Source organism: Dromiciops gliroides, chromosome 6, assembly GCF_019393635.1.
Source record: "Dromiciops gliroides isolate mDroGli1 chromosome 6, mDroGli1.pri, whole genome shotgun sequence".
Classification (NCBI taxonomy): domain Eukaryota; kingdom Metazoa; phylum Chordata; class Mammalia; order Microbiotheria; family Microbiotheriidae; genus Dromiciops; species Dromiciops gliroides.
The window spans coordinates 19631643-19703731 of record NC_057866.1 but is presented as its reverse complement, the minus strand read 5'-3'; the positions used below and the strand labels follow the sequence as shown (position 1 = coordinate 19703731).

The following is a 72089-nucleotide window of genomic DNA, read 5'->3' as shown; positions in this document are numbered from 1 at the left end:
AAATTTACAGTTGTAATCTACTTTAAATTTTATCTAGCATTTCAAATATATTTTCTTCAATTCTCAAAACAATCCCATGAGGAAGATAATAGTTTTCATTATTATCCCCATTTTTAGACCCTTTCTCAGGAACAATGCTTAGAAATATTTTTATATAAAGGAAATAATGCGAACAGACTTGAAACAAGACCAAACATAGAGTATCTCATCTTTAGTGAAGACAAACCATACCCTGCCACTCTGGCCTTATCAAAGCAATCATAGCAATATAATGTCTTAATTTACCAAAATGAAATTTTGCAATTTCCCTAGTTCCACATTTAATGTACATATGTGCACACATGTGTGCACATGAATGAAGTTAGGTATTTGTATGTATGGGCATATATTTGTATATAAGTATAAATATATGTGCATCTATTTATATGTTTTATTCATATTTTCTAAAACATTCATGGGCATACATATATAAACATATTTGAATATGTATGTACATATATTCTGTTTATATCTCTAACTTAATTTCTAGTTTCATTTAACTATAATCAGTTAAATCAATAAATCACTGAGTACATATAGTTCATTTGAAATGGAAATAAGGTTAAAGTTGGAAATGTGTGTGTACATGTATGAATGTAGTGTTTATAAGCAGGTATTTATATAATACACAGAAGAATAGTCATACATATGGATACATGTATATATGTGTATATATACACATATATACTCATAATATGATATGTATGCACATACATACACACACAAGCACATATACCTTCAGAAGTTGGTTTTCCAACAGAAAAATATAAGGATTTCTCAATAAAAGGCATTTCAGTTGTATAGATAGCAGAAATCAATTGCAAATTCATCCTTGATTGAATATTGGTAGCTTCTTCAAAGCAGAAGGTTCTAGACTTTTAAGAAGACCTTTTAGGGCAGAGCCAAGAGGCAGAAATTCACCTAAGCTCTCCACAAAACCCTTCCAAATACTTTTAAATAATGCCATAAAACAACTCCTGGAGCAGCAGAACCCACAAAAGGATGACGTGAAATAGTTTTCTATCAAAAAAAAAAAAATAAATGTCATCAGGAAAGGTTTGTTGCACCCAGGTGAGAGTGGAGCACATTCCACCCTATGCCTTGCCAGCACACACAAGGCCCCAGCAAAACCAGAAAGAGGCCTTGGGCACCACTGAATCAGCAGGGGCAGCAGGTGCTTCTGGAGTTCTCAACCCATAGACAATAAGGTTGTCAAACAACCAGTCACAAGGAGATTACAGGGTCTTGTTGCTAGCAATGAGGCAGGATTATACTGCTTTGTCCTTACCCAGATCTGTGTCACAGCACTGGGTGGCAGTCCTAGAGTGAGGAGGAACAATAGCACACCAGAGCTTGCAGAAACAGTGGAGTGGGACCTCTCCTCAAAGTACTAGGGAAGAAAAAAAATCTTCTTTTTGTTACTCATAAATCAGAGCACAGTCCAGGAGAGCAGTAAGCACACCTCTCCTAAGATCATAACAACTTCTAAGAATTGAAAACTTATAGATTTCTTGAAGAATCTCTGAAAATAGTTGCACAAAACCCCTGAAGCATGTAACAGTGTGCACTCCACTCCAGGACACAACCCTACTTTAACAAATAGAGCTGCTTTTGCTCAGATGGTACATGGTATGTTAGGGTGAGGGCCTCAAATAACAAGAAACTATTAGTTCCACTAATAAATTTTATTTCCCAAAACACATCAAACAATCAAAATAATATTTCAAAGCACCACAATCTGCAGCTCACTGTACTTAGTATTAGGGATATAAAGACAAAGTAAACATCACCTTCCAATTTTAACAAAGAAACCATTAAAATATAGAAGAAATAATAAATTCAGAGGTAAAAAAGACTTTTGAAAACATCAAGTACTGTTCTCATATAAATAAAAGGCAGCTTAATTAACCACTGATATTGTGCTGGACTGGGAGATAAGAAGACCTGAGTTTAAATTCTATATCATACTAATTAGCTGTATGACTCTGGGGAAATCACCTAACCTTTGTCTGCCTCAGGTTCTTTATCTGTAAAATGGGAATCATATTAGCATTTACCCCCAGTGTTCTTGTAAGGATTAAATGAGACAATATATGTAAAGAATACTGCAATCATTAACTATTATATAAATGCTAGGTTTAATTAAATCATGAGGAAATTAAAAACTAGATATGCTAGGTAATTAGTAGTAACTTGAATTTTAACCAAGGTGCTAGATTTCCAAACCCAGTGTTCTTTCAACTATACTAAATTAATATCTATTGTGAGCGAATATATGCACTTGCATAGATTATATTCAAAAAAGTAAAAATAAAAAATAAAATACAAAGAGCCAATATTCAAATTATAAGATGATAATTTGATGAGGGTGTGTATTCCAGGAATTTTAGGTGAACCTAAAGGCACAGAAATTAGAAATGGAGTGCCATGTGAAAGAAATTGAAAGAATGTGAGTTTTAGAGTGTGGGACTGAGAGAAGTAGACAAAAAAATCTCTAACAATTGGATACTTATTCTTGAAGACTTTAGGTGGCAGACCAATTTGTATTTTATTTTAATTGTAACAGGGAATCTGGAGTTTATTAAATCAGAGTGTGATATGTTCATACTAATGTTTAGGATCACCCATTTGATAGCTTTATAAAAGATAGAATTGGGATTGGTGAGATGTGAGACAAAGAGAACAAGGATACTAAAATTCTTCAGAAAAACAAAGTCATATGGACTTGAGCGATGACAATATAATAGGAAAGAATAGAATGAATATGGTAGAGATCATGATGATAGAATAAGGAAGACTTGGGAACTGACTAGAAAGAAGTGAACGATAAATCAGAGATTGAAAATCTAGATGACTCAAAGAACATTGGTGCACTGGACAGATAAAGGGAAGTTGGATCAGTTTAGGGGTTAAATTATTTCAATTTTAGACATTTTGAGATCACCTAAAGTAATCAAAATTAAAATGACAAACAAGCCATTGACAGTGTAGTACTGAAGCTCAGGAGATGAAGAGAGTAGAAGTAGATACATAGATATAGGAATCGTTTACGTAAAGACAAACATTGAAGTTATGAATGAAATCATTTAAAGGGAGTGATATATTTGTGTTTTTTCAATTCCTATTAAATGATAATGAGTAACAATAATAATAGCAACAACTACTATGTCAACAGTAATAGTAGTAGTGGAGAGCCCAACATATGGAAAATATTTTCCCTCTAATTGAGTCTTTTTTTTCTTTTTTTTTTTTTTGGTGAGGCAATTTGGGTTAAGTGACTTGCCTAGGGTCACACAGCCAGTAAGTGTTAAGTGTCTGAATCTGGATTTGAACTCAGGTCCTCCTGACTCCAGGGCTAGTGCTCCATAAACTGCACCACTTGGCTGTCCCCCTCTAATTGAGTCTTAACACATCTATAATATTTTTGGTTGATAGAAACCCTTTAGGTCTTTTTATTTCATAAATGAGGATTGAAATAGAATCACATATTTGACAATTTATTAAGCCTCTACCAGGTGCACAGAATGGCACTATTTGAAAATTGTATAAAACCTGACTCAAGAAGCCTCCATTCAGGGGCAGTTAGATGACCCAGTGGATAAAACACTGGCCCTGGATTCAGAAGGACCTGAATTCAAATCTGGCCTCATACACTTGATACGTACTAGCTGTGTGACCCTGGGCAATTCATTTAAACCCCATTGCCCCGCAAAAAAAGAAGCCTCCATTCTTCTTCTGGGGTTTGGGAAAGAAAATTCTATTTTGTTTTAGGTTATTTATTAGACATTTGATACATGTAATGTACCATGATGTTTGCTGAGGATGCAAAGAAAGTAAAAATGGTCCTTCTTGTTGAGGAAATTACATTCTACTGAGAAGGAAATACAATATAACTTTATGGAAGTACAGTAGAAGATAAGGACAGGGAAGGGACAAAGTGAAGATCAGATTCAGAACTGCAGAGTCTGGGGGATACAGAGGAAAGAAAACTACTACCTAGAGTGATTAGGATTGGCTTCTTAATAATCATAAAACATTAAGTGATATTAGATGGAAGTGAAGACAGGATGAGAAGGGTACATTTTGCAAGCTGAGGGGAATTTGCACATATATATGCACTGGTTTTGGAAACAAGAAAAAATACATTAAGAGTGTGCTAATGGCATAGCTTGAAAGTAATATAAAACCCACAATTTGTTATATCATATAGCCATAGAGAATCATTTAAACTTTGCAGGAAGGGAAGTTGAATAGTGATATCTGGACTATAGAAAGGCTATCCTAGTAGCTGTATACTGTAGAGAGGGTGAGATTCAAGGTGGGAAAACCATTTAAAATGTTGCTTTAATAACCTAAACAGTCAAGCAAATAAGAAACATTTATTATATCATCATTCTTTAAGACATTATGAATTGGAAGAATTAAGGGAACCATGGAAAGACATAGATGAAATGAAACAAAGTATACAGAGCCAAGAAAATTATACATATGAAGAATTCAACGAGTCAAAAAACCCACAAGTATACAAAGAATATGTGTGTGATTATAATTACCAAACTAATCCTGAAGAAGAAATAGACATTGTAGGTCCTTAACATCTTTGTGGAAGTGGGTAAACATGCATGAGGGACATTAAATATGCTGTTATTCTCCTTCCCTCCTTCCTTCTCTCTTTTCCTTCCCTCATTCATTCTTTTCTTCCCTCCTTCCTTTTCTCCTTCTTTCCTTATTTTCTTCAATACTTATCTTCCTTTGATCCTTCCTTCATTTCCTTTTTTTCCCTTCTTTTTCACCTCCGTCCTTCCATAAGGCTTCACCTTGTCATTCACACACACACACACACACACACACACACACACACACACACACACACGTATATAAAAAGAGGGTTTTTTAAAAAAAGAAATGAAAGAAAATAAGAGAATGAAATATTTTAGGTGACAATATCATCTTATACAATTGGATTCTTCGTAGGTACTACAAGGGGAAGAGGCTCTATGGCTGAATACTGATTGACAAATGTGTATATCAGGAAGTTCCTGTGTATTTAACAACTGGCTCTGTCAGATGTATTTAGATTTAAGAATTCAAGGTTAGCAAACTAACCTCTTAGCTTTCTTCATCTAATTGAAGTGTGTAAGGTTAGCACACTTTTCTAATCACAGTGCCCTGGTAGTTGATAAGAGGGTTCACAGTACACAATACTCACTGATTGACCTACTACTAAAATAAATACCTTTGACAGTAAGTCTCTGTGATTATGCCCAGTAACAACAATCAAATATGGAAGAAGAAAACCAGGAGATCTTGACCCTAATTTGATGCATGAGTCTAATGTACACTCAAGCAACCATCCCCATCATGCCCTCATGTCTATGAAGGGCAAGGGAGCCACATATACCTTTGTAGTATGGTGATTACTAAATTTCTTGACCTATAATCATTTGAATGCTTAAGTTTCTTCTTAGTATCTTAGTATCTCACCCATGACTCTCATAAATCCATATTATCAAGTTGTTATTATTGAGTCTTAAAAAAGACTAAGTTATTCTCCTGATACAATATACGTTGAATCGGGTCTTGCTAATACTAGTAAATTTATGTTAGGAACTCCTCCTTCAAGTAATAGGGAAATTTCTCGACTTACTTTTTATTGATATAGGGTGAAGAAACTCCCTCAACTACTACATTCTCTGCAACTTCACTGAGAGTTGTCAAGATGATTTGTTGGTTAAATTACTTATCTCTGGTTATATAGCCACTATAGCAGGACATTTTCTAGATCCTCCTAAATATTCAGACATAGAGCAATAAGTTAAAAAAAATCGCCTTGGATAATTCCACATTTTTGTTTTCTTTCATGATGATGATACCTTTGTACATAGAACTTTCCTGGCTGCATCTTTCACATCCTTGTTCCTCAGGCTGTAGATCAATGGATTCAGTACAGGGATGACAATGGTATAGAACACTGAGATTACTTTGTCTGTATTGGGTGAATAGAGATAACTGGGTCGGGAGTAAATAAAGAGTAGTGTTCCCTGGTAGATGGCCACAGAGGTCAGGTGAGAGGCACATGTGGAGAAAGTTTTCTTCCTCCCACTGGAAGAGCGAATCTTCAGGACAGAGAGGAGAATAAAAAAATAAGAGATAATGATGATGATGAAACAGATGACCTCCACGGAGCTTCCATAAGTGGAGAGTAAGAGTTCATTGATGGAAGTATCAGTGCAAGAAAGTTTGAGTAGTGGGGGGAGGTCACAGAAAAAGTGATTGATTATGTTTTTGTCACAATATGTCAGTATGAAAGCAAAGGATGTGTGCACCAAGGAGCTCAAGTTGCCACCAATATAAGACAAGACAATCAACCACACACAAATGCCACGAGACATCACAACAGTATATAACAGTGGGTTACAGATGGCTACATAACGATCATAAGCCATTGCAGCCAAAATGAAGGACTCTGTGTCAGCAAAAGTACAAAAAAAGTAAAACTGGAGTGCACAACCATAATAGGAGATAGACTTATTTTCTGAAAGGAAATTGACTAGCATTTTGGGGACAATGACTGAGGAATAACAGAGATCTACAAAGGACAGGTTGCTAAGGAAAAAATACATTGGGGTCTGGAGACGAGGATCCACCCTAATTAACATCATCAAGCCAATGTTTCCCATTAGAATCATGCTGTACATGAATAAAAACACCAGGAATAGGACAACTTGCAGTTCTGGCCTTGTGGGAAATCCCAGTAGAATAAATTCTGTTACCAATGTGTAATTTCCATCAAGCATTTCCAATCGCTGGTATTTTTTTTTTCCTTTTAAGAGAAAATAGAAGAAAGATTGTCAGATTATTAATGACAGGCAAAGGATTCTAATTACTTCCTACTATTATTCAGGAATAATCAATGAAAGCATATTATTTTTAAAGTTAGAAGCAGTTTTAATGATCATCTAGTTTACTGCCCTTATATTACAGAAGAGGAACCTGAGGCCCAATGATATAAAATGAACTGGGTATAAGTAACAAGTAGCAAAGTTAGGATTTGAACCCAGACTTTTTGATTCCAAATACAGCATAATTGCTACATAACTACATTGTGGGAAAGAAAATGTCCTTTAGTAATCAACTCAAAGAACATTTATTAAGTGTCCATGATATAAAAGATATAGAGCAAGTTAGTACAAATGTCAAGATATAATTTAATATCAAAAAACTCTTTCATTTATTAAGTTGGTTAATTATTAAAATATGATTAGGATTAAATTCAGAATCCTTGGGTTCAAATTGTGTCTTCTTTGAGATTTTCAAAGACAAATCTCTTATATTCTGTGTGCCTCAGATAAATTGGTATATTTCTTTAATTAAATCATGTTTTTTTATCCTCATAAGAATCTTGTGTGACAACTGATATTGATCTTCATTTTATAGGTAAAGAAGATGAAGTTCAAAGGAGTTTAAAGATTTCATTAGAGTCACATGGTTCAGAAATATCTGGTGTAGGATTTGATAATTGGTCTTCTTGATGCAAAATCCAGCATTATAAGTATATATTACACCAAGTATCAATATAATCTTCAAATTCTCTTTAAATTCTAATCACCTAAAATTGCTTAATAAATAATTTAAGATTCATTCATATAATCATTTAATATTTTTTACAACTTGAAAATAATTTACTTATTTGTTTTATCTCCTTATTCATAGAGGATTGAGAGCATTATATATCTCTGATAATTCTATATATTTCTTAGATACAATGCCGCTATTAAAGATACAAAACATTCATCTGTTTGATCTTTAAGGAGTTCCATATTTTCTATTGGTCCCATATACACACAAACACAAAATATAGGTGTGCACTGTATACGTATATGTGTATATGTGTGTTAAATTGAGGGATAGGCTAGACATCCAGGGCTGGTGCTTTGTGCACTGTGCCACCTAGCTGCCCCTCAGATCTCTTTCAAGAACTTTACTCGAGTAAAATCATCAAATTAATAAGCTGAATGATTACAGATTCTAATGAGAAACCACACTGTGTGATATCTTTCACTGTAAGATAGCACAGAAAGTCAACAACTAAATAATGCAAAACAAGAATAAAAGGGATATATAGGATATCCCATGCGGCATTCAACAAATATCAATATGTAAATTCTTTTTGAGCATTTCTAAAGTCCTGAGTGCTTTTTACTTTTGAGCAGGAATAGCTTAAACATCATATAGATCATTTAAAAACAAGGAAATTGAGCTAAATTTTTTTATATTGCTATACTGGAATAATTATTAAAATAAAATAATCTTTGAATCTTGAGTTATAAGGAAGCTTCACCCCTTAATTCACACCTCGGTGGTCTAGTGAGATAAAATAATTTGGACAGATAGTAAGTAGTAAAGGCAGGATTTGAATCCAAGTCTTCTGACTACATGTACAATGGTATTTCATCTTCCCATATTGTAATAGATTCCCTTATCCTTTATAATACAGTACAATAAATTTTAATTAAATGTCCACTCAGATTTTCGTGACACTAAGTCCAAAACTTTAACTGTGCCGCTCTGCTACTTCCTAATTATAGTGGGTTTCCATTAATATCTACCTAAGATGCATTATCTTTGTGTGGCAATAAACCAGAGGCAGTTATCATAACTTTTCAAACTATCATTTTTTCCATATTTCAACTCAACTAGAAAGATTATAACTTTAAAGACTTTAAGAGATTTGACTCTTTGGTTGACATCTGGTAAGCCTCCAAGACAACCCTAAAAAAGTCATATTAGATTGACAAAAACATTATTTTATTTTTTTACCACAACAAATGTCAAAAAAAACATACACTATTATAAAGAAAATTAGTAATACGTAACGGCAACGTAAGCATTCTATGGATTAATCACAGTTTGTTGAAATTATAATCATTTTCAAATCTTACTAAGAAAGAGACAGATACAGAAAACTACAAAGACAGAAAGTATCAGAGAGATGCAGAGAAAGAGAAACTGATAGAGACAGAAAGATGAAAAATAGAGAGAGGGAGGAGAGGAAGAGGCAAAAATAAGTGAAGTCCCCCAGATCAAAAGACACCTTGACTTTGCATGAGTTGTTTGTGGGATGGTTCCCTTCTCTACCTTAATTTTCATAAGTTAGGGATGAGGAGAAAAATATGGCAAGTGATGACAAGGAAGGATGAATAGGGAAACATAAACTTTCTGTTAGGAAAAAGTTGGGATACATACTGTAGCAAATCAATACTAAAATAGATCTATTAGTAATGAGCCTCAACCAACTTCACTATCTGATTCCCTATAGTCTGGAGAAGGAATAAACTTTAAAAAAAATGCCTTGAATCCTCTGCCAATAACACTGAAATATATTCACAATCTTTGAGTTGTATTGGGGTGTTAATGTGTTAGCAATGAAAGGTTTAAATAACTCATTGATGAAGTAAGGTATCCACTGAGAACTTGCTAAAAAAAAAAAGTCGCAATCTTGTTCGATCCAAATTTCTACCAATTTAAATTTCATTCTATAATCTTTATTTATGCCACTGAAAATACCATTGTTTTATAGTTCAAGGGAAAGTAATTTTCCCCTTCACCTTAATAGAGTCCAAGTATCTCATTAAAATTTACCTTTCTTTGTAAATTTGTGCAGGACTGTGATAAGCCAACTGAAGATAATCCAACATTATCTTCAGCTGAAACCAAGACAGATAATATATTTTAAATTAGACACCCTTAGCTAAATCCCTTTGTTTTCTTCCAGTATCAATAGGATACATTCTTCCAATGCCCTGCTGCCTCAATATACCTAATTACAAAAATTTACAAATTCAATTTAAAAAAATGTTGGAGGCTTCATATGTGAACCTAGCAGAATGTAGGAGGATAGGAAATTATAACTCAAAAATTTTGATCATTCCCCCATGGCATGTTTTGAGTGATTTGAGGATCATTTCTCATTCTTTGGTAAAACTTACTCTAAGTACCTACAAATTTTAAAATGAATTTTTATTCACTTTTTTCAAAGCACCCAAATTTATGTCTGTATAATCCAATATCCTTAAATTTTAAAAAGGATGTATAAAATAACATGCTTTAGATGCTCTGTGTTGTAATGATTTAAAATCCCTAACTACATGGTCATACTATTGATGATTGAATACATGCACAATCTGACACCAAGATGTAACATCAAGGTCTTCTAGCTTTTCACAATTAGAACTAAATTCATATTGCCCCTCTCTCTAAACAACCCTAATAGCCACACAACATACCTAAAAAAGACTGAAGTGCTTTCCATTTAATTATAAGAACATACTCTCAGCAGATTCATGAGTATTTATGTGTTTGTTCCTGGCTTTGGGGACCTAATCAGTATATGATTCCAAAATTTATTTGTCCCCAAGGGATATGGAAAGAAAGCAATTAATAGGGCATATAGACTTGTATAACATCTTACTAAAAACAATGTATAAATATCCTACAAATCCCTGTGCTACTGAGTAGTAATTGCCACTAATAAAAACACTTGGGTTATTTTGAATGATGCAATAATAAGCCAAATCCATAATTCAAAAGAGAGATTTAATGTCCTTCTCTCTCTCTATGGAACTAAAGTCAATCAACATTACATTTTCCTTTCAAATTTGGGTTCATTTTGTCAAAAATTAAATATAGTTTTTTATCTGCCTGTCTCATATAAACAGATCAGATAAATTACTTTTATAATATCTCCTGAAAAAATTTATAATAATAAACAGAAACACGTCTCCCACAGAACAAAACCAGATTAGAGAACATAACATCTCCTAGATGATAAACCAGATCAAAGACATACAGAAAAAAACATAATACCAATTTATTTTTGTCCCAAGAAGAAATATAATATGATCATGCTGCAGACTCCTTCTTAAGAAGGGAACTCAGATACTCCCTCTTTCTGAGGGTATATAAGGGGTTTTGTTTGTTTGTTTTTTGTCCATTGGTTACAAGAAGCAAAAGCAGTTTAACTATTTCAGTTATAACAAGTATGGAGGGAATAAAAAAGCATTGTGATATGATTACAGAATTCCAAAAAAAGGGTTTGGGCAAGAATGAGGACACCCAGATTTCTCCATAAGATAGGATTTACAATCCTGAGGAAAGAAGTCATCAGGTAGGGGATTCATTATCTGCTAGCTACATGGGTTTCAATTTGGAGTTCAGTTCTAGGACATTTTGTTCCTATTAACCTACGGTTTTATAAAAATACTTTTGGATAATAAGGCACCTCCATCAAATCTAGGTAATACATACATTCATATTAACAATTTTTGTTTCAACCAGTTCATAAAGTTTTGTTTTCTTTTTTGTTTTTTTTTATCAAGTTGTTGATATTTGTTGTAGATTAAAAAGAAATATGTCCCTGTGTCCCCATTCATTATCAGTGCATTTCACATAGTAGAAACTTAACTTTCACTTAATTTGATGTCATAGAATCCAATAATTGGGGGCAGCTAGGTGGTGCAATGGATAATGCACCAGCACTGGATTCAGGAGGACCTGAGTTCAAATCCAGCCTCAGACATTTGACATTTACTATCTGTGTGACCCTAGGCAAGTCACTTAACCCTCATTGCCCCACCCCCCAAAAACTATAAAAATAAAAAAATCCAATAATTTAAAACTTCATGACTGCTGGCCATCATCATTCGTGTGTGTGTGTGGGGGGGGGGTGTGGGTGTGTGTGTGGGTGTGTGTGTGGGTGTGTGTGTGTGTGTGTGTGTGTATGGACATATTTACCACAAATTGGTCAAAAGGACTCAGCCATCAATTAAAGAATGGGACCTCAATATAGTTACTCAGATCTATGGAAGTATGTGGACCTAAGACAGCCTTTAGGCCAGGCTTAGGACTTCACTATTGTTACTCTTTGTTGGTGGATCTGAGACTCAGCTCCCAGGGTTTGGGTCATAACTCTAACCCAGGAAATAAGGACTTTGTCATCAGCCTTTGGGAGAATGGGGTCTAAGTAATGGCACTCTGCTCCCAAAAGAGAATATCTGAGACTTGGACCAAAGGTGTGGAACAGAGTTTCAATGTTGTTACTAAGATAAAGTAAGGGGTGGGGATAGCTGGGGGAGGAAAAGAAGTTTCAGCCATCAAGAACAGGGACTGGATTACAATCACTCCATTCTATAGAGGGGAATCTCAATACAAAACACCCAGTGAAATTCAGGGCCAAAATGACATTACCAGTATCAGGACAACAAATAAGTTAGTCCAGGGTTGTACAAAGTCATGAAGATGATATTGGAAATGTGCAGTGCTCAGCCCTAACCCAATGTGGCATATAGATAGGGCTTGAAAAGATGACTTTTAAAAAGATAAGGAACTATTCGAATGACAGTGATGTTCAAAATGCTGGAATAAGTATAAAGCCAAAACACCAAAAAGCAAAGCATCCAAGAAAAACAGAGAATTCCTAGAAGAATGATACAAGTGATTTCTGTCTGATTTATTTAGCAATGATAATACAGATGAAATAGCAAAATGGAGGAAAGAATTGGAAAAGAAATGAGTCCTATATGTATGTCATTGAAAGTAAACCTCCCTGGCAAAAGTCACTTAACCCTCATTTCCCAGCAAAATAAAATAAAATAAAATTTTAGGGGCAGCTAGGTGGTGCAGTGGATAAAGCATGGCCCTGAATTCAGGAGGACTTGAGTTCAAATCTGGCCTCAGACACTTGACACTTACCAGCAGTGTGACCCTGGGCAAATCACTTAACCCTCTTTGCCCAGCAAAATAAAAATAACATTAAATTAAATTTTTAAAAAAGAAAGTAAACTAACTAGAATTATTCATCTTTTGTTTTCTAGGTATTGTGCTAAGTGCTGGGCTTGTTATTATTGTTTCCTTTGTTCCTGAAGAGGACCATGCCATTAGGAGGTGATGTCATGGCTGCAATGAATTGGATTTAAGTGAGGTAGGGCTGTGCAAAGTGACCAGCCTCACTTTCTTCTCCAGAGCATCTAGGTTAGTGGCAAGATATGCATGAGGACAATTATATATGGCCCCAGATGTTTGAGACAATTGGGGTTAAAAGATTTGGCCAGGGTCACATAGTGAGTAGTGTCAAGTGCCTGAGGCCAAATTTGAACTTGAGTCTTCCTGACTCTAGGGCCAGTGCTGTATCCATTGCATCATGAAAGAATGCAAATATAGCAATAGTCTTTTCTCTCTGGGACCTCTAATGAGGTCTAATGAGACAACATACTAGAAAATATGTAATTGAGAAATATACAGGATAAATTGTAGAGACTCCCAAAGCAAGGCAATAGGTTAAATTATCACTGGAGAATTCTTACTTTAGAAAGTAGGGCTTTAGGGGCAGCTACATGGAGCAGTGGTTAGAGCACTGGCCCTGGAGTCAGGAGTACCTGAGTTCAAATCCGGCCTCAGACACTTAACACTTACTAGCTGTGTGACCCTGGCCAAGTCACTTAACCCCAATTGCCTCACTAAAAAAAAAAAAAAAAAAAAAAAAAAAAAAAAAGTAGGGCTTTAGCTAATTATTTACAGGAAGCCAGAGAAGCCAGAGATTAAGAGGGTGGGATGTTAGACAAGGTGGAACAACCAGTGGGAAAGTGATTGGTCTAGGGGCTGGCTAGGTGGGGCAGTGGGATAAGGCACTGGCCCTGTATTCGAGGAGTACCTGAGTCAAATCCAGCCTCAGACACGTGGACACTTACTCCCTGGGCATGTCACTTAACCCCCATTGCCCTGCAAAAAAAAAAAAAAAAAAAAAAAAGTGATTGGTCTTTCAATAGTGTCCTGTGTAAATAAAATCATGGAAAGCAGTGTCACTAAATCTCCTTTAATCTACATTCCGTCTTAACGATCCCTTTCATTCCCATATTTTCCTATGTCATGTTTCTCATTGTAGAAATTTATTTTTGGTTCCAATTCTGTGCCTTTTTACCAGGTCAGATAAGAGGTGAGGATTATCATCAACTCCCCCTACCATATAAATCCCTTCTTTATTTTTTATGTATATTTCTATTTGTACATGGTGCCTTTGTGAGATAATTTTCCTCATACTTTGCTCCCCATGAGTATTTCTCCACCCATTTGTTTATATTCTCCCCAAATTAGAACATGGAAGTTTGCACTGTTTTAGTCTTTTGAAATTGCTTGCTCATGTTTTCCTTTTTATGTTTCTCTTGACTTCATGTTTATATTCCAAAATTTGTACAGTCTCTGGTCTTTTGAGAATGAATATTTGAAAACCTTTTTAAGCATCACTTCCTCCCTCTCTTTACATGATTAGGTTCAAATGTGGATTCACAGAGTATGTAGAGGGGAGTAAGCTGGTGAATCAGGGACACCAACCAGAAAAGTATTGCAAGAGTCCAGGTGTGAGTACTTATGTAAGGGTGAGGACAATATCAAAAGGGAATACACACACACACACACACACACACACACACACACACACACACACATATATATAATTTATAAAGGTAGAAACAACAGGGCTAGGGAACAAATTGAATTTGATGAAAAAATATTTGAGAACCAACATCATAATAGATTATTTTCCAACCTATTATTTTAACAGTGTATTTGTTTCTATTTCATTTGTCCTGAAGATTGTTGTATTTTGTTTTGAATCCAATGTACTATTTTCTTCTATTTAATAGATAATATCATCCTGTTAACATTTATATTTATGATAGTTTACCTTTATTATGAGATTCAAGGTGGAGAAAGCATTTAAAATGTTGCTTTAATAACCTAGACAGTCAGTCAAATAAGATGCATGTATTATGTTATGATTCTGTAAGACAATATGAATTTGAAAGACCATGGAAAGACCAAGATGAAATAAAACAAAGTATATAAAGTCAGCAAAACTATACATACAAAGAATAGAATAACAGTGAAAACAACAAGAATACAAAGGAGAATGTTGTGATTATAATTACCAAATTTAGGCTGAAAAAGAGATAGAAACTGTATATCCTTAACATCTCTGTGGAAGTGAGTAACCATGCATGAGGGACATTAAATATACTGATAAATGTAGATATTTTGGTTCTACTTTCCTCCTTCCTTTTCTCCTTTCTTTTTCTCCTTCATTTACTCCTTTGCTCATTCCTTCCTTCTCTACTTTCCTTATTCAATAATTTTCTTCCTTTAATCCTGCCTTCAGTTCCTTTTTTCCTTCCTTTTTTTCCCTCCCTCCTTCCATAAGGATTCACTTTGTCATATGTGTATAGGTATTTAAGTTTTGAAAAGAGGGTATTCTTTTCTAAAAAAGAAAGGAAGAAAATAAGAGAAGGAAATATTTTAGGTGATAATATTATCTTATCCAGTTGGACTTTTGCTAGATCCTAGCTGGCAGAAGAGACTCCATGGTTGAATATTGACTGATACATGTATATATCAGGAAGTTCCTATGTATCTAACAACTGGCTTTGTCAGATATATTTAGATTTAGAAATTTAAGTTTAGCAAACTAACCTCTTAGCAATCTTCATCTAATTGAGGTGTGTAAGGTTAGCAGACTTGTCTAATCACAGTGCCCTGGTAGTTGGTAAGACAGTTCACAGTACACACTATGCACTAATTGATCTACTACTAAACAACTTTTCCCAATCAGTCTCTGTGATCATGCCGAGTAAAAACAATTAGATACAGAAGAAGAAAATCAGGACATCTTCATACGAGTTTAGAGCATGAGTCTGATGTACAGTCAAGTGACCATTCTCCTCATCTTCCTATGACTATGAAGAGCAAAGGAGCCAAACATACATTTGAACTCTTTTCATTACTAAATTTCTTGACCCATAATCATTTGAATGCTTAAGTTTCTTCTTAGTATCTTAGTATCTCACCCAAGACTCCCATATAATCATATTATAAAAATGTGATTATGGAGTCCTACAAAAATCAAGTTAATTTCCTGATATTATATAATATGATTCTGTTCTTGCTAATACTAGTAAATTTAAGTTAGGAAGTCCTAAATTAAATTCAAGTCCTCCTTGAATTAATATGATAATTCCTCCAGTTATCTTTTTATTGGTATAGGGTAAAGAAACTCCCTCAACTACTACATTCTCTGCAACTTCATTGAGAGTTGTCAAGATGATTTGGTGGTTAAATTACTTATCTCTGGTTATATAGCCACTATAGCAGAACATTTTCTAGATCTTCCACTGAGATCTAGGGCAGTAATTTTTTTTAAAAAATCACCTTAGATAATTCCACATGTTTTTGTTTTGTTTTGTTTTTGTCTGTTTGTTTCAGGATGATAATACCTTTGTACTTAGAACTTTCCTGGCTGCATCTTTCACATCCTTGTTCCTCAGGCTGTAGATCAATGGATTCAGTACAGGGATGACAATGGTATAGAACAAAGAGATTACTTTGTCTGTATTGGGTGAATAGAGATAACTGGGTCGGGAGTAAATAAAGAGTAGTGTTCCCTGGTAGATGGCCACAGAGGTCAGGTGAGAGGCACATGTGGAGAAAGTTTTCTTCCTCCCACTGGAAGAGCGAATCTTCAGGACAGAGAGGAGAATAAAAAAATAAGAGATGATGATGATGATGATGAAACAGATGACCTCCACGGAGCTTCCATAAGTGGAGAGTAAGAGTTCATTGATGGAAGTATCAGTGCAAGAAAGTTTGAGTAGTGGGGGGAGGTCACAGAAAAAGTGATTGATTATGTTTTTGTCAAATATGTCAGTATGAAAGCAAAGGATGTGTGCACCAAGGAGCTCAAGTTGCCACCAATATAAGACAAGACAATCAACCACACACAAATGCCACGAGACATCACAACAGTATATAACAGTGGGTTACAGATGGCTACATAATGATCATAAGCCATTGCAGCCAAAATGAAGGACTCTGTGTCAGCAAAAGTACAAGCTAAGTAAAACTGGAGTGCACAACTATAATAGGAGATAGACTTATTTTCTGAAAGGAAATTAACTAGCATTTTGGGGACAATGACTGAGGAATAACAGAGATCTACAAAGGACAGGTTGCTAAGGAAAAAATACATTGGGGTCTGGAGACGAGGATCCACCCTAATTAACATCATCAAGCCAATATTTCCCATTAGAATCATGCTGTACATGAATAGAAACACCAGGAATAGGACAACTTGCAGTTCTGGCCTTGTGGGAAATCCCAGTAGAATAAATTCTGTTACCAATGTGTAATTTCCATCAAGCATTTCCAATCACTGGGTATTTTTTTTTTCCTTTTGAGAGAAAAATAGAAGAAAGATTGTCCAGATTACTTAATGACAGGGAAAAGAGTCTAATTACTTCCTTTTACTATTCAGGAATAATTGCTGTAAGCATTTTATTGTTTAAAGTTGGAAGCAATCTTAATGATAATATATTTTACTGCCCTCATTTTACACAAGAGGAACCTGAAGCCTTTTATATCATGTAAAGTGAAATGGGTATAAGTAGCAATAAGGAAAGTCAGGATTTGAACCCCCACATTCTGATTCCAAATACAGAGTAATCACTACTTAAGGACATTATGGAAAATAAAATGTCCTATAGTAATCAACTCAAAGAACATTTACTAAGTGATTATAATGTAAAAGTTGTAGAGCAAGTTAGTAGAAATGTCAACATATTATTTAACACCAAAAAATAGATACATTTATTAAGTTGGTTGGTTATTGAACATATGATTTGAATTAGATTCAGAATCCTTGGGTTCAAATCATTCCTTCCTTTGGAATTTGAAAGACAAATCTCTTATATTTTGAGTGCCTCACAAATAAAGATAATAAATTAAATAATATATGAAATATTTATATATTGGTATAATACTTTTATTTTATCCTTTTGTGACAAATTATATTGATCTTCATTTTATAGATAAAGAAGTTGAAGTTCAAAGGAATTTAATGATTTGATTAGAATCACATCTCTTGGGGCAGCTAGGTGGCACAGTGGATAGAACACCGATCCTGGAGTCAGGAGGACCTGAGTTCCAATCCAGCCTCAGGCACTTAACTCCTACTAGCTGTGTGGCCCTGGGCAAGTCACTTAACCCCAATTGCCTCGTCCCCCCCATAAAAAGAATCATGTCTCTCAGAAATATCTGAAATATGATTTGATCATTGGTCTTGACACAAAATCCAGCATTACAAGTATATATTACACAAAGTTTCTGGATGATATTTAAATTCTCTTTAAATTTAGTCACCATAATAATTGCTTAGTAAATAATTTACAAGTCATTCATATAATCATTTAATACTTTTTACAACTTGTGAATAATTTAGCTTTTTACTTTAACTTCTTATTCATAGAGGAATGAGAGCATTATATATCTCTGTTACTTTTCTATATTAATTAGATAACATGCCTCTATTAAAAATATGAAAAATTTCACCTTTTTGACCTTTAGTGAGTTTATATCTTCTATTGACCTCATATACACACAAACACAAAGTATAGGTGTGTATTGTATATATGTATGTCTTCATATACCTTTATATGTATGTAAGCATATACATATGTGTATGTTAAATTGAGAGATTGACTAGATATCCCCTGAAATCTTATGGTTCTCTAAGTGAGATTATATTATTCATTATCCCACAATTTCTCTCCAATAAGTTTCCATTGTACGCTATCTAGAGAATTCTAGTGAAATTGGCTACTTAAAAATAGAAAGGCAGATCTCTTTCAAGAACTCTACTCAAGTTAAATCTTCAAATTAATTGGCTGAATGATTACAGAATCAGTGAGAAAATACAGTGAGTTTTATCTTTCAGTGTCAGACAACACAAAGTCAGCAACTAATTAATGCAAAGCAAAATGAAAGGGGATCTACAAGAAATTTCACATGACCTTCAACAAAAATCAAAATGCAAATTATTTCATGAATTTCTAAAGTCTGAATGCCTTTTACTTTTAAACAGGAGTAGAGGAAATATATAGATTATTTAATAATAGTGAGATTGATCTAAAAATTTCTACTGTTATTCTGGAATAATTACTGAAAGAACATGTGGATTTTGAAGTATAAGGAAGCTTCACCCCTTAATTGACAACCCAGGGGTCTAGTGAGATAAAATAATTTGGACATATAATAAATAGTAAAGGTAGGATTTAAATCCAATTCTTCCGAATCCAAGTACAATGATATTTCTTTTCCCCATATTGTAATACATTCCCTTATCCTTTATAATGCAGTACAACAAACAAACTTTAACTGTGCCACTCTGCTACTTCCTAATTATAGTGAGTTTGCATTAAAATCTACCTAAGATGACTTATCTTTATGTGGGAATAAACCAGAGGAACTTATCATAACTTTTCAAGCAAAGTACAAATGTTATTATATTTCATCTCAACTGGAAAGACTTTAAATAGAAGCCAAGAGCTTGACTATTTGGTTGACATCTGGTAAGCCTCCAAGACAACCCTAAAAAACTCATTTTAGGTTGACAACAAAGTGATTTTATATTTTTACCACAAGAAATGCCAGAGAACATACACTAAGTTATAGAAAAGAAGTAATGTGTAGTGGAAAGGAACATATTTGATGGATTGAATCACAGTTCCTTGAAATTCTAATCAGTTTCAACATCTTACTGAGGAAAAGACACTATCTTGTTGAATCCAAATTTCTTCCTATTTAAATTTCACTCTACATTCATTATTCATACCACTGCAAATACCATTGGTTTATAGTTCAAGGGAAGCTAATTTTCCCCTTCTCTCTTATCAGAATCCCAGCAAGTCATTAAAACTTATCTATCTTTGTACATTTGGGCAAGAATGGATTTCATCCAAAATTATCTTCCAATGAAGCCAAGACAAATAATGCATTACAAATTAGGTACACTTAGCTAAATCCCTTTGTTTTCTTCCAGGGAAAATAGGAAACATTCTTCCAATGCCATTCTGCCTAAAGATACCTAATAACAAAAATGTGTAAATTCAATTTAAAGAAAGGATGGAGGCTTCCCAAATGAACCTAGCAGAATGTAGGAGAGGAAATTATAATTCAAAAATTTTAACCATTTCCCCATGCCATGTTTTGAATAATTTTGGGATCATTCTTTGGTAAAACTTACTCTAGGTACCTCCAATTCTTAATTGAATTTTTGTTCCTTTTTTCAAAGCACCCAAATTTATGTCTGTATAATTCAATATCCTTAATTGTGAAAAAGGATGCATAAAATAAGATGTTTTTAGATGCTCTGTGGTGTAATGGTGCAAAATGGCTAACTACATGGTCATACTACTGATGAATAAATACATACATAATCTGGACACCAAGATGTAAACATCAAGGTCTTCTAGCTTTTCACAATTAGAAATAAATCCATATGCCCCTCCCTCAAAACAACCATCTAGCCACACAACATACCTAAAAATGACTGAAGTGCTTTCCATTTAACTATAAGTACAGACTCATCAGCAGATTCATGAGAATTTATGTGATTGCTCCTGGCTTTGGGGACCTAATCAGTAAATGATTTCAAAATTCACTTGTTCCCAAGGGATATGGGGAAGAAGCAATTAATAGGGCATATAGACTTGTATAACATCTTACTAAAAGCAATTGTATAAATATCCTACAAATCCCTGTGCTACTGAGTAGGTAATTGCCACTCATAAAAACACTAGGGTTATTTTGAATGATCCAATCATAATCCAAATCCCTAATTCAAAGAGAGTCTTAATGCCCTCCTCTTTTTATTGAAACTAAAGTCAGTCAGGATTATATTTTCCTTTCAAAATTGAGTTCATTTTTGTTTATACCAGGTTGTGGAGTTTTGTTTTGTTTTGTTTTGTTTTCTAAAGTAATAATGATATATGTTGGTCAATTAAGTAGATTAAAAGGAAATATTCCTGTGTCCCCATTCACTATCATAGTGCACTTCACAACAGAAAGTTAACATTGACTTAATTTGATGTTCTAGAATCCAATAATTTAAAACTTCATGACTGCTAGCCATCATCATTCGTGTGTGTGTGTGTGTGTGTGTATGTATACCTAGTTGCCACAAATTGGTCAAAAGGACTCATTCATTAATTAAAGAATAGAGCTTCAATATACTCACTCAGATGTATGGAAGTGTGTGGATCTAAGACAGTCTTTAGGTAAGGCTTAGGACATTACTATTATCACTCTTTGTTGGTGGATCTGAGACTCAGCTCCTAGTGTTTGGGTCATAGCTCTTTTACTCTGACCCAAGAAATAAAGACTTTGTCCTCAGACCTTTGGAGAATGGGGCCTAAGTAATGTCACTCTGATCCTAAGAGAGAATATCTGAGATTTGGACCCCAAGTGTGGAACAGAGTTTCAACGTTGTGACTAAGATATAATAATGGCTGGGGTGGGGAGGGGTGGGGAGGAAAACAAATTTCAGCTATCAAGAACAAGGGGCTGGATTTCATTCACTCAATTCTGTAGAGGGGAATCTCAATAACACCCAGTGAAATACAGGGCCAAAATGATATTACCATTATCGAGACAATAAATAAGTTATGGCAAGGTTATACAAAAAGCTATGAAGATGATATTGGAAATGTGCAAAGCTCAACTTTAACACAATGTGAAAAATAAGATAAGGCTAGAAAAAAATGACATTTAAAATGATAAGGAACTAATAGAATGACAGGGATGTTCAAGATGTAGGAGCAAGTATAATATACCAAAACACCCAAAATGAAAGCATCCAAGAAAAACAGACTTTGGCTCCATGATTAATTATAATTCCCAGAAGAATGGGGCACCTAGGTGACACAGTGGATAAAGCAATGGACCTGGTTTCAGGAGTACCCGAGTTCAAATCTGGCCTCAGACACTTGACACTTACTAGCTGTGTGACCCTGGGCAAGTCACTTAACCCCAATTGCCTCACCAAAACAAATATCTCAGAAGAATGATACAAATGATTTTTGTCTGATTTATTTAACAATGATAATACACATGAAATAATAAAATTACAGGAAAGAATTGGAAAAGAAATGAGTCATGTATGCATGGCATTGAAGGCAAACTTAACTAGCATCATTCATCTTTTGTTCTCTAGGTACTGTGCTAAGTGTTGGGGCTTATTATTTTTCCTTTGTTCCGGAAGAGGACCATGACATCTGGGGGTGATGTCATGACTTGCATTGAATTGGATTTAAGTGAGATAGGGCTGTGCAAAATAACCAGCCTCACTCTCTTCTCCAGAGCCATCTGGGTTTAGTGGCAAGATATACATGAGGACAATTATAGATGGCCCCAGATGTTTGAGGCAATTGGGATTAAGTGACTTGCTCAGGGTCACATATCTAGTAGCGTTAAATGCCTTAGGCCAAATTTGAACTTGAGTCCTCCTGACTCAAGGGCCAGTGCTCTATCCACTGCACCATGAAAGAATACAAATAGAAATAGTCTTTTCTCTCTTGGATCTCTAATGAGGTCTAATGAGACAACATACTAAATATATACATATGTCTAACTAAGATATATACAGGATAAATTGGAGAGACTCTCAAAAGCAAGGCACTAGGTTTAATTAACACTAGAGAATTATTATTGTAGGACTTTAGCTAAACATTTACAGGAAGCTAGAGAAGACAGGAGCAGGAGATTAAGAGGTATCACACAGCCAATTAAGTGTCTGAGGCAATTGTATAAGTTCAGAATTTCCTTTCTCCAAGTCCACTGAATTATATACTTTTTCACCTGCTTTGATCATACATTTATGTTTGTATGCATTTATGTATGTGTGTATCATGCATCTATCTCTGTATCTCTCTATCTCTATCTCTGTATCTCTCTATCTCTGTATCTCTCTCTCTGTATCTCTCTATCTCTCTATCTCTCTATCTCTATCTCTATCTCTATCTCTATCTCTATCTCTATCTCTATCTCTATCATCTATCCTTGCTATCTCGCTATCCATCTATACATATTTACACACATGTGCTTTAATATATATTTATAGCCATATATACATATATGTATATACATATATGCATCATGGATACGTGTGCATATGTGTGTGCATGCCTACATGCATATATGTGTGTATAGTATACAGCAACCAGGGCAGCTAGGTGGCACAGTGGATAGAGTCCTGGGACTGAAGTCAGGAAAACACCACTTCCTGACTTCAACTCTGGCCTTAGACTCTCACTAGCTGTGTGACCATGGGCAAATCACTTAATCCTGTTTGACTCAGTTTCCTAATATGTAAAATTTTCTGGGGAAGCTATGACAAACCGTTTTAGTTTCTTTGTCAAGAAAAACCTAAATGGAATCATTAAAAGTTAGACAGAACCAAAATGAGAACAAATATGGTGATTTTTCCTTGATTACTAAGCAGATCCTATCATATTGGTAGAATGACAGGCATGCCAGAAAAATAAATTAATTAATTAATTAAAAATATCCTCTCTGTATCTTAAATAATGTATTGTTTTACTTTGTTTTTTTACAGGTAAAGAAGATGCATCAAGCACCCATTTATCATTCATTGACAGATCGAGAAGAGTAACTAATTAATTTAGTAAGGAATTTTTTGTTATTATTCAGAAATCTGATAAAGATGAATATAATGATAACAGTTATTTAACTATTTGTATGCAGGATATAGAAAAATATTTTACTTTTATATTTCTTAATCTTTATTGCTAATAAATTAAAATGTGAAGGATTTTGAACCTTTTTGGAGCTTGTGACTCTGTTCAACTCACTTAATGCCTCTATTAAGTGTTGATTGCCTGGTATCCTTAGCTTCCTTGAAGACTCATCCAAAATCTTACCGTCTTTACCAGGCCTCTTCCAGTTCCCTTCATTATGAGTGCTTTCCCTCTAACATTTTTCCTATTTACATTACATATATATTGTATACATAACAATTGTAATTTTTCCATATTAAAAGAGAGCTCCTTGAGAGAAAAGACTTTTCTTTTTGTTTGTTTTTGCTTTGCTTTTTATCCCCAGAACTTAAAACAGTACCTGTTAAATAATAATTGCTTAAAATACTCATTGACTAAAGTTCTTATTGAGAAATTTGGGTTTTCAAGTTATCATGGCACCTTGTACTAATTACCTTTTAATCTCTTCATTTCCAGTGAAGATATGTTCTTTTCTCTTCACTATGAAAATAGAAAATTATATTTATATATATGTATATATGTATATATATACACACAATACATGTATGTATGTATATATATATACACACAATACATGTATGTATGTATGTATATATGCACACACATACACACATATACATGTGAGGATAGAAAAAAGTTAATCAGTGAATGAATATAGCTATACATAGAGATAAAAGGAATAAATGGAAATAGAAGTAGATAATACAGACAAATATAAAATTATAGCTATATGTTAGACATTAATATAGAGATAGGGACAGATATTTTCAACATCTTTGTGATATCTATAAGCTTTATCTAAGCACATCTCTGTGTAATTGTTTTATTTACATATGGATATGTGTATATGACTATACTTTGAAGACCCCCCCCAAATTAATTTAATTTACAAAGATAGATTGGGACCTATAATGAAGCTTATAGTCACATTGTTGCTTATGATATGGAGAGATTAATTAGCATACATAGGGTAGCATAGCCATGTAACTGTGATGCAAGTTAAACGTTGTGCTTTCTTACCCTAAGAATATCTCTCTACCATGTAAAACTGCTTTTAAGGTGCAAAGTATATTAAATAAAAATTGACTATAAATATATTGCATAGTAAAACATGTATATTCATAATGACAAAATAGATATTATGCAAGCTATAAAAGACAAGACACAGCATAATAGACAACATAAAGAAAATACCACATCTAAATAAAATATAATACAATAAAAGAAAATTTCAAAAAATATTGATACATTCTAAATAAACAAAACCTTGAAAAACACAGCATATATTAAAGATAGAAATACAGCTATTTGGCACAGTGGATAGAGCACTAGACCTGGAATATGGAAGACTCATCATCATGAGCTAAATCTATTCTCAGACTCTTTCTGGTTGAGTTACCTTGTATAATTCACTTAACCCTATTTTCCTCAGTTTTTTATCTATAAAATGAACTGGAGAAGGAAATGAGAAACCACTCCAGTATCTTTATAAAAAACAATAAAATCCAAAATGACTGAGCTAAATTAATAACAACTAAAAATAATAAATGGAAGTATTTTTCCCCCTTTGGCAGAGATTAAAAATTACCCCAACCTATAGTACAATATGCAGAATAGAAACATTTGAAGAATCTCTACTAATGAAAGGTAAAAACCAAATATGATCACAGTTACAATTGTTAATTGATATCATATATATTTTTAAAATAGGAATGATAGAAAAAGAATTTTGAAGAGATATAAAATGAAAATGTCTTTATTGGAAATGAACAAGTGGAAATATAACATGTTGACTTCAGAATGCTTTAGATACAGAGTTATGCAAATATATACAGTCCTATGTATGTAGAAAAACACACATGTATACTGTGATAAAATAATGGAATTTAGCAGACGCCCAGGGGCCTTACCTGATTGACTTAGTATTGTTTGAATTGGGTGAGAATGAGAAACTGACTAACTACCTACTTAAGGATGATTAGATTGTAGCCATACCTGTTGGTGACTGAAGTCAGCAGGGAACCACTCTCTTGAAGGACCTCCATTTTCAGGGAGGGACAGAGAAAGTAGAAAAGAGAATGCTGGCTCTGAGAAGCTCTCTTTCCTTTTGGTTTGCTTCATGAGTTTACCAGAGAGGGACTGCACAGCTGACTCTTGTAGAAAAACTACAGACCCCAGGTGTTAAATTTGTGGAAGTGAGGCCATCTCTTCTAGCTAGCTAAACTAAAAGCAAGTTTGTGGTTTGAGTCAGTCTTTGCTAGAGCCAGGGAGCTTATCGGTTTTTCTGTTCCCCTATTCCCTTGTCCCTGGCTTTATTAAGTTCACCTTTGTTGTAAATTTTATTCCCATTAATAAAACCTGGTTTGTTTGTGGCAAAGGGGCTGTTAATCTCCTTTCTTATTAGCCTTGGAGAAATAACTAAAAAAGGCAGTTTAGAAGGGAGGAAACTTTGGACCTAGAGGTTTCTCATTATTTTCTGAACCCCAATATTATGGTGAGCCACCCAATTAACTCTCCCCCTAAAAAATTTGGCCCCTACAATACATATATATGACAATATGAAAGATAATTTGCTGACTTTAAAACTCAACAATTCTAAGTCTTATTATCTTTTATGAAAGAGAGAAAGGGTAAAATAATCAAGAAAATGTTCATTGATCTAAGTTGATAAATGATAAATATATGATATAAATTATATATGTGTGTATTTTTCTTTCATTTGATTGACTGAATTCCAACTCTTTGTGACTCCTTTGCATTTTTTTTTTGTTGGCAAAGGTAATGGAGTGATTTGTCATTTCCTTCTCCAGCTCATTTTATAGATGAGGAAACTGAGGAAAATAACATTAAGTGACTTGACCAGAGTCACATGGCTAGTAAGTATCTGAGGTCAGATTTTAACTGAAAAAAATAAGTCTTCCTAGTTCCTTGCCAGGAGCTCTATCTACTCTGCCACTCAGCTGATATAGCTAGGTAGCTAGCTACATAGATACTGTTGCGTTTAAAATCTAAATTGTGTTGTCACCTTAAATTAGAATCTTTGGCACCAGTGTTTGGGTATTAAGCATTTATTAAAGCATACCAGGTACTCATGTGGAGTTTAGAAAGGTAATAAAAGGCCTATCTGGCCTAGAATTCCATCCTGGTCCAGTTCATCCTCAAGTACTCCACCATGGGTCTGTTTCAATCATGAACTCCCTTCAGACTGAGTGTGGAAGCTTTTTATAGGTCCAGAGGATAGGAGGTAGCTTCTGAGAACAATACCTTCTTTTTATTTATTTATTTATTTTGCAGGGCAATGAGGGTTAAGTGACTTGCCCAAGGTCACACAGCTAGTAAGTGTCAAGTGTCTGAGGCCGTATTTGAACTGAGGTCCTCCTGAATCCAGGACTGCTGCTTTATCCACTATGCTACTGTTAAGGGGTAAAATTCTAGCTAGTCTGTCTAAAATATTTAATGAGTGGTCGCCAATAAATTATAAGCTTTAGCAAGAGTTAGACTTTTAAGCATTTATTAAGGAGAATAAGAATTTGGTAAAGAGAGAGAAAGGCCTAGATTCCTATCTATTAAAGGGAGAGCACATTTCTAGCTCCCTTCTCCGCCAGCATCCCCAGGAAAGAGAGCGCGAGACTGAGTGCCAGTCTCTTCCTTCCTCCTCCCACTAGCCCGCGTCACTTCCTGATTCCTAAGAAAAGACTCCTGGTCTTGCCCTCAAAGACCTTCGCTTCATGGGCAGAACTCTTCTACAGTAAGTATCCAGCAGGTGGCGTCATTCCAATCGTTACAGTCCCCCCTGTTGTTCCTCAAGAAACAAAATGTTTCCTTGACGGAACAGTAAAAACAATATAATAACTATTGCTAACTAATAATATGTGAACAACAATATAGAAAAGGAAGAGAGGAAAGTTTTGTCCAGAGGGGCGATTTTTTTTTTGTCCTCATGAACCGACGCTTTGACATTAGTCTTGCAAAAGGAGGGCCTCTGCAGAGAATACATGTTACAGATGGTGTATATTATAACCGAAAGAGAAAAAAAACAACAAAAACAACAAATCAAAACTGTTCATTTAAAGTCTCTGAAAGTCTTTTCTCAGATGTCCTCTAGGTGTAGTCGTGGAATGGAAGTCTCTTCAGGGGTTGAGGTGTGGATGCTGGTAATCAGCCAGGAAAATTTCCTACAAAATTGAGCTTAACACAACTTTAAAATAGCTTTGTCAATAATCAAATCAAACAATGAAAGTTCTCAAAAACATGTCTAAGGGAATTCAGAATCTTAGTTGTTACACATGAAACATATAATAAAACAAAAATTGAACCATTCTTTAAAATTATAATATTACTATAGTCCCCCCCTTATGGAGGGTAATTGAGAAGACAATTGCTGCGATATTAATTATTAAAAATAATTTTTATCTTTGTTTCATTACTTTTTGCATCATCTGCTTAATTATCCTCATGCCATTATGAGAAATTAAAAAATCTAATATAATTGGTAACAGGTGTCAAGGCCAAATTCAACACTGTATTTATCATGACACCTGAGATAATTATGGGGGTTACCATAAAAGAACAGAGAAATGATGGGATATGAGCATTCCCACACTTGAGCAATATATACTGCCCATGCAGTATGCCAGGTCTAAAATAGGTGGATGGAATATATGTCCATGCCACCGAACATATTGGAGGAAACTGAGTCAGACTTAATCAGATGCATGGGATTGAGATGTCCATGGCATCAGGCATATAGGAGGGAGCATAGAAGCCAGGTGTAGGAGTGAGATGGGTGGGATGAATACTTCCAGCCATCTGTACAATATTGTGGGGAAAAATAAAATAAAATATTAAACCAAGAGAATCCAACCTCAACATTTGTCAAAAGCCGTTCCCTTGGCCATACCTTGACTTCATGCATGTATCCCCTCATGTGACAGTTCAGTGTCTGCTCTTCCATGTATTCCTCTTGTGATTGGATGGCATCTTGGCCAACTGGCATCTGATAACTCAGAATAAAGGCAATTAATATCTTAAATGATAAGTTCCCATAATCCAAGTCTCATATGGATTTAAAAATTGAGGATAATAAATGATTGCAAAAAATGTGGATACATCTTGACTCAGAATATAATATATAATTATGCAACAATTTCAAATAATACCTTTTTTTTACTTAGTATACAATTACTTTTGTGAAAAATCTTAACATATTTAAATACAAGTTAAAGCACAACACAATCCTAAAGAAAACTTTTTTTGAAAAAAGAAAACTTTTACAAACATTCCCCTTTTTTTAAAAAATATGCTTATCAAAAATAATACTTCTAGAATCAATTTACACTTGCCATGGCAACCAATTTGCCAGGGAAATGCTTTAAAGAGTTTGATCAAATAATCAGTTGAGGAAAAAAAATAACAAAAACAAACAACTCAGAATATGGGAGCACAATACTCCTAGAATTAACATTATATTATGAAATCAAAACCATCTTGCAATTTTTCAAAATTAGATAGATAAACGAATAGAAGAAAATACATATGGAACAATAAAAGACAATTAAATTCAAACTAAGAAAGTCTAAATGAATGTGAACTTAATATTAATAAGAGTCTTATAAAATATAAACTTGATCACATGATTATAAAAAGCTTTTACAAATATTCTCCTTGTTTTAAAAACTAAGTATAAAACACAATCTCAAAAGCCTGAAAATCTCTATGAAAATAAACCCATACCATTAATTTCAAAATGTATATATAATAGCATAGAAATCCTATGTAACCTCGGAACTGATACTATTACTCTGAGTGAATTCAGAACACTTTTGATTCCGGTATCTAAAATCCCCAATACTCATATCAGTACCTTGCTGCTTACTTCTACATTTCTGTAAAATATATACCCTTCCATGGCAAAAGAAGCAGAGTCTTGAACTATGTTGATTGTCATTCTTATTCAGCTTAAGTTTTTCTTCTTTAACCCCTCTATATTGTCTGTCGGGCTTTTCACCATACAAATGCTTTATAAGATTACTAATTAAAGACAAAAGCAGGTTAGCAAAATTATGAACAAAACGAGCATATCTGGAATTTAAAGAGTTTTCTAAGATTGTCTCAAAAGCACAGACAGGCTGGGGAAGGGCTGAGCCTGAAGCTGCAAATGTAGTTAGAGAAAGTTGCGCATGAGCATTAGATCTCTGGACTTCCCAGGCAGGGGAAGCAATGGGCTTGGCCATGGGAGGAGTAGAGGGTGGGGTCTGGGGAGGAGGGGAGGGACCAGTGCAATTTGAATCAGACTTGATTTTGAACTCAGGCCTGGATTCCTCTTCCCCCACTTTGCCTCCAGGTGCTAGGGGATTAAAAGCTTCTAGAGGGTGGGTCATTGCCTCCAGGCATGCAAAATTAAAGCAACAATTACTGTTAGAACTGGGAAAAGCTGCGGGAATCTCTTCAGGTTTCTCTGAAAAGGCATGGTTGGGAGAGGGAGAGATATTTCCTTGTGTGAGTAAGTTGCTGGCTCTTTTAACAAAAATAAAAAGAAAAATAGAAAATCCACAAAAACAAAGCATTAACATGATCTTATCTCCCATTTGTCTGGTTAAACAGACTAAAATCAAAAATAGGGTAATTAGGGAGTTTAAAAGGTCCATTCAAAAAAAATTTAAAGGGAAAACACCTGGCAATTCAGCAGTACTTCGGATTTAAAGGGTTAGGGTAGGGGAAATTTCTTACCCAACCGAAAGATCAGAAGTGAGGTTCAGCTTTCCTCTTCGTGGTCAGCCATCTGTTAAGGGGTAAAATTCTAGCTAGTCTGTCTAAAATATTTAATGAGTGGTCGCCAATAAATTATAAGCTTTAGCAAGAGTTAGACTTTTAAGCATTTATTAAGGAGAATAAGAATTTGGTAAAGAGAGAGAAAGGCCTAGATTCCTATCTATTAAAGGGAGAGCACATTTCTAGCTCCCTTCTCCGCCAGCGTCCCCAGGAAAGAGAGCGCGAGACTGAGCGCCAGTCTCTTCCTTCCTCCTCCCACTAGCCTGCGTCACTTCCTGATTCCTAAGAAAAGACTCCTGGTCTTGCCCTCAAAGACCTTCGCTTCATGGGCAGAACTCTTCTACAGTAAGTATCCAGCAGGTGGCGTCATTCCAATCGTTCCAATCGTTACACTACCTAGCTGCCCCAAACAATACCTGTGGCCAGGTCTGCTTACAATCTAGTTAACGTGAAATAGGCCAATAAGCAGTCAATCACTCTCACTTAATTCAATCAGTTTAGATTAATCTCCAGGTGGGCCTTTGAGTATCTGCCAAGTCCCATGAATATCTGCTAAATTCCATTATTTTATCATAATACATAGATATATAGACATATATGCACATATATACATATTTGTATACATGTATATATCTTTGCGTACAGATTTCTATATACTCAAAGCTATGTTGTTGTTTTCTAGGAGCAATGTATAACTGTAACAGTTGGACTTCAAGGAAAGCTGAAAATTGCATAACTAATATTTTTGAATAGTGATTCTAGAAAAGATTTTGAGAGTCCTTGGGACAGCAAAAAGGTCAGATCAGTCACTACTTAAACAAATTATCTAAGGCTATTCAGTGTAAGGTCAAATAATTAATCTGAAACTTTAATACTTTGGCCACATAATGAGAAGATTAGACTCATTGGAAGAAAAAAAAATGAAGATGGAAAGTATCGACAGCAAAATGAAAAAGGGACAGAATAGGATGAAATGGGTAGTGTTTCAAAGAAAAAACAAACATGGACACAATCAATAGATGGTGGAGGATAGAAGGGCTTGGTGTACTATTTTTCATGGCATCAGAAGACATGACTGAATGACTAAACAACCAAAATGTTACAAATACACACATACGACATACCTTTTTACTCCACTATAAAAGAGAAAGTGAGAGAGAGAGATTTCGCAAGACTCTCTAAGACTCTCCCTCAAACAAACATACAATCAAGCACAACACCACGGCAAAATAAACCTCAATATACCCAACATTATTTTGTCCCCATTTGTAATAATTTTTCAGTCAGGAGAGAAAAAGACCCAGATTTGTATATTAGTTGGTTATTGAATATATTAAGTATGTGTAGGCATTTTATACACCATATTGTGGTTGTTCTGTATTTCAGCTTTGTCAGACTCCTTTTAAAAACCATCTGGGAATTAGGTGGAGATATGGGGGGTTCCCAATTCCTCCTACAGCTCTTTTATAGATGAAGAATTTGAGGTAAACAGAGTTAAGTGACTTGCCCAAGGTCACACAGCTAGTAAGTCTGAGGTTGAATTTGAAATTTGATACATGAATCTTCCTCATTCCCAGACTGGCACTCTATATACAATGCTGTTTACTTACCCTGTGTATATGTGTGCATGTGTGTATGTATATATGCATCATGTACATGTGTTTATATATATGTGTGTGTGTGTATATATGTATGTATATATATATATATGTATGTATATATGTATGTATATATGTATGTATATATGTATATATAACACATATGTGGCAAATGTAAGTGTGTATATTGCAAAAATGTATGATCATACACACACCTATATTTACACATACATGTGTGTATGTGCATGTGTGGATTGTACGTGTATGTGTGTTTGTGTGCATGCGTATATGAATTGAATGCATATGCATTTGTACATATATACAGTCATACACATACGTATATATTCATGTATACATACAGCATAACTATACATAACACATTTGACTAGAATGATTTTCAATATTGATAAAGTAGAAAACTAAAGTATAATTATAAATTTGAAAAGCCAAAGAATTATAGCCATAGATGCAAAATAAGCCATTCTTAAATTAGATCAGTTACTAGACATTTATTAAGGTCATACTCTGTCTGATTTCTCTGAATTGCTATGTGTGTATGCATTAAAAGACGTCTCAAAGAATTTACAATGAATTTGGTGGAAGACACTACACAAAATGGAATTCAAAGGAAAAGTGATGGGAACAAGGTACTCCACATAGGGTTATGGTTGAATTCAGGCCAAAGAGTGAAACTGTTGAGTACTGAAGAGTTGACTGTGCTGTGAGCACTCTTTTTATAATCTATGTATCTTTGTAAGTATGTGTGTAAGTATATATGTATCTACGTGTGTATGTGTGTATGAATGTGTCTATCTATCTCTTCATCCATCCATCATCTATCTATCTATCATCTATAGATGGATATATATGATGCTATAGATGATAGATAGAGCTGAGGTTAAATATTGATATAGATACATATTTACATGGAGAGAGCTGCACATTAATTTCCAATGATTTATAGAGGTTCAGATTTATCCATTTTTCTTTTATCATCATTTTAAGACCTCAGTCTCTAAAGGTGGATCTAACCCTCTTCTCTATCCCGACCCCACCAGGTTGGGTAGTTGTTTTCCATTCAGATTTGGTTTGGAATGAATTCTTTTAATGGAGTGCCCAAATCTGGGGTTAATTTAAGAAGAAAATTACATAACCAAAGTTCAGGTCTAGCTCCTCATTGTAATATTCATTCTTTATTAACTCTTAAACAATCAGAGTTAATTGCCACTCTTAGGAATGCCTATTCTTCCAAGGCATTATAAACTGTGAGCTACCGCCATGTTTATCTTTAGTCTGAGAGAGAAATGGCCAAATTACCATCATTTTGTTAAAGTGCTTAATATATATTAATATTATATATAGTGTAATGTATTATGTGAGAATCAGGGTGCCACCCCCCTGCTGAGAAAGACATTGTGAGAACCCAGGCAATACCCCCCTGAGGAGAAAGCATGTGACTAGCATCGGAACAGTTACATCTATTCATAGAACTGCCTGTAAGTCATGTCAATCAATGCTACCAGCCAATTAGCTGAGAGCTGTGTGTGGGGACCTGGCCTGCGAGGGCCTGCAGGAGCTTCCACTGGAGAGTATGGGCTCTGCTCCCAGAACTCACTTCCTCTCTTTAGTTTTTCTTTCACCATTTTTTCTAGTACCTTTACAATATTTTTTCCCAGTTTTCCTCCCTCCAATTGACTTGCTATGTCCTAAGTTCATATATGTATATATGCATACATATATGTATATATACACATATATGTGTCTATATATGTATGTGTGTATTTCTATGTTTGTATGCATATATGAAATTATAATATATTATATATATGAACTTCCTTTTGATTTTTTTGCTGCCTACATTGCTATTTCTATCTTTTTTCCCAATGATCAATACCTAAAATCCTGTTTTTTTATTTCTGTACCCTATTAAAAATGTATACTTTAGTAATATTAATATATATGTGCAGTTTTACTTTCTAATAGATATTTATTTACTTAATACTCCTATTTCTTATCTACATCTAAAGTATTCTTTTATTCTTTTTTGACTTCCTATAGTTTATATTTTCATGTTTCTTCTTTAGGTTACTATGTTCCTTATGGAAGATTTTGTGATAGTTCTTAAAAAAAAAACACAAAAAACCCACAAAAATTTATAGAGACTTCTTGTCTGTCCAATTCCATTTATATATGATATGTCCATGTCCTTTCCCACTATTTTTTTAATATTTATTTTTCCTTTTATTTCTTGTTTTTTCTTCCTTCCATCCTTTATTTTCTCTTTCCATTTCTCCTACTTCTTCTCCTTTCTTCAATTTGAATTTGGATTTTCCTGATTCCAGTTCCAATGTTTAACCCACTTTGCCACCTAGTGGTACATGAAACAGAATTAGGTACATCTAATATATGATTCAGACAATTTCTGGGGATCACAGCTGAAACTTAAACAAGTGAAGGACAGTAAAAAGTATTAGGCTTATGGTTATGATTAGAGTTAAAGTGAATTAATGTTTTTATCACAATTTCAGAAGGACTTTTTCTTTATATTTTTTCTTAAATCTAACAAGTAGAATGAGCTACTAAGTACAAGAGAACTTTATTCCATTGCACTATGAAATATAAAATATGTAACCAAAAGAAAAAAAAAAGGATGAATTAAATCAACATTACAACTAATGTGACAGACAAAAACACTATGTAGGAATGGTCAACATTTTGCAGGTTGTTTCCAGCCCAATATGAGATATGAACAATAAAAATCTAAATATTCATTTCTGGCAACATTCAACAATTTTCAAAACAATAAAATTCAATTCTCATTGGATTTTGGAGAAATGGGCATGGTTATTGGTAAATAGGAGAGAGGCAAGCATATAGTACCTTTCAAGAAAGTTAACTCTAAGGGATGAGCAGAAAACATTATTGGTGTCATAAAAGAAACTTAGTAGGACTACTTTTGCCTATTTTAAAAATATATATTTACATTATATTGGAATTAATTGTTTTTTAAATGTTTGGTAGAAATAACTTGTAAATCCATATGGACCTGGGGATTTTTTCTTAGGGAGCTCATCTATGGTTTGCTCAATCTCTTTTCCTAAAATGGGGTTATTTAAGTATTCTATTTGCTCTTCTCTTAATCTGAGCAATATATAATTGTAAATATTCATTCATTTCATTTAGGGAAGACCCATAGATTAGTTTAATTGCTCTCTCCCCCTCACCCCAGAATGTTCAGTTCCTACCTAGGATGAGCCCAGGGGAAGAAAGGAAATGCAGATTGATCTTCTTTTTTTCCCCCTCTGGGCAATGAGAGTTAAGTGACTTTCCCAGGGTCATGCTGCTAGTAAGTGTCTGAGGCCAGATATGAACTCAGGTCCTCCTGAATCCAGGGCTAGTGCTTTATCCACTGCACCACCTAGCTGTCCCTTATCCATTTCATTTAGATTGTTAGAATTATTAACACATACTTGGTCAAAATAGTTCCAAGTAATTGCTTTCATTTTATATTCATTTGTGGTAAATTCATCTTTTTTTTTAATTTTTGATACTAGTAATTTGGAATTCTTTCTTCTTAAAATTAAATTTACCAATGGTTTATTTTATTGTTGTTGTTGTTTTTTTTTTTTTACCAAAACCATTTTCAGGTTTTATTTACTACTCCAATATTTTTCTTACTTTCAGTTTTATTAGGCTCTCCTTATTCTGAGTATTTCAAATTGAATGTTAATTGGGATTTAATTTGTTCCTTTTTCTAGTCTTTTGTATGAAAAACTAGTATGAAAAATTTATCTATTCTTTCTCTATTTTATTGTTTTAAGTGTTTAAAAATATAAGGTTCCCTCCCCCAGTATTCCTTTGTCCCTACCTCATGAATTTTTGTGTGCTGTCTCATTGTTGTCATTTTAAAGAAATAATTGATCATTTCTGTGATTTTTTTTCTCTGACCCATTAATTCTTTAGGATTATATTATTAAGTTTCTCATTCATTTTTAATTTATGTCTCAATAGATCTTTATTGAATGCAATTTTATTGAATTATACTTTCTACATTTCCATGTCATCTTTTTTTATTTCCGAATGCCTGATCAATTTTTTATGAAGGTGCCATATTCAGCTGAGAAAAAGATATACTCCTTTCCATTTGCATTCAATTTTATCCATTGATCTAGTATATTTATTTTTTCTAACATAACATTTATCTCTTTAACTTTTTCATTTGAGAACACCTGATACTACAGTTTTATTTTCTCTTCTAACTTATTTAACTTTATAAAAATTTCGATACCATACCTTTGGATCACACATGTTTAATATTGATACACATCTATTCTCTAGTGTTCCTTTTTATCCTGGGTTTGCAGTCTACAATTCTATAAGAACAGTGAAACAGGTTCTTGGAAGCATTTACAGCAAAAAGTGCCCCCTAATCTCCTCACTAATTTTCCAACTCCCCTATCAAATGTGGACTGAGAACCCTAGAAGCTGCTCCTCAGCTGATGCAGCTGACCCCCAAGGTTTGTCCTGTGCTAGCTGAGCAACACCCTAGTGAAAAAGAACTTTCTTTCCAACCTCCTAGTTTGTCTTGGGCTGGAAAACCACTTCACCCTGACCTTTTTTTTGCTTTTGCTTCTGCAAATCCAGAAATTTAATCTGACATGTTATTTTGAAGATGTTTAGACAGCAATTTGAAAGAGTTCAAGTACTTGTCATTCCACCCTCCTCAGACATGTCCCTTGTTGATTGATCTTATTTTAAAATTTTCTCTTGCTTCCCTTTTTAGTGAAGATTTATCCATATCTCTTTACTATTCATATTCATTTCCTGTCTTCTCTATGCCCTCATTCTTATATACACACATGCATACATAAAACATACCACATATAAATGTATTAACATGCATATGTATAAATACATGCACATGTACACAGATACATACATACATGTGTGGGGAGTGTTTGAGAGAGAGAGCACCAAATGGCAAAAATAATCTCTAGTTTCTTACTCCTCTACACCGCTTATCCTCTCATTTATTGTAAATGTCTCCTTGTCTACTGATTGCTTCCCTACTGCCTATAATTATGACTGTTTTCTTTATGCTAAAAAAATCCTCATTTGATTATTTTTTTCATACTACTGATTAATATTTATTCTACCATTTGTGGATAAACTTTATAATATCCTTGACAATTAATGGTTCCAATTTCTTGCTTCTACCCCTCTTCTTAAATGTCTACAGTTTGACTTTTAACTTCATTGCTCAACTGAAAGAGTTCTATCAAATTCACCAGGAAGCTCTTAATTGCCAAATGTAATGACCTTTCCCCAATAATCTTTTTAATTGACTTTCTGTAGTCTTTTTTTCAGGGCATTGAGGGTTAAGTGACTTGTCCAGGGTCACACACTTAGTAAGTATCAAGTGTCTGAGGCTGGATTTGAATTCAGGTCCTCCTGAATCCAGGGTGGTGTGCTTTATCTGCTGTGCCACGTAGCTGCCCTGACTTTCTGTAGTCTTTTAACATTATTGATCACCATCTTCTCATTGATAATCCCTTCTTTGTAGTTTTTCATGATGCAGTTCTATAGTGCTTATTCTCCTACTTGTCTTATTGCATGTTCTCAATCTTTTCTAGTTCTTAATCTATGCCAGACTTGATAATGTGGGCCTACAGTGGGCCTCCCCAAGGGGAAAGAAATATACATGTATGTATGTATGTATATAAGTGTATATATATATATATATGTGTGTGTGTTTGTGTGTGTGTGTGTGTATCTAGATAGATAATTATCTAGCTAGCTAGTTATTTATACACAGAAAGAAAGAGCACTTCTACTTAGGTGTGGGGGATTATGGAGTTCTTTGTATAAGAAACTGAATGTAAATTGAGCCTTTGAGAAAGCTAGGGGGGCAGCTAGGTGGCACAGTGGATAGAGCACTGGCCCTGGAGTCAGGAGTACCTGAGTTCAAATCCAGCCTCAGACACTTAACACTTATGAGCTGTGTGACCCTGGGCAAGTCAATTAAACCCAATTTCCTCACTAAAAAAAAAAATAATAATTTTTAAAAAAGGGGAAAAAAAGTAAAAGCTAGGGATTCTAAAAACTGCAGGTGAGAATAGCATGCATAATAATATAAATAGTTTGTGTAAACATACAGAGGTTAGAGATATACAATAATATGTAGGCAAAAGACTAGATTATAGAGTTTATAAGAAGGAGGAATATGAAATAAGAACAGATAGGTTATGAAGTTTGATTTTTCAGGGGATTTCAATGCTGGGTTGGGGATTTCATATGTCACCTTTAGTCCAAGTTATAGAAATCAGGTTCTTTAGCTCATTTTTTAAAACACATTTAGGTGTTTCTGGGAATTTCAGTATTTGGTGCATCCATCTCTCTCTCTCTCTCTCTCTCTCTGTTTGCCCTCGTAATCTCATGTTTGTGTATTATGTAATGCAGGTGAAAGACTTGAGGAATCATGCAAGCACGCAGCTCAAAATATTACCTTATGATATTCTTTATTTTACTCTATAAAAATTAAGCACATGGAAGAATTACAGTACCCCATAAGCTATCCATACAATTCTCATTTATCTAATATTCAGAGTGAATGTAACTCATCCCATCTTAGGATCCATGTGTTCCTCTATGTACTTATAATACCATATTCATTCTTTTGCATCTTTCTGGAAGGGAAACAAGAGAAACATAGAAAGGGATTCACTCTCATTCCAATGAGGCCCACAATTACTCCAAAGACATTTCCAGGTTTTTGTAAACTTAAGATATAATGCTAAGACTTCCCATGAAGATGAATAAACAATATTTTTTTTAGAGAATCAAGTTTTCGCATTCTGTCTAGTCACACCAGAGGATATGGTGTCAAGAAGACTTGCATTGCAATCTTCCCTCAGACACTTAGTAGGTATTGAACTGTGGGCATTATTGTTTTCCTACCCTCAGTTGCTTGATTTATTAGATAGAATTAACAGTAGCACTTCCTTTCATGGGATCTTTATAGATTGAAAAGAAATATAAATCACTTTGAAACCATTCAAGTTCTATATAAGTATTAATTGCTAGTGGTTTAATGATTTGAGAAAAAGAAAGCAAACATGGGTTACTGGAGAGGCCAAGCTAGTCAGACCTAAGTTTGCTTGACTTCATGGTTACAAAAATCTTAAACTCCAGCAATGTTTCTTCAAATCATGGTTCTGTCCTTTGTGGTTCTTCCAGTTCCATGCCCATATTTCTAATCCTGTCCTCTCCAAGAGTCTTGTTTCTAGGTTTGAGAAGTTTCATTTTTGGGTAGAAGAAAGGACTGAAACCAAACTTATTTTATAATTTCATGACAATGAAGATGAAACTCAGCTTTGAAAATTATATTATATAAATCTGGGTTGTAATTACTTAGGTAACAATTTCTTCATTGCAACAATGACATCTTTGTTTCTCAGACTGTATATCATGGGGTTAAACATAGGAGTCACAATAGTGTAGAAAAGAGAGAGAACTTTGTCTACTTCTGCTGAATGAATGGACTTGGGTCGCAAATATGTAATGATAGCTGACCCAAAGAATAAGCCTACAACAATGAGGTGAGAGGAGCAAGTAGAGAATGCTTTGGATCTTCCAGTGGCTGATGACATCTTTAGAATTGTGCTGATGATTTTGCTATATGTCCATAGTATCAATATAAAGGGAATCATGGCTAAGATCAGAACATCAGCATAGACAGAGAACTCATTCACAGAAGTGTCACCACATGCTAATTTCAGTAATGGTGGGATGTCACAGAATATGTGATTAAGTTTGTTAGAACCACATAAAGGCAAGGAGAAAATTTGGTATGTCTGTCCTATCTGGAGTGGAATCCCACTGATCCAGGAGCCAACAACCAGCTTGATACATGTATTGTGATTCATGATGACAGGATAGTAGAGTGGCTTACAGATAGCTACATAACGATCATAGGCCATTACTGCTAGTAGGAAACATTCAGTAGCTCCCATAATAAGAAAGGAAGTGAGTTGTACAGCACAAGCAAGGAAAGAAATATTTCTTTTCTGACTCCAAAGGCTTGTAAGCAGTCTTGGTATAGTTACTGATGTGTAACAGATTTCCAAGAAGGAAAAGTTTCCAATGAAAAAATACATGGGTGTTTGGAGGGTGGGATCAATCTTTGTGATAAAAATAATTAGGCCATTGCCTATAAGGATACTCATGTAGATGATCAAGAATAGTACAAAAAGAAAACCCTCAAGGCTAGGAAGATCAGAAAATCCCAAGAGAATGAATTCCATCATGACTGTAAGATTTGTTCCTCCAACGTGTTCCTTCATTTTCTATGAATATAAATATTGAATTCCAAACAGGAAAATCACTATCTCTGTAAAATAAGGGGTTTGTATTTAGTGATCCATAAGATTCTTTTCAGTTGTAACATTCTATGTTACACAGTAAATATTGTAGGAATTTCATAAAGGGGAACATTCACAATAGATGAATTGGTCCAATTATTCTGAAAATAAATAGGGTATTATGCTTTTAAAATATGAGTGAAGTATATGTGATTTGTCCTAGAAATATCTGTTCCAGATAGAGACTTCAAGGAAGTAGAAGAAAAAAAAAGTTCTATGTTTACTAAATTATATTCAGCTAATATTAGGTTTTGCTTTATTTTGGCATAGACCTGTGTAGGGGAAAATGTTCATTGAATAATATGTGAATCATCAATGTGTGTTACAAGAATGTCACAGAATATTATTGTGGTATAAGAAAATTCCATACAAAGGATGATGAGTAGCATGGGAAAACTCTAATGAACTAACAAATAATGAAGGAAACAAAACCACATAGATGATATATTCAATGATTATAGTAATACAAATGGAAATGACAAGAAAATCCCAAAAGGTCATGAGTTGTAAACCACTCTTTGCCCCAATGAAGAGATGAGTAGAGGCACCTTCCTACTTTGAAAATGTGGAGCATTGTGGGTGTGGAACATTGGTTATCAAATAAAAGTTCATGTGCTACATAGTTTGATTTAACTTAAATTTTTTATTTATTTGTTTTATATAAGGGATTCATCTGGCTTGGGGAGTGAAGAGTGTTGTATCTGGAATTTAAAGTGAGAATTAAATAAAAAATACTAAAGTATTTTTATAACCTATGTTATTGGTTTACGTGATATCTTTGGTTTAAAAAATCTGCAAATTTGTACTAAGTTGTCATTAATTAACCAATAGACATTTATTAAGCACATATCTGAGGACCAACAAATTCCAGAAAAATTTAAAAATACATTAATTGCTTATTCTATTTAAGGCATGGAGCATTCAAGTGTGACATTCTATATTCTCTAAGCTTGAGTATGTTTGAATTGTAATTGTCTATGACATGTGGGTTGACATAAAGTACCAGAACAGTATCTCCATTGGAAAAACAAATGAGAATTACACATCTAAAATTATTCACATTATCATCCAAAATTTATGCCTGCATTATAAAAATATAATGAAATAGATTATAGTGCTAAAAGGGACCTTCAAGGTCATCTTGCTCAATGTTCTGCTAATTCGAGGAAACTAGCACTCCAAAAAAGGTAAATGAAAACAAGTTTTCAGACTACAAATGATCTAATTTATAAACCATGCTGAGAAATGGAAGCAACTGAGTGTAGTAGTTCCATGCTTTATATATGACATTGCAGGAAAAAGTAATAGAGAAATGTAGTGTCTTTACTCATCCATGCGTGATTCAATTAAATAATGCTCATTTTTACCCTTCCACTTTTGTCAGGCTAGTTTCATATATTGAGAATGCTCTAAAATTTAATGTGCTTTGGCATCATTAATAATTAAGAAAAACTACATCAACATAGCTGTGATGCTATGAAGCTTGAGAAACCATCAAATTTATCAGTGATTTTCTCCAATAACACTTATTTTCTGTTCCTCATATTTGTTATTTAGCAAATGCTGCATAATTACCTTTCCTCTCTATATTGAGGGTGCCAAAATTCAACCAATACTGTTCATGTGATTTAAATAGGACAGAATATCTGGGGATATGTTGCCTACTTATTCAAGGATGTTTTACCTGTTAACACAGGTCATATTATTTAGTTTGTTCAATCATTTTGTTTTGTTTTTGAAGAAAAAAAACAGAAAACAACACATATGTACATGTACATGTACAAATACAAATAATATTCACAGTCACATACTTTGCATAAGAATAAGTAGCAAAATAAATATTTTTGTCAGATTAATATAATGGAATCATACTAAGACATTATTTTGAATGATTCAGAGCCACAGGAAAACATAAAGATTTTTGTAAAAGAAGAAGAGTCAAGAAAGCAATAAACACATTGCCCACAATGCTGTAAAAGAAAATGACAGTGGAATAGCACTAAGAATTGTGTTAAATATATGCAATAGTCAATTTTGACTCACCAGGAAAATCAATAAAATGTTGAGGAGAAAGTTGATTGATTACAAGTAATGAGTTATAAGATGTTGTCCAACAAGACAAGTCTGTTGCTTTTCCTTGTTTAATGAAACTTCTTACCTAACTTATCTATTGATTCAATTACATCCCAATTAAATTGCTAAAAATTGCTGTTAAAATAATAACAAACTTCATTTGGGAGAACAAAAAGTCAGAAATTTCAAAGAAATGGGAAAAATATGTAAAGGAAGAAGATTCAGCAAGATCAGACATTAAACCATATTATAATGTGAGAGCATTTTTTAATTATAAACTGAATAATTTTGATATTATGTTATGAGTGTTGTCATGGTCAGCCATGCTTTGTTATGTCATATATGATGATATATGATATGATTTTAACACACATATACACATATACTTACGTATACACCAGTGTAGTTAAGAATAAAAGGAATGCTGAAAATTTGGGGAAAAAAAACTTTCATAAAAATATCTCAGGATTTAATTGTGTTGGAATACTGATGTAGTATAGAAAATGATTACCTGGTTAGAAAGACATGGAACAACTTGGACCTATGAATAAAAATGATATCCACCTTTGGAGAAAGACATGAGAAGTAGAAATATGCATCATATGGATATATACACACACACATATACATGTGTGTCTCTGTGTATGCATGTATATATGTATGTGCATGCATGTATGTGTATATATAAAATACATATATATGTATATGTGTGTCTGTATGTATTGCACACACATATATATCACCATATGATATATATATGAGTATATGACTAATTATTTGTACCTATGTATATTTATAGATAACTATGTCTATATCTATCTATCTATCTATCTATCTATCTATCTTTCTATACATATATGTTTAATTGAAGTTTTCTCCAGGGTTGGAGTGGGGGGAGGGAGGGAGAAAAAAAGTAGAAAGTACAAAGCAGAGAACAAAAGAAAATCTAGAAAGGAAGTAAAAAGAGTGGGTAACTTTGAAAACAATGTGTAATATTTATTATATAGGTTTTCATGAAACATAGATTTATATAGAATTCTTTCTTATGTTCTGCTGTGTACATGAAAATTTTATTTTTTCTCCTTTTTTTTAAAATTTAAGTTTAAAATGAATGAAACTTTACCCCCTAAAAGATAGTCCCTTTGCTATAATTAGATATGAAATTACTTCAATGGAACTGAATAATAATATAATATATTTTAGAAGGGAAAGGTGAGGAATAATGTGTTCTTATTGTATTAACTTTTATCATATTCTATTTGTTTCAGTAAAAGGCTTCTTCAAACTCTTAAGAAGATTGTGATATGTAGATGTACATATACATGTGTGGACACATGTGTATTATATTTGTGAATGTATATACACATGCTGCATATATAAATAAAACACATTTAGGCATACACACACTTCCTACAAAATGAATTGCAATTTTATGGGGAAAATAAAGATTAAAAAAGTCATAAATTATAAAATTGTCATCATAATATATTTCATTAACTTCACAAATCAACTCTCATGCCTTCTATTCCAACTTATTACAATTTATCCATCTTTTGAATTCTTATGGTGTTTCATTATCTGTTTTTTAAAAGAATAGGTTTTACTACATGATTTCCAAAGATCCTTCCAAATTAAATATTCTATATATCATTGCATAGGGCTCCTTTAGAATTAAATTTCTATTTTTGTCCATTAGAAAATTACTTCTAGCTCTTAGATTTTATGTTCCAAGGCCTTTATTCCAATTTAGATTTATGAAATTGCAATTGTAATAAAGATATAATGAATGACGGAGGAATTCTAAGATACATTAGGAGGATATTGAATTTAGTGTCCCCAAAGGGAAAATAAAAATAAAACAGAACAAAAGCAAAGCAGTCAGATGATTCTTCCTCATTCCAGTCTAATGTGTTAGTATTCTGTATTTTTTTCTTTCTACTTCCACGAGTTCAAACTAAATATTCTTCCCAACCTTCAACATGACAACTTAATTAAGACCACATATTTAACAACAACAGCAACAAGAATAACAAGAAACAAACAAGAAACAGCTTGTTAGATTCAGCAATGTCATGTCTGCCTTGGGAGGTGTTTTGTTTTGTTTTGTTTTTGTTGGTTGGTTTACTGTTGACTCTATATGTTCGTGGCCAGAGGAAAGCAGGAAGACAGGAAGGCAGGCATGAAGGAAGGATGGAAGTAGGAAAGGAAGGGTGGGAGGGAGGGGAGGAGAAAGGGGTAGATAAAGGATAGAGGGAAGAAAAGAGACAGGGAAGGAATAACTTATTAACTTTTTACTCTATCCCTGGTACAATGCTAACCACTTTGAAAATATGATCTCATTTTATTCTCACATCATCTCTGGTAGATAAATGCTGATAATATCTCTACTTGCAGTTAAGGAAACTTATTATGACAGATGATAAGTGCCTTAACCCAGAACCCAAATTATAAGTATCTGAGACAAGATTTGAATTCACATATTTCTAACTCCAGGCCCAGTGTTTTATTCACTCCAGCTCCTAGAAGAAAGAAGTGACTACCTTTTGAGTGCCCACACAAAACTACTAACAGTCCTCTGTCAGCACACATTTTGCCCATAAATTTAATATGCTAAGGAATGTGTATTACAGAAACTCTTGTACAATTTAAGTGATAATGCATCATTGGTTATTTTTTTTTAGCATTTTCTAACTTCATCATACTAGATTAAACTGATGAACATTCCCCAGATTAAGGTTTGAAAAGTATGGTTTTCCTTGTGTGTGTAGCTAAAGCAGGTTAGAAACATTGGTTTTGGCATTGTTTAAACAATAAACCAAAACAAAATAATTTCTTTATCATTAGATAATATAGTTTAAGAAAAAATGTTAATTACTTTCCAAGGAAAATGCAATAAACTTCGCCTTGATAATATTTCATTTCTTTTGTCTCTTTTTTCTTTCGTTTTTTTTTTTTTTCAAATCAGGCAGGACATGTTGGATTCAGAAATATTGAGTCTCAAGTGCTAAATGCAAATCTTACAGAAAAAGTTCTTAAACTTTCAATGCCCCAAGAAAAAGTAAGAATTCATCAATGATTTTGGAAGGAGTTTCCATACTGATAAGCCCCTAGTCTTACCCTCCAAAGAGGAATAAAAATAGATTTTTTTTAAAGTTTCAGCAAAGCAAAACTTTTGTTTTTTTAATTTTAATTCTTGTCTTTTATATAGAGAGGCTCAGGATATCACAGATTTATTGGTGGAAGAGACTTTAGGTGCCATCTATTTCAATGACCTCATTTTACTTAAAATAAAAAGAAAACAAAGAAAACAAAACTGAAGCCCAAGGAGATTAAATGATATTCTTAATGTGTTAAGTATTAGAGAAAGAATATGTTACTTTACCTTATTTTATTGCTCATGATGATTAGCCAAATCTGCTATTATAGCTATCTTTTATATAAAAAACTGTTTATAATTTTCAACAAGTTTTACTAAATATAATTTTAAAATCATGATCCAAATATGAAAACTATGAGTGCTTACTTTTTGCCTTTAGGAAATGTTTTTCATATTTTTTCTTCACTTTTTTGAATTTTGATCTTTAAATTAGACATTGGATTGAAAAATGAAATTGAGAAGAGACAAAGAGAAGGCAAACAAAATAAATCCAAAGGAGAAAGGGATATTCACAGACACATAAACACACACAGACACACACATACACACACACACACACACACACAGAGGAATTCATGCTTACCTTTTGTAGATAGGATAAAATAATTTCCAGGTTCTTTTTTTCTGTATATACATATGTAAACCAAAATGTGCATATATTAACATTATTATAATTAATACCACTATTAGTACTAATAATAACCCATCTTTATAAGATTCTTTGAGATCTGTAAAGTACTTTAGATTTTCTAGGTTATTTAATTCTTGTGACAATCTTGGGAATGAGATCCTACAGTTATCATGTAAATTATAAAAATGCATTAACTGTGGCACATAATGTTTGAGGGATTTGCCTAAACAATTATCAAATCCTGGTTTTGAAGCCCCATCTTTCTTGCCTCGTTTTCAGACTTCTTTTCAGAACCATATGCCTATATTCAAGTAAAGTACAAAAGTATGCATCACAACAACAAAAAAAGTTGCATAAAGAACCAACCACTTCTCCTCTTTAAAAAAAAAAAAGATTTTCTGTTCAAATCAATTATAAGTCATTAAGTAATTTTCTTTTTGTGCTCTATTCTGTAGGGACAACTCTTTTCCCAGGTCACTTTGCACTTTTTAATGAGAGGCTATATCTTCTAATTCCAAGCCCAATGTTCTAAATATGTAATAATATAATAGTTACAAAATGGAAAGTGCCAAGGATTTAGAGTCAGTAGATCTTGAATGAGTTTCAATTTTATTTTCAACTAAATTAAAATGTAACTATGGTCTTTAAAACTAAGCTTTCTCATTTGAGAAATGAGGGTACCAAAAGTCATTACATATCAACTTACTTTGTTTTACAAAAACACATTGTAAAGAATGATCATATCTATTTTAGTCAGTATTAATAATCATAGCATTAAAGAACTATTCCATTTGAATTCCATAAATTAACAACCTCATAATTCTGATAAACAATTACTTCATTTTCTGTAATTTTTTTCAAGTCTAAATGAAAAATTAATGAATGGAAAAATATTATTTAACATGTACAAAACAATCTTGAATATACTTGACATGCAAACAAAAAAGTGAAATTATCACTACTCTGAAGCAGCTCAATTTCTTAAAGAAGGCCATAACATATGTAGGAGATTTCAACTTTGAGTCCAATAAATAGGCCCAGTTTTACTCAGGCTATGGAGGCAAAGCAAATTGCAATGGGTTTCTTTAACATATTACTTGAAATAAAATAACATCTGTATCTGATATTGAAATTTACTATTCATTCATGCTTAATTTGTTTATTTATATGTTCATTTGTTTGCTTGTTTATTTATTGATTTATTTATTTTTACTTTATATGAGGCTTTAAGGTTTGAAAAACTCTTTGCAAAAATCTCATTTTATCCTCACAGAAAATGTGAAAGGAAGGCAATATTATTATTCCCATTTTATAGATAAAAGATGTGATGTTTAAAATCTAATTGGTATGACTAAAATCTAATGTGGGCTTGCCTTAAATTAGAAGCTTATAGCACCAGTTTGGGGGCATTAAGCATTTATTAAAGTATATGAGAAGTTATCAAAAGAATAAGGAAGAATACGTGGAGTTCAGAAAGAAAAAAAGCCTAGCTACCCTGGCTCCTGCCACTGCTACTGTGACATCCAACTGAAAGAAGGATCCCCCATTCTCCTCAAGCAGAAACTCCCTGTTGGACCACAAGAGGGGCGGTCCCCACACACAGCTCCAAGCTAATTGGCTGGTAGCACTGATTGGCATGACTTACAGGCAGTTCTATGAATAGATGTAACAGTTTTATGAGTAGATATAACTTCCGGATGCTAGTCACATGCTTTCTGCTGGGGTGGGGGGAGGGTGTTGACCTGGTTCTCAGAATGTCTTTCTCACCAGGGGGTGGCACCCTATCAGAAGGGCCAGGCATAATTAAGTTAAATAATTTTCCCATGGTCACATAGCTATTAAATGTCTGAGGTACAATTTGAATTTGTCTTCTTGACTCCAGGTCCATCATTATATGCACTGAGTCACTACTTCTACCATTTGAAAATACCAGGAACTTTGATAGTCAGTAATTATTTTTCCTAGTTGTCCATTTCTGTGAATGGACAACTAAAGAGCTAAAGAGTCATTTACTAGATTACATTTGTATAAGGAGTGCTCTCTTGGATGTAAATTTTGGGGTCGGTGCTCAAAGTGCAAGAACTGTCTAGGGGTGATGGGTTAGGTGGTGGGGCTAATACAATAAGGTATCTAGACCTACCTTCCCATCATTTATAGTTGGTCAATACTTGCTCTTGGTTATGAAGTTGATATCAGACCACTTCTCCCCAGGGGTTACCTTCAACCCTTCAATGGTAGCTTTGTGAGTAAGACTCAAGGCAGAGCCAATGGTTTTCCATTTTCTGCTTTTCCCAGGTCTGTTGGTCACAGAATCCTAAATTTTCTCCCTGTGCCAGGGAGGAAAAATGGTCAAGGTTGGACCTGTTTATCCCCTGCTTCCACCTGGTACTTCTTCAATATGCTTTGTCTCCACCATGAGTCTAACTCCAGATCTTGAGAGGGTACAAAAAGCTATTTGAGATGTCATCTGGCTACTTGACAGAGTGGCAAGAAATCTTAGTTTCAAATTAAAAATGTTAGTTTTAATCCTATCCCTACTTTCTACAAATGGCTATTCATGTGAACTAAATCCCCCCTCTCTGGGCCTCAGTTTACTGTTGTATTAAATCATGAATAGAATAAATTACAACTGGAACATATCCTCCCTTTTAGTTAAAAATAGCCCCAATGTCATTAGCATCCAGTACAGAGCAGTTCCTCATGGCCTTTATTTGATTCTTTCCAAAAGGAGGTAATTGAGTTTGTTGTTTACTTATATGACTCTTTCTAACCTGAAATACCATGATCCTGTGGCCAGAGCAATGTTGGGACCCAGAAAAGATGAGGGGGTAGAAGGAATTTCCAGTGACTGAGACTATCATTATATTGTTTTATCCCCAGAAATAAGGCCTTGAGACAATTATATATTTACCCCAGACCAGGACAAGAAATCTCATAACCAAGATTAATAAATATGTGTTGAATTGAATGGAATGGATTAATTGCATTAGAACTATATATTGTTAACATTCAACTTTGGAATTAATAACTAGCTGTGTATACAAGTACTGTTAGAAGAGGCAGGACATCACAGTCCCTTTTCATTTTTCCCTGTCATCACCACAATTATTCTAAATCCTTCTCTGTTCAGATATTTGCTGTTTCAAATTTTACTTAGTGTTTGGGAATCAGCTTTGTAACACAATACTTGATAAACTTCAAAGCATGAAAAGGTAAATGCTATCAAGTGAAATGCTAATTTGAGTCAGTAGAGAATAGGGGGAAAAAAATTCTACAGAGGGTAAATAGAAGTCAAGATTAGGGACTGGAGAGTGTCCTAATAAAAGACACAGTGAATGGCAGGAAGAAAACACAAAGACATAAAGGACCCAGGTTTTATTAAGTCTAGTTAAAAAAGTAATCTGTCCCATAGTGTGATGTGTGCTGCATTTAGGTACCAAACAACTGTGTCAGTATAAAACAACCAGCTTTGACTTAGAGCTCACTTTGGGTACTAATGGAGACTCCTCCTCTTACAAAAATCTTGTAACTCATATTTTTTTTGGGTGGGGCCATGAGGATTAAGTGAGTTGCCCAGGGTCACACAGCTAGTAAGTGTCTGAGGTCAAATTTGAACTCAGGTCCTCCTGAATCCAGGGCCAGTGCTCTATCCACTGCACCACCTAGCTGCCCCCTAAGATTAGCTGCCTTTGTTGTGTTCTGTTTTTCATTTTGGTGAGGCAATTGGAGTTAAGTGACTTGCCCAGAATCACACAGCTACTAAGTGTCAAGTGTCTGAGCCCGGATTTGACCTCAGGTCCTCCTGAATCCAGGACCGGTGCTCTATCCACTTAGCCACTTAGCTGCCCCATAACTCATTTATTTCATAAATAAAGGTATAATGCTAGGGTATTCAAAGTGAAATCTGTCCCCACCCCTTAGATCCCAAGATGGAAGGGACTTAAATTTACTGTAACACCCAGTCCAAGATGCTCAAAACTCACATTTCATATGATTGGTTATATATAGTATTAAATCCATTAAAATAAGAAAGAAATTTTGGAACAATTTAAAGAAAACTGGTCAAGTTTTAGGATATCTGAAGTAAAATAGGAGCTCTACCAAAGATGACTTGTGTGGCCCCAGGCAAGTTACTGTAATTTGTTGCTACTCAATTTGTAAAGCTGGTATTCATTTGTAAAGTAAGCATTAGGTAAGATGATCTCCAAAGCTCTTTCAGCTCTAAATCCTATGAAAGTACTAAGCAATTTGACTTTTTTTCTTTCCATTTTCATTGCTTCTGAAATCCATCATCCTACATCTGGCCTCTGGCAGCAAACTCATGGGCCAAATATAATGATATTACACTGAAAAGGGAAAATATAACTTTCTAAATTTGGATTCAAAAAAATCAGTTGTTCAGGAATTTTTTTGCGGGGTGCTGGTGACCGGACAGCATTTGTTAATGACCTGTAGGTTTCATTGGACTCCAATATCAATATAAATCTATATTGCCATACAGAAATTTTAAAAATAGACTAATGCAAACCAAAGCTCTTCAGGTCACAGAAATCAGCTAGCTGTAAGAAGCAATAGAAAAATTACAGACACACTGATCATACTGCATATATAGTGTTATCAGTATTATACTCTTCTCTCAGAATGTTCACTAACCAGTTTCATAATATCTCAAGAAGTGCAGAAAGGTAGCAGTTTGTTTGTTTTGAAATTTCCAAATAAATCTTGGTTAGAGAATTATGCATGCTTGATGTATATGGGGGGGGGGAATTGTATAGATGGGTAGGGTAGAAAATCCATATATTTGAAGAACTATCATGTGAATTAAAAAATTATGTTTGTTCCCAGAAGTGATACATGAACTGTGATTGGGTAAGGCGAATTTCCTAATAAGAGCAATCCAGAAATGAAAGTGGATACCAGTACGACACTTGTTATTACATGGTCGATTTCAAAGGGCATAAGCTCTCCAACAACTCTGACATTTTTAATTATACATTTTAGATACAAGGAAAAGGATACTTCAACAATTATTACACAGGACAATGAACAACTGTTTCCTTTTTTTTAATACAGAATGAACTTTCTTTTTTCCTTCCATAAACCATGGTTTCAAATTTTTATAATCTACCACACTGAACAAGTGACAGAAACTGTTGCTTAAGATAATTTGCCAGAGAAGAAATCCCAGTATTTTAAAAAGCATTAAAAGGGAGTATCCTTAAACAAACAAACAAAAACACAATCGTATCTTCTAGATAAGAAAAAAATATCCAATGAACAAAACATATTATCCAAATGGATTCAGAATAAGAAGTGAAACAATGTTCAATTTATCCTAAATCAGAATGAGAAAGAGGGGGAAAAGTGACTACAAAATAGGTTTAATAACTAGACCTTTAGTTAAGCAATAGTTTTATTTATGATCTGAAAGCTAGCACCATGAATATTCATCCTATACTAACATGACTAATGGCTGGTATACATAATTAAAGATAAAATAAAATTACTCAAATACAAACTGGAAATCTAGAGATAAAAGTGGAATTGCTAAATATTTGAAAGGAACATTTAATTAGATTCTGTCAGTGTCCTCAGGATTTTTAAAAATTCAATTGTAGATGGGCAGCTAGGTGGCACAGTGGATAGAGCACCAGCCCTGGATTCAAGAGTACCTAAGTTCAAATCCAGCCTCAGACACTTCACATTTACTAGCTGTGTGACCGTGGGCAAGTCACTTAACCCCCATTGCCCCACCAAAAAACAAAAACAAAACAAAACAGAAAGGGTAAAATATTCCAGTGATTTAAGATTACTTGCATTACAATGATAAATTTTTGACAGTACACAGGGAAGAGATTCAGTTACATTTCCATAATAACTGTGAGACAAATGAAGAAAATTAATCTGAAAATTTGAGTATTTGTTTCATGATCCTAGTCACTTAAGTATTAATTTTTTCAGAGCACAAATAACATCTTTGTTTCTTAGGCTATATATCATGGGGTTAAACATTGGTGTTACAATGGTGTAGAAAATTGAGAGAATCCTGTCTATTCCTGCTGAATGACTAGACTTAGGACGCACATACATAATGAGAGCAGAACCAAAGAATAGGCCAACAACCATGAGGTGGGAAGAACAAGTGGAAAAAGCTTTGTGTCTTCCCGTGGCTGATGGTAGCTTCAGGATGGTGGTGATGATTTTGATATAAGACCCAAGTATCAGGAGAAAGGGAGCCATGCCAAATAGGACACCATCAATATAGACAGATAGCTCATTAAGAGACGTGTCCCCACAGGCCAGCTTCAGTAGAGGATGAATATCACAAAAAATATGATTGAGTTTGTTAGAACCACAGAAGGGCAGGGAGAAAATCTGGTATGCCAGTATGATCACAACTGGGATTGCACTTATCCATGCACCAGCTACTAGCCTGGTACACACTTTGTGATTCATAATAAGAGGATAATACAGAGGCTTACAGATAGCTACATAACGATCACATGCCATAACCGCCAATAGAAAACACTCAGTTAACCCCAGAATAAGGAAAATACAAAGTTGAACAGCACATGCTGCAAAAGAAATATGTCTGTTTTGAGTCCAAAGGTTCATCAAGATTCTGGGAAGAGTGACTGATGTGTAGCAAATCTCCAAGAAGGAAAAGTTTCCAAGGAAAAAATACATAGGGGTTTGAAGAGCTGGATCAACCTGGGTTATGACAATGATGAGGACATTTCCCATTAAGATAATCATATAGATTACAAAGAAAATTCCGAATAGAAAGCCTTGGAGCTTGGGAAGGTCAGAAAATCCCAGGAGAATGAATTCTATCACAATTGTGAGATTTGTTTCTTCCATTTTTCCTTGTCATTTCAAGTTCGGAAATGATGAATTCGGGATAGGATAATAAATTGATCTTGCTTGGCCTCAATTTGTCTGCAAAAAATGAAGTAGATTAAATGACATTAATTTATCCTTTACACCTGATATTTTATAGGATATTTAATGGGAAAATTATTTGCTTTGTTGTTACATTTGGGAATGTCCTTCTAGTTGTGAAACTCCATGTTCATAGTAGATATAACTCCTATGCTCTTTTCTACATAATTAATTCTATTTCAGAACAATTATTCTGTAATATAAGCTCTCTTCTATATTTGATATACTTTGATGTAATAAAATCCCTTCTAGCTCTCATATTCCATATTTGAGTGAATCTTTCTTCAGTCTCTAGACTTCTACATTTTAATGGCCATTCCAAAAAGCAGAGCACACTAATTAATAGAAAGCCAAAACTGAAATAAGGAAGATCTGAATCCAATTCATTCTTGAGATTCTTACTACTTATGTGCTTCAGAACAAGTCACTCTCAGTTTCTCAATTTCAAAACATGAAACAAGATTATGACAACCATCCAACAGGACTGGTGTGAGGATCAGTTTGATAAAGTATGGAAAACATTTTTTTTTATAAAATAGGAAATTCTCAATGAATGAGAAGTATGCAATACTTCTGCTGCCAATACTGTATATGGAAGATGATTTCCACTTCAGAGTATTAGGGATCCATTTTTGGAGGGCACTTTGATTCAGATATGGATGAATTAATTAATAAGTATTAGTTGTATCCTAGCCTAAATTTTAAAAAAATAAAAAATATGTTTAATATTTTGAATATTCAAAGAATGTAACCTCTTGACAGTAGAATTGCTATTTTTCATTCCGAGAATAATACTTGTAAACCTGACTGAATCCAAAACACCTTTCCTTTAGCTTTCAAACCTTTGCTCATACTCTGGTTAGAGACATTGAAGGATAAAGAGAAAATCTGGGTTTGAGGCCTTTCACAGTTAGGAATGCACTTATCCAAGAGCCAAGAACAAACCTGTTATATACATTGTGGTCCATGATGTCATCTTGAAAAATATGACAAACTCTCTCCTACATTTTCTGCTTATTGCAACCTATCGTTTCTTCAAATCCTGGGTTATTTTCTTTCTCCTCTTTGCAACTTCCCCAAACATTCCAGCTCCAAGAAACCTCTCCTTTCACTAAATTCCTAAAGTACTTACTGTCTGTACATTTGTAATTTTTATAATATGTCTAATATTCTTACTTATCTTTTCTTGTTGAGTTCTATGTATTCAACTAAGGCTTAAGTCTCTTGAGGAAAGTTTTACCTCAGGGCCTTCTACATAGTATGTATCTGATACATTGGTGCAGGGAGTTTTGCAGATGGTATTTAATGAACAATTGAACAACTTTTCATCTTAAATGTTTTCTCCACCTCCTCCCACACCTTTATTGATTTTCCTGTTCCTGATTTAGGGATTCATTCCGTTGTTTGAAAGAGTCATTTCATCTAAATACAGTCCTGAATTCATAATGTAGTAAGACATTTTAGCCACTGACACTTTACTAGAAATGATTTACCTTTTGAGCCAAGTTAGAGTTATACGAATGCCAGCCTTTGAAATAATGGGATAGAGTACATAAATTAGGATAAACAATATATTTTAGATCACACTAGAGATGATGCACTGGTAAGCAAGGACTAGAACTGCCCCAAGAGGCAAGAATGTTTTATCATAGATGAGTATGGTATAAAATAGTTTTAATTATACTTAAAATTAGACAAAAGTAGCAACAAGCAGTACAAACTGTTGAGCCTACTAGTGAATTTCCACTGTCCCCTAATCTAATAGGTAGAAAGAGAGGTTCCCATCACTTAAAGTAAACAACTTAATAGGTTTTAGAATAAATTGTGATCCCCTCCCCTGAAAAATCACTTTAAATTGTCCTTGTTGAATACTTGGCACATCTATCATTTTTTATCATGTCCTATAGAGCACTGATTGTTGCTACACATCCCATTTTGAAATTATTTTCACTACTCTAGAAGAAAACTAAGCAATGATCCCTGTTGCTGCCTCTCCATTGGAGTGTTGGTCAGAAATTCACATTAAAGTCTAAGGCGACCAGCAAAAGTCTTATTTGTTGAATCTCAGCTACAAAGAAACACTTAATTCAATTGTTTCATATTTATTATTGATAATTTGTAATTGTCCTAGATTCCCTGAATCTCTGATCAAAGCTCCTCCATTTTCTGTTTTGTGAATATATCTGATTACTCACCTCGGAAGGATAGTATGGTGGCCAAAACAGTAACAACCACCAAGAATAGAATGTAAGTCTTGTCTTCAGTGAAATAAACTGTGAGAATGAATAAACTATGTCCCTGACATACCCTATATATGCAGAGATTATAACATTTTATTTAATTTTCAAATTTTATTTAATATTCAAAAGGCAACCTTTCCTTCATTCTCATCAAAGCATAATGACAAAATAATATTGACTTTTGATATCTTAACCCATTATTTATGCTTTTTAAAATGTTCAAAAATGACTAAAACTGGATTTTTAGCAATATGAATATTGTCAGAACAGTCCAGGAAATGATTCGATATTTTACTTCCTGTGATATTGTTTTAATTGATTATTATCCAGTGTTAAAACTTTATGTATTAGCAAGACATTTTTCTTTCTTGTTCAGGAATTTTCTATTAGGATTTCATGTTAATGTTTTCATTTTTAACTGTCTCTTACTCCTTGAATATGATTTTAGAATTTAGAACTGTCTAGCATCTTCCATACCATCTTATCACAAGCAATCTCCCATCTAATCAGAGAAATTGAACTCAAGACAGTAAAATAATGCTTACCTATATCAGATGGGACAAATAATATCCATTTCTTCTTTGATCGTCATTATAACAATTACATATATGTATAGTTATATTTGCATAATATATGCATACACAAAATACACTTTGCAATAAGTAAATGTTTGTAATGTATGTATAAATACACACCTACATGCGTATATCATTCCATTTGATTATCAAAAATTTTTGTGTTGTCAGTCCTACTCTTATGAATATCTCCATTTTACAAATAAAAAATCTGAAATCAAGTTAAGTGGCTTACCTAAGATAACAACACTACTATGTGTTACATTTGGAATTCAAAGAAAGTGAATTGCATGTAAACACATTCAAATACTCCAGATCAATACTATTCTTACTATATTATACTGGCTTTTCTTTAAGTATGAATACTTCCTGCCAACACAAAAAAAGTAGGTGACAAGGACAAATATCCCCACCAAAAAAAATTTTAAAAAAATATTGAATCTTAGAGTATCCAGAGCTCTTTAAGTAGAAAAACTTCCTGCCCTGCTGTGCTCTTTGGGGACTGTTACTCTCCCAGGCCTCTTTTCATTTTTTTTTTTAATGAAGGGACAAGTAGTGTGATTTTACATGAAAGGATCTTTACATTAATGAGGAAGTGCAGAATAGTGGAAAGAACTGTGTTATTAGAGTTAGGAATCCATGGCTGTACTCTTCTCACCCCCCTTTTAAAAAACAACTTTTTTTCAGCTAATTTTATATCACAATAGTATCACATACAACCTTCTTCTCCCTCCCCCTTCTGAGAGATAACCCATATGACAATTCGCATTTCTTTAAAGAAGGAAAAACTCAGAAGAAATAATTGTTACAATGAAAAAGGTCTGACAATATGTTAAATGTGTAACCCCTGTAGGCACCCATACCCTGAAAGTGTAGTTTGGGGAGTTTCTTCTTATATATCTTCATGTGAGAAGTGTTTGATATTTGTAATTTTGTTACATTTATTTTTGAATTTGTGTTGTATCATTGTTCTTTCCCTTTGCATTGCTGTATTTATTTTTATATTGTTTTCTTGATTCTGCTTATTTCATTATGTATCAGTTCTTTTTGATAAGTTCCATGCTTCTTTGTATTCATCAAATCCATTATTGATTAAAGCACCATAGTGTTCCATTACATTCATGTAATTGTTTCATCATTCCCAGTTGATAACCATCTCTTTTGTTTTCAATCATTACCTACTCCAAAAATCATTAGGGGACTTTTTTTCCCTATTGATGGCTTCCTTGGGTTATAAGCACAGTAATGCAGTCTCTGGTTCAAAGGGTATGGGAATTTTAGTGACTTTATTTGCATAATCCCAATTTGTTGTATAATTTCACAGCTCCACTAATAATATATTAGTATGACTATCTTTTCACAGCCCCTTCCAACATTACTGCATTTAGGGTCATTTTTTCCCTACTTGCAGGATGTTCAATAAAACCACATGATTTGAGTTTCTCTTATAAAGGGTTTGGAGCAATTTTTACGCTGTGAATACTTTGCTATTTGGGAATGAGGAAATGTTAATTTGCCTGCCTCACAGGGTGGTTGTCAGAAAAGCACTTTTAAATGGCAAAGTGCTATTTCTCTGCCAAGTTTTGGTATTAGTAATGGAAACACTGGGTGATTATACACAATTCCTTGGAACAATAATGCTCACTAATATCTAGCAGCACCTTTTATCTCTGTGGTGGAAAACACTATTAAGCATGATTCTCCTCCCTATTTCTTAGGAAGGATCTCCAATATATTTAATAATCAGAGAGGCAAAAAAAGGGGAAAAATCAGAGAGGTAGGATGATAGCATGTAGTTAGAAAAGCAATGAATTAGAGAACAGAATACCTATGGAATACCCATGTTTGAATTTTCACTTGAAATGTGAGGAATGATTTCATGATTTTTCTTCATATAATAATTGAAATGAAGAGATGGTCTGATGAAAGCCCCATCTAAGAGCATTCATAATATGCTCAGCAGGTATCCACTGAAACAAAGACTTGGTTAACAAGCTTGTTGTCATGTGTATTGTGAGAAAATATTACCAAGGAAACATAAGGTATCCCTCCCTTTAAAATGAGGATAAGACTCAAGTAGTAAAGTCAACTAGTGTGTGCACCTTTAGCCAATGAAGATAGGAAAAGTCCCAAAATGATTTATGAATTCTTCTAAGTTTAAGTGATCACTAAAATTTGGTCTGGAAGATGGGAGCAAGAATTATAGTAAAACAGAATGTTAACAATAAAATAAACACAAGAAAATGGATATTAAGTTGGATTAAAAATCAGGAATGCATGTTTTTCCTCAGATATATACATGATGCATGACTTTGGGAAAAAATCCTATAACCTAGCAGTGGTCCAGACAACAATCTAAAGCTATACATTTATGAACAGTTGCTTATGTCTATTGGTAGAAAGAATTCATTCACCAGGATTCCCATGCACTCATGAAATTATAGGTACAGGGGGGCCGTTAGGTGACTCAATGAATAGAGCACTGGCCCTGGATCCAGGAGGACCAGAGTTCAAATCCAGCCTCAGACACTTAACACTTACTAGCTTTGTGACCTTGGGCAAGTAAATTAACCCTCATTGCCCTGCAAATAAAATAAAATAAAAATTATAGGTATAAACAAACATCTTCCTGAAGGTTGTTAATAAAGATGATATTATGGGTTGGTGATAGTTATGACTGGGTATAGAGATAAGGAATTAAGAAGGCCTCAAGGAGAGATAGATATCCAGTGGAGAATGAAGTCAATAGAAAAGAGAATTATAATGAGCTTGGAACATTCACACAAGAGCAAGAAAACTGGACTGGACTATATGGGCCATTTCTTTAAAAATATGCTAATAAATTTTTATTTAGAGTCTCATTTTTTTTTCTTGAAAATGACCATTTCAGATGAATGTGAATGAAATTTCAGTTTTCCCATTCCTTAGAATTCAGGGATAGAAGGCAAAGGAATTACTTAGTTCTAAGAATGAAGGTATAAAGAAAACTTTTATTTTTTGGTAAGTTTAAAATTATTCATGAAAACATTTTTAATATACAAAGTGAGATGTAAAAGAAAATAATAGAAATGGATAAATTCCAACAGGTAAGCACTAAAGATTTAAAAATCAGTAAGAACTCTTACACTGTATAATCAAATAAGCTTAAAATGGGTACATGATTTACACAAAAAGGGTGATACCATAGGTAAATTAGGAGAGGAAAGAAAAGTTTTCCTATCAGATCTATGGAGAGGAGAGCAATTTATGACCAAACAAGAGATAGAGAACATTATGAAATGCAAAATGGATAATTTTGATTACATTAAATTAAAAAGGTTTTGTACAAACAGAAGCAATGCAGCCAAAATTAGAAGGGAAACAATTTTTACAGCCAATATTTCTGATAAAGGCCTTTTTTTCTATTTAGGGAACTAAATAATATTAATAAGAATGCAAGTTGTTCCCCAATTGAGAAATGGTCAAAGGACCAGGCAGTTTTCAGATGAAGAAATCAAACCTATCTTTTGCTATATGAAAAAATGTTCTAAAACACTATTAATTAGAGAAATGAAACTTAAAGAAACTCCAAGGCACAACCTCATACCTTTCAGATTGGCTAATATGACAAAAAAGTGAAAATAATAAGTGTTGGAGAAGCTGTGAAATAATTGGAACACTAATGAATTGTTGGTGGAGTTGTGAACTGATCCAAACATTCTGGAGAGCAATTTGGAACTATGCCCAAAGAGCTATGGGACTGTGGATACCCTTTAACTCAGTAATACTACTAACTACTAGGTCCGTTTTTCAAAAAGATCATAGAAAAAGCAAAAGGACCCACATATACAAAAATATTTATAACAGCTCACTTTATAGTGGCAAAGAATTGGAAATTGAGGAAATGCCCAACAACTGGGAAATGGCTGAAAAAGTGGTATATAAGTGTAACGAAATACTATCGTGCTGTAAGAAATGATAAGCAGGCAAATTTCAGAAAAAATCCTGGAAAGACTTAAGTGAATTGATGGTAAGAGAGCAGAACCAGGAGAACATTGTACAGGGTAACAGCAATATTGTGTGATCATCAACTGTGATCGATTTGGCTCTTCTCAGCAGTACAATGATCCAAGACAATTCCAAAGAACTCATGATAGAAAATGTTCTCCAAATCCAGAAAAAAAAAAGAACTGTGGATACTGAATGCACATTGAACCATACTGTTTCTATATTTTTTTTCTTTTTTTGAGGTTTTTCCCTTGTGTTCTCATTCTTCTTTCACAACATAACAAATGCAGAAATATTTTTAATATGATTGTACATATATAACCTATATCAGATTGCTTTCTGTCTTGGGGAGGGAGGAAGGAAAGATGGAAGAAAGGAAAGGAGAAAATTTTAGAGTTAAAAATCTTGTAAAAACAAAAAAAATAATAAAAACTAAATTATACTAACAATTCAACTTATTATTAAATAATTCACCACTGACAAGATCAATGGTCTTGAAAACAGTTATGTTTCTGTTGTTGTTGCTGTTGAAAAGACAATTGGATCTTAAGCAGTAGTTTATAATTAATTACTTGTTATATTTTTTTAATCTGTATTATATGCATTTTATTATTTTTTATAATGTAGTCATTCCATTATCTTCTTTTGACATCAATTTTTTTAAACTTTGTCTTCCAACTTCTCTTCCTCCCTCCCTTCCCACCCCCCACCACAAGAACTCAAGCAATTCAATATAAGTTATACATGAGTAGTCATGCAAAATATCTCTACATTAGATAGATTATGAGAGAAAATAGATAAAAACAAAACTTCAGATTAAGGAATTGTCAAAAAAAATGTCTTTCAATCTTTTTTTCAGATACCATCAATTGCAACTTTCATAAGTCCTTCAGAGTTATATCGGATAATTGCCTTGCTGAAAATACCCACCATGCTTCCCAACAGATTGTCTTACACTATTGCTGTTATTTTGTATACAGTACATTTCTCTCTGCCTCAGTTCATGTGGGTTTTCCAGGTTTTTCTGATAGCATCCTGTTCATCATAACTTATATATGGTACTTTAAACTTGACAAAGAATTTTCTTCATAATAGCCCAGCAGAGTAGGTATCATACATTTTGCCATTGTAATCAATCATCATAATTATTTCCCTTCATCTTATTCCCTTCCCATGATTTTTACTCTATTTTCTATTTTATTTTGCCCTATTCCTCCTTAAGTTTTTTTTTTTTTGCTACTGACTACCCCCTCCCCCAGCTCTATCCTCCCTTCATTCACCCTTCCCTGCTTATCTGCTTCCCCTCCTACTTTCCTGTAGGGTTAAATAGATTCCTCCTCCAAATTGGGTGTGTATGTTATTCCCTACTTGAACCCACTCTGATGAGGTTAAGGTCTTTAATTCTGTTTTCTAAATTTTCTTCCTCCCTCCCTCCCTCCTCAACTCTCCCTATGAAACCTAGGAATTCAATATATATCATACGTGTGCTATTATGCAGAAAATCTTCACCTTCCTCAAAAGTGAGCTTTTTACAGCTCCATCCCCCAAACTTCCCTTCCCTCCTTCCCTTCTTCTCCCCCCACCTTTATCTCTTTCCCCTCCCATTTTCCCTCAAGGCAAAAATATATTACTATAACTGCTTGAGCATGTATATTATTTCCTCTTTGAGCTAATTCTGATAATAGTAAGGTTTACTCACTCCCCCACAACTTCCCCCTCTTCCCCTCCCCTCCATAAACTTTTTTCTTGTTTCCTTCATGTGAGCTACCTCTTCCCAGTCCCCCTTTCCCCTTCTCCCTCACCCAGTCTATTCCTCCCACCTCTCAACCCTATTTTAAAGATGTCCTAATGGGTTAGCTAGGTGTCACAGTGGACAAAGCACCAGCCCTGGACCCAGGAGGCCCCAAGCCCAAATCTGGCCACAGCCATAAGACACCCCACCCTGTTTGCCCCAGAAAGAACAAGGATAAACAAAAAATAAATGCTTTACAGATATCATCCTTTCATATTCAGTTCATACCTGTTTCCTCTGTGTATTACTTACTGAGAAAGTTCTTATGAGCTGAAAGTATTATTTTTTCATGTATTAATGTAAACAGTTAAACCTTTTAATGTCCCTCATGATTTCTTTTTCCTGTTTACCTTTTTATGATTCTCCAGTGTCTTGTATTTGAAAGTCAAATTTTTCTTCAGTGCAGGTCTTTTCATCACAAATGCCTGAAAGTCCTCTTTTTCCTTGAAGTCCCATTTTTTCCTCTGAAAGGTTAAACTCATTTTTGCAGGGTACATGAACTAGCCATGAATAGTTCTCTCTCTCTCTCTCTCTCTCTCTCTCTCTCTCTCTGGTGCTAGGGCTTTTTGGCTTATGTTAAATGTGGCCAAATGCTTTATGCCAAAAACTGGTGCCATAGCCATTAATTTATAAGTAGCAATATATTAGAAACACCAGCTAATTTTCCCAATAACTTAGAACAGAGACAGGCTACCCCCCAATATTTCAAATGAAACATAACCATGGCATTGGGGTGATGTCCTGACTTGTACTGAATTGGATTTAAATGAGGGAAAGAGGTGCAAGGTCACCTCACCCTCTCCTCCAGATCCATCTGTATCCAGTGGCAAGATATATATCAGGAGGACAGGAGATAGACCTGGATGTTTAAAGCAATAGGGGTTAAGTGACTTGTCAAGGATCACATAGCTAGTAAGTGTCTGAGGTGAGATTTGAAATCAGTTCCTCCATACTCCAGTTCTAGTATTTTATCCACTATGCAACTAGCTTAACTCAGATACCACTTACTATGAGAAACTTTTGCTGATCCCTTTAAATACAAGTATCTTCCTCATAATACCATATTTTACCATCTTATATATTATATTTTATGTGTACATGCTATCTCACCTTGCTAGATTGTTACTTCCTTAAAAGAAAAGACTTTTTAGCTTTTGTCTTTAAAAAGACATACACAGTATCTAAAATGGTACTGCCTAACAAATAGTAGGCATTTAACAAATGTGCCCTGGTTGTCTGATTAATTTATTGAAAAAGGTAGCTCTATGTAGTCCAAAGAGGATTGTTACATAATCAGAAGATCTGAATTTGAATACTCAATGTTCCTAAACAGTATTTGTGTTTAATTTGCCAAATGAGCTCATTTTTAAAAATAGTTAAATGTATTTATTAAGCTCCTGTTGTTTTCCAGGTGCTGCTATAAATGTGGGGAATACAAAGAAAATAATAATAAAAAATAATTCACTCAAGGACCTCACAGTTTAGCAGGGGAGGTAATGTGTAAATAGCTATATACATCAAACAATAGAAGATAATGCCATAGGAAAGCCTGTAAGATTAAAGAGAGCTAGGAAAGGGTTCCTACAGAAATCTTGACTTTAATGAAATTCTGTTCACTGATTGGAAAATAAATGAAAATAACATTTGATCAACCCCTCCCTTCTCTGTAGCATTTATCTGTGGATTAAATCTCTAAATATGATTCTTCCCTGAGGCTTTGGAATAATCCACGAGAGGAATTGAGCTGTGAAAAGGTAAAACAATAAAGTAACAAGAGATACCAAAGGAGATGATTTTAAATCCCAGATCTCCTTATGAATACTTGTATGATCTTGAAGAATTTACATCATTTTGCTGAGACTCATTTTGTTCTCTCAAGCTGGATTTTTGAGTGTCATTACCACTGTAGTCCATTCTAGATATAAATTCCATGGTCGGTTGATTAGAGTAACTTTGACATTCATTTAAATTTGTATGTAGGTTAATAGTAGGGAAGCATTTGTGAATGCTTGACAATCAGTTCTCACAATGTCTACATGACACACTTTTGAGGTTTATCTGCATTATTAATCTTTTTCTATATCACTTTTATAAGTCTAGATAGTCAACAAAATAGCAAATCAGCCTTTAATATTTAGTATTTGCCATTTTTCAACATCAAAATGGTGACACTGATTTTTTTAAATGGCTTTTATGAGTTATTTCAAGTAGACTTTAGAATATTCTGGGTTAGAAGTGTATTAGGTATGTGGACCTGAGTCAATTAGTCAATCAGCATTTATTAAGTACATTCTATGTGCTAGGCATTGTGCTGAGTTCTGTGGATAGAAAAAGAGGCAAAATATAGTTCCTTCCTTCAAGGAGCTTACAATCTGTTGTTGTTGTTTGTTGTTTACTCGAACAGGATGAAAGTGATATCATGATATCAGGGCCAATATACAGTATGTCTGACTATGGCTAATCCTATCAATATGAGCTCAAAAGGTTCTACTCCAGGTCAGGCATAAATACTTCATATGACCATTTCAGAGGGAGATGTCTCAAAATTTGTACATCTCGTGTTTCTTCAGAGTTATTAAAATTCTATTTTGCTCATGGAGCACGGCATCTTCTTTGATGTAGGCACACCATGCTGGATTATCCTTTGCCAGTTTCTCCCATTTGTCACAATCAATACTAAAGTTCTTCAGAGACACCTTGAGAATGTACTTGTATCACTCCTCCTGACCAACATGTGAGTGCCTGCCTTGTGTGTGTTCTCCCTAAAATAGTCTTTTAGACAAATGCACATTTGGCAATCAAACAATATGGCCAGCTCAAAGGAGTTATGCTCTCTTCAATTGGGTTGGAATGTTTGGAACTTTAGTTTGAGAAAGGACTTCAGTCTCTGGTACTTTATCTGCTAGGTGGTCTTCAGAAATTTCCCAAGACAATTCAAATAGATACAGTTCAATTTTCTGGCATGGTGCTGATAGACTGTCTAGGTTTCACAGGCATACAACAATGAGGTCAGCACAATGGCTCTGTAGACCTTTAGTGTGGGAGGCAGCCTAATAGCTTTTCTCTATTACACCTCCTTTCAGAGCTTCCCAAATGCTGAGTTAGTCCTGGAAATATTTGTATCAACTTCATCATTTATGTGTATATCCCTGGAAAGTATATTGCCAAGGTCAGTGAACTCATCCACAACATTCAAAATGTATCCATTTGCTGTAACTGATGGTTCCGCATATGGATGGTGTGGTGATGGTTAGCTGAGAATTTCTGTTTTCTCAGTGTTAATTGTTAGGACAAAATTATCACAAGCAGCATAGAATTGATCCATACTTTGTTGCATCTCAGCCTCAAAGGATGCCATTGAGTGCCCAATCATCTGTGAACAAAAAACAATGCTCATGAACCAACTCTCCTTCCACTTTAGTCTTGACTTATAGACTTATCAAATTAAATAATTTGCCACCAGTATGGTAGCTGACCTTTATGCCATTTTCATCCTCATTGAAAGCTTCTGACAACAACACTGAAGAAAACATGCTAAACTGTATGTGTATGGGCAGCTAGGCTGTGCAGTGGATAAAGTACTGGCCCTGGATTCAGGAGGACCTGAGTTCAAATCCAGCTTCAGACACTTGGCACTAGTTGTATGACTCTGGGCAAGTCACTTAACCCTCATTGCACCACAAAACAAACAAACAAAAAATGTATGTGTATAAGCACACAGCCTTGCTTTGCTCCATTGGTAACTTTTAAAGTGCAAGAGGATTTTCCATTATCTAGAACCTATGCAAGCATGCTGTTATGGAAATGGCATAAAATACTGATGCACATCTCTGGGCAAAAATTTCACCGTTATCTTCAACAGGCCTTCATGGCTGATTATATCAAAGGCCTTGCTTAGATCAACCAATGTTATGTACAGAATGCTTTTCTGTTTCTGACATTTGTCTTGGAATTGTCAAGCACCATTTCTAAGGCTTTCTGAAGCCACACTGACTTTGGGGTTGATAATCTTCCAAGCGAAGGCTCAACCAATTAAGGAGGACTGAGGCAACAACCTTGGCTGCACTGACTAAAAGAGAGACTTGCCCATACACATAATAGTTATCACAGGAAATCCTATTTATTTTTCCTTTATATACAAAGACAATGGACACATCTCATTCTCTTGGGGTACAACATCTTTTTACAATATTAACCAGAAAAAAAGTATCAGTTTTGTATGAGCAGTGGACATCCTGCCTTTAAATCTCTGCTAGGAAAGAATCAGAATTAGGTGCTTTGTCTACACTAGAGAAGCCTAAGAACATTAAAAACTTCTTCTTCAGTTTAAAGTTCAGTTAGAGAGGAATTGACTTTGACTTGAGGTATAAAGTCAGTGGATTCAGTATTGGTTAATGAGTCTCTTGAAAATACTATGGAAGTATTCAGCCCATCTCTCCTAGATCATGGCCTTCTCAATTATCAATATGTCTTCATCAACACTGAGTAGTAGAGATTTACCCAAGGTCTTTGGCCCATAAATAGTCCTCAGGGCATTGTAAACATATTTTTTATTCTTATTATCAGAATAACACTGAATTTAATCTGCCTTCTTACTGAGCCAAGAATCTTGCACCTCTTTAAACTTTGTTTACAATCTAATGAGGGAGATATCATGAAATTAAATATGCACAAAGAAGACTATACACAAGATAAATGGGAAATAACAGAGGTAAGACTAGAATTAAGAGAGGTGGCAGGGGAAGTTTCCTGTAGAAGGTGGGGTTTTAGTTGAGACTTAAAAAATGTCAAGGAGCTAAGTAGTGAGAGCAGAGGAGAGAAAGGGTTTCAGGAATAGGGAACAGCCAGAGAAAATGACTTTATCAAAGAGAAGGAGTATTTTTTCATGAAACAGTCAGGAGGCTAATGTCACTGGATCTGTATTAGGGAGTAAAGTATAAAAAGGCCAGAAACATAAGAGCATTCTAAATTATGACAGGCCTTGACTGCCAAAAAAAAAGCATTTTGGATTCCTGGCAGCAATGGGAAGCCACTAGAGTTTCTTGAGTAATATAGTGACATGATCTGAACTATGGGTTTGGAAAATCACTTTAGTGGCTGAATGGAGGATATATTAGAATGAGAATAGATTTGAGGCAGGCAGATTAGGGTATTGCAATAATCCAGGCATGGATTGATGAGTGCCTGCACTAGAGTGGTGTCAGTGTCAGAAGAGAGAATAGGACATATACAAGAGATGTTGCAAAGGTAAAATCAGCAAGCCTTGATAATGGATTGGATATGAATAATGAGAATTAATGAAGATTCTAAGAAGACTCTTCAGTTACTAGGCTGAGGGATTCAAAAAATGGTGTTGTCCTCTACAGTAATAGGAAGGGTAGAAGGTGGTGTATAAAGGAAAAGATAATGATTTATGTTTTGCACATGTTGAGCTGAACATGTCTCATGCACATACAATTAAAAATGTTTAAAAAGCTATTGGAGATGTTTAATTAAAGGTGAGCAGAGAGTTTGGTGCAGGACAGATGTATTTGAGAATCAACAACATGGAGATATAATTAAATCCATGAAAACTGATGAGATTGATGAATGAATTAGTATAGAGAGAAAAGAGAAGATAGCCCAGGGCAGAATGCTAAGGTACACCTATAGCTAGAGGAAATGATCTGGCAAAGAATCCATCAACAGAAAGAGAAAAGGCAGACGTCAAGTTTAAGCAGTAGAGTATGATGTCCCCCAAAACCTAGAGGGATGAGAGAAAAAGGAAGAGAGAGTGATCAATAATTTCAACACCTGTATAGATGTTAAAGTCAATGATGTTTGAGAAAAGGCCATTGGATTTGGAAGCTAAAAGATTACTAGTAGCTTTGGAGAGATCAGTTTTGATGGGGTGTGGAATGAAGGGAAATTAAAATGTGGAATTTAGTGGTAGGGAGTGTGGAATAGGATTTGAATAATGATCCATAGTAGTTCAGGGTCACTTCAGTGTGAAGGCTATGAGAATGTTAATTACTGAGTGGAGGTAATCACTCTTCCACCATAAATGTACAAGTAAAGCAAGATATGGGAATCCCAAAGTCAAATGGAGACTTGATCTTTATACCAGAGATTCTCCACATCTCAGTTGGGAGTTTGAACTGGCAGCTAGAGATGAAAGTTGTTTGTGCTGGTACATATGGAAGTGATTGTTTTGAGGTAAATAGAAGATCCAGACTGACTTCCAACAGCCTTTCCTTAGGGGGCACACTGTCTCCAGCAAGAAATTAAAGGTAAAAGGTATATATTTTTATTTTAATTCTAGCAATGAACTGTGTTTTGTGTGTGTAGAGGGGGAGGGTCAATGTCACTTAAATTACTTTACCAGGGTCTCACAGCTAGTAAATGTCAAGTGCCTGAGGACAAATTTGAACTCAGGTCCTCCTGAATCCAGGGCCAGTGCTTTATCCACTGAACTGTGAATTTAATCTCACAAATTTTTACATTTATAACTCTATCTAGGTATGATAATATAGCTGTTTCCATACACTGATAAATCCATATGCTATCTAGGTAAGTAGCTATATCAATCTAGAATACCATTAGCTATATACGCATTATCTTCCTCAGAAGCTAGAAGTCAAGTCCATATTGTGCCTTGGAGAAATAGGACTTTAAAGAGTCAGAAGATCTCATTCCTCCCTGATAGAGTCATGAAGTAAATCATAAAATATTGCTAATTATGCATTCACCATTGCATTTCTCATTGTTTGGAAGCTAGAGTGAGTGATCCTAGGAAAAAAAATCTTTATTTTTCTTTGACATGGTACAAGGTGTTCTTTGTTTTTATTTTAATTTCATTAAATTATATGGTAAGTTATTAAAATAATTAATTTTATGATGATCAAGTTAAACAGATTATTATTTTTAAAATATTACAGTAAAAACAACAACACCACTTTACAAGATAGATAATTCATCACAGGACTTGGGCTATATTAGGCAAGTCCTTTCTGGGAGAGAGGTTAATGGCTAATGTGCTTTCCAATTTGTGTGAGTGGTCTGACTATGTCAAAATTATGAGGTTACTAAGCTATGAAGGTGAAAGCAAAGGGCATCACTGGGTTCCCTCCAAGAAGTTTGTAATTGATCTAAAAATGTATTTTGTACTATGAATCATGTCATACAATCATTTCTCAATATATCAAATTACATTCTTTGACAACCAATTTTTGCCATCTCTTCAAAATAATATTAGTTAGTTAGTTAATATAAATAGCTTATACAATGATGTCCTAAATATAAATAAACCATATTCACAACTCTGTATTTTCCTCAGATTTTCAATTTATTGTCTTAAATCTATTTTCAGAAAGTGTTTGACTAAAAAATTCTGAATACATATTTATTTCATTATGTATATCTTTTTCTAATTTATTATTGTTTTAGGAATATTTAAATACCCCTGATTACTACTTTAGATATATGCACAATATTCTTGTATTTTGTTTTGTGTAAGTTTCTTCTTCCATGCATATTTTTAGTTTTTTTTTTTAATTCCTGTTCATTCATTGTTCAAGATTTGAAAATTATTTTAAAGAATTCATTTCTATATTTGTAGTTACTATTTGGGTGAGGCCATGCACACTTTTGGAAAGAATGCTTTGTTTTATCTAATTTCAAATTCTGGGGGCTCTAATTATTGCTTTCTCTGTGTGTTGAGTGGTTGTCCTTCAAGATTTTCAGGGATGTTTTAAGTTTGGAATTTTCAAACTTTCAGCATATTCTATATTGTAAGTGATATTATCAAAGACAGATTCTGGTAAATGCCCTTCTGGTCTGACATTTGCAAGCCTCTGACCCAGATTTGGTTCATCATATCCCAATAATAGGTTTATTAATAACAACAACAACAATAACCACCCACAAACAAAGCAATTTAACCAAATTCTAGATAGATGAGACACTTCTCCAAAACTAAAGGGTTTTTTTTGTTTGTTTGCAACAAACATTTATTTTATTTTTCTCCAGTTACATGTAAGGGTAGTTTTCAACATTCATTTTCATAAGATTTAGAATTCCAAATTTTGGGGCAGCTAGATGGCGCAGTGGTTAAAGCACCGGCCCTGGATTCAGGAGTACCTGAGTTCAGATCCGACCTCAGACACTTGACACTTGCTAGCTGTGTGACCCTGGGCAAGTCACTTAACCCCATTGCCTACAAAAAAAAAAAAAAAAATTCCAAATTTTTCTCCCTCCCTCCCTTTCCTCCCCCCTCCACAAGTCAGCAACCAGGTTATTTATGTACAATCCACAAGTGCTCTTTTTATCAGTTTTTTCTAGGGGGGTGGATAGTATACTTTATCATCAGTCCCTTGGAAAAAACACACTAATGTTTAAAAAATCAATATATATTTTATTCCTTCTCAGTCTTTTATATCATGTCATAAGTGAACAGAGATGTGCAGTGGTTTCTTTGAATGACCTTAATTAACAAAATGATTTATCTTCAAATCTCATGGAGACTTACAAATTAAGTGAAATCAAATCCCTACTTTCCAAATTCAGTCATGTTCATAAAAAAAGACAACAAAAGAAGTCACATTCAGTAGTGAATAATCATGTTTCCAATTTACAGGGAAGCTAAAACAATGCAATCTAATTACACATTCCATAGCTTAGTTAATCACAATCAACATTTTAGGTTGAAAAGAATTGCTAATATTCTCATTTTAGTCTAGAAATACCAGGAAAAGGAATATATAGGTCAGGAAGTTCTCTGATGTAGTTTAGTAGAATCTCTCAGTAGCCTCAGTTTGTAGTTGAAGTTATTGTTCTTGAAGATATTGTTGTCATCATATACATGCTTACTGTTGGCACTGCATGACTGTGGTCTAGATGACTGAGTTAACAGCATCATTGTGACCTCAAACTTTGGGGGAAGCAATCAGGGTTAAGTAACTTGCCCAGGGTCATACAACTAGTAAGTCTTTGAGGCAGGATGTGAACTCAGATCCTCCTGACTCCAAGGCTGGTGCACTATCCACTACACCACCTAGCTGCCTGGACCTCACATTTTTGGTATAAAGGTAGTTCCTTATTAATAGTGCTTGAAAACAACAACAACCATAATGACAACAAAGATAATTTTGTTCTTTGATAACACATAAAAACCCTTGATATCATGGAAGAACTCAGAGGAGGAATGCCAAAAGACTTCAAATAATTAGAAGGGAATGATTAGAGTTTGAAAGGTACACAGAAGAGAAATTTTAAAACTTGGAAAATTGCTCAGGATATAATGATAAGCAAGTTAATTTAAAAAAAATATTTACCTTACACATTTAGAAAATAGTTTTCTCATTGCCTCAATGAAGTCCTTGTTCCTCAGACTGTATATCATGGGATTAACCATTGGTGTCAAAATGGTGTAGAAGAGCGAGAAGATCTTATCTGTTCTGCCTGAGTAACTAGACTTACATTGCAGATATGCAATGACACCAGAACCATAGAATAAGCTTACAACTATAAGATGAGATGAGCAAGTAGAGAAGGCTTTGGATCTGCCAGTGTTTGAAGGGAGCTTCAGGACAGTTCTGAGGATTCTTGTGTAAGACAAGAGTATCAATAGAAAGGGAATCAAACCAAACAGGAAACAATCAATATAAATAAAGAATTCAATCCCAGAGGTATCTCCACATGCCAACTTCATTAATGGAGGCATGTCACAGAAAACATGGTTAAGTTTGTTAGAACCACAAAAGGACATAGAGAAAACTTGGTATGTCTGCCCAATTAAAAGTGGAATGCCAGTGACCCAAGAGCCAATCACCATCTGGACACATATCTTGTGGTTCATGATTATATGATAGTAGAGTGGCTTACAGATTGCCATATAACGGTCATAGGCCATAACTGCCAAGAGGAAGCTCTCTGTGACTCCCAGAACAAGAAAGAAACACAGTTGTGTAGCACATGAGAGTAAAGAAATATTTCTTTTCTGACTCCAAAGATTTATAAGCATTCTGGGGAGGGTGACTGATGTGTAACAAATTTCCACAAAGGAGAAGTTTCCAAGGAAGTAATACATAGGTGTTTGGAGAGCTTGTTCCACATTGGTGATTAAAATGATGAGACCATTCCACAACAGGATATTGATATAGATGACTAAAAACATAACAAAGAGAAAACCTTGGAAGTTGGGAATCTCAGAAAA

General features: G+C 34.2%; 5 protein-coding genes across 6 annotated transcripts in view; all 5 read right to left on the bottom strand.

The window, feature by feature from the left end:
- Nucleotides 1-5897: 5897 nt before the first annotated feature.
- On the bottom strand, nt 5898-6836 carry LOC122732897 (olfactory receptor 5I1). Its single transcript, XM_043973324.1, has one exon. The coding sequence runs from the start codon at nt 6834-6836 to the stop codon at nt 5898-5900; it is 939 nt and encodes a 312-aa protein (XP_043829259.1).
- A 9507-nt stretch (nt 6837-16343) lies between these two features.
- Nucleotides 16344-17284, bottom strand: LOC122730492 (olfactory receptor-like protein OLF1). The gene is given in 2 exon segments (XM_043969630.1): nt 16344-16780; nt 16783-17284. Coding segments are annotated over 2 exon segments (939 nt in total).
- A 22202-nt stretch (nt 17285-39486) lies between these two features.
- On the bottom strand, nt 39487-45668 carry LOC122731644 (olfactory receptor 10AG1-like). The gene is made up of 2 exons (XM_043971892.1): nt 45640-45668; nt 39487-40399 (listed from the first exon to the last, which is right to left on the bottom strand). Exons 1-2 carry the CDS (start codon nt 45666-45668, stop codon nt 39487-39489), a joined length of 942 nt encoding a protein of 313 aa, XP_043827827.1.
- A 6630-nt stretch (nt 45669-52298) lies between these two features.
- On the bottom strand, nt 52299-58938 carry LOC122731645 (olfactory receptor 10AG1-like). 2 transcript variants are annotated; one of them, XM_043971893.1, is made up of 2 exons: nt 58917-58938; nt 52299-53215 (listed from the first exon to the last, which is right to left on the bottom strand). In XM_043971893.1, the coding sequence occupies exons 1-2, from the start codon at nt 58936-58938 to the stop codon at nt 52299-52301; spliced, it is 939 nt and encodes a 312-aa protein (XP_043827828.1). The 2 variants fall into 2 exon arrangements, with proteins under 2 accessions (XP_043827828.1, XP_043827829.1); XM_043971894.1 differs by lacking the exon at nt 58917-58938 and having other exon boundaries at nt 52299-53222.
- Nucleotides 58939-71204: 12266 nt separating this feature from the next.
- LOC122731891 (olfactory receptor 10AG1-like) overlaps nt 71205-72089 on the bottom strand; it is a 951-nt gene continuing 66 nt past the window's right edge. The window contains exon 1 of the mRNA XM_043972140.1: nt 71205-72089. This exon is cut by the window's right edge and continues 66 nt beyond it. Coding sequence (XP_043828075.1) covers nt 71205-72089 — 885 coding nt within the window.

Coding starts and splice junctions, on each gene's coding strand:
- LOC122732897 (XM_043973324.1), bottom strand. CDS start 6,836: ATGCTTGATGGAAATTACACATTGGTAACAGAATTTATTCTACTGGGA.
- LOC122731645 (XM_043971893.1), bottom strand. CDS start 58,938: ATGGCCCATATAGTCCAGTCCA. Junction 53,216..58,916: donor GGCCCATATAGTCCAGTCCA/GTTTTCTTGCTC, acceptor GAAAAATGGAAG/AAACAAATCTCACAATTGTG.
- LOC122731644 (XM_043971892.1), bottom strand. CDS start 45,668: ATGGAAACTCCTTCCAAAATCATTGATGA. Junction 40,400..45,639: donor CCTTCCAAAATCATTGATGA/ATTCTTACTTTT, acceptor CGTTGGAGGAAC/AAATCTTACAGTCATGATGG.